The sequence below is a fragment of the Gymnodraco acuticeps genome, unplaced genomic scaffold (assembly GCF_902827175.1).
Source record: "Gymnodraco acuticeps unplaced genomic scaffold, fGymAcu1.1, whole genome shotgun sequence".
NCBI classification, from domain to species: Eukaryota; Metazoa; Chordata; class Actinopteri; order Perciformes; family Bathydraconidae; genus Gymnodraco; species Gymnodraco acuticeps.
In genome coordinates, this window is record NW_022990025.1 from 144,892 (window position 1) to 216,980 (window position 72,089).

A 72,089-nucleotide genomic window follows, 5' to 3' on the forward strand; every position below is an offset into this window, starting at 1 on the left:
GCTGAGGTCTCCCCCAAGGTCTCTAATCATCCATCCTGTGATTATGAGAGGGGAACAAATAGTGTAATAGATGCTTTGGACAATAAGAAATATAAAGTTAACTGTTGAGTTGCTCAGTTTTTTAGATTGTCAGGGTTTAATAATACGAACAAAAGGAGAGGCACCGAAAAAAAAAATGTGGGCTTTCAATCAATTGTGTTGATTTTGTCTTTTGAATTGTTTGTCTAAAGTCAAGTGGCTAGAACTGTTACTTATAGTTTGAATGATACAGTCTGGTTATCATGTTTGGAGGAGGCATCACAGGTAAGAGCACCATTTGTTGTGTTCCATCCACAACAAATGCACACAGATCGATGTGTGTATTTATTTATCTACTATTTCTTGAATCATTACTGTCAGTCCAAAACAAGAGATTTTGTTTTAGTAAAACTATTTTTTAAACATTATCTCTTTTCCACTACACTATCTTGAATATTTTAGTTTTTACATCACTACATTTATCTAACAGCTTTAACATTGTAACATTGTAAAGGTGACTGGGTAATTATGACAGCATGTCCTACTATTTTGAGAGTTTGAACAAACCAGACCTGCATCTATTAATGTAGAAAATAATCAGCATATTAAACCATTATGAAAGTAATCACTAGTTAGCTCATTGTTCAAAATGAGCTCCAACTACAACAGTTAAGTCAACTCTTGCATCGGTAATAACAATAAAACAAATGATATAATATAATAGTATAACTTGTGTCTACTTTAAATACTTTAACAACACTTTCCTAATTATACTAGCATACTTTTACTAAAGTAACATTAACATGTTTAAATGCAGGGCTTTTGTAAGAGAGTATTTCGTATAGTGTAGCATACTTGACTTATCTAACCGAAGTGATCGTTACGTTACTTTGCAAACCGTCAACCCCCCCCCCCCCCCCCCCCCCCCCCCCCCCCCCCCCCCCCCACACACACACACAAGGACACGGTAACGTTGTGATTCACTTCAATTAATGATAACTACGGAGCTTGCTAACAGCAAGGCACAAGGCTACTTCACTCATTTAGCTAATATGTAAGATACAAATGCTGTCGAGCCCTCACTGCTTGTAAAATAAAGAGCACAAACTGACTACTTACCCGAGCGGAGTTCTCCGTCATTTTTCTCCCGGGTTGTTGTGATCACATGACTGACAAAGCCGTGCTCTGATAGGCCAGAAGTCGGTTTGATTGCATTAGGGCTCGATTGCTTATCCTGTCTGAGTAGCCCGGATGATGCTGCATCGCAATTTTGAACATCGAATTTTATACACCGAATTTTTTGACGTCACATTTGTTTCACTTGAATTTTTGGGATCTGAATTTGAACATTCGAAAGTTTAATTTTTACATTTTTATTTCACATAGGTAAATACATGCATGATTTTCAAAGTAATTATTTTCAAGGCTATACATTCGGTGTCTAATAAAATTCAAATACTTCTGTCTCTTGTTTGCTTCCATAGGTTTGTTTTCCTGCCAATCTACTGTGTGCAGTCCAGTCCAGGAGGGGGAGCTAATGCACCCACTCGGTAGTTGCCAACAGCTACCTCCGAATAAACAGCAGCAGAAGAAGAAGAAGTGTCCGGACATGATTTGCGTAGAGTTTGCCTGATAGCCCAGCCCGGTCAGGTAACAACAACACTGTTCCGCCAAAAGAAAATAACCCCATACATAACAGAGACACACATCCTCGTGTACTTCTGATACAGGCTGAGCCGCTGGATAACACTGTCTGGTCATGGAAAGTGGCGGCAAGTGAGGTAAGACAAGTTAAAGAGCTAACTGCTAACTAACCTAACGTTGACTTGTTACCGAATAAGATGTGGGCCGAACAACTGGTGATATTCTATAACGGTATAGGCAGATGTATCAGGGGCGTGCCCTGTCGAATAACCAGGAAATACACATTTCGATCGCTTCTTCTGTCGTTTACATAAATCTGTTGGTATATTTGGCTCCATAGGAACACTTTGATGCACTTTCAGTACCAGTGTGTGAGGTTGTGGTTGCGATGCCGATATGGGGACGCGTACAGGACTACAAAAAGACACACGAGGTGACGGATGTGTGTTCAAAACATTGCAAGCTTGAATACATAATTTAACCATTTATTTTTGCCAGACTTATTACTGAATATCATTCTTAATGTGATACCAAGTCCATCTGAGACCTAGCTGTGTATACCTTCAGACAGCCAAGTGAAGCACACGTTGTTTACTCACAGTTTGAAAGCAGCGTGGAGAAGTAGCTGTGGAGAGCTCCGCCCAGGATAAACTGTGATACGACTTCTGTGGCTTGTTCTTGTTGTCAGTCTTATATTTGTATCGTTATTAATATGATGTCGAGTTGATTTGAGACCCGTTTATACTTTCATACCATCTGTTAGTGAAACATACAGTCTGTCTGAGTTGTTTACACGCAGCGTGGAGAGCTGTGGTAAACTGATCCGCTCAGATTAAACTGTGACACGACTTCTGTGGCTATCAACCAGCGATCATGTTTAATATTAAAGACTACACACATTGTTCCCTTATCAAAACGGTATTCTGCACTTTGCCGCACTTATCCAGATAAGATGTGACTGTTTACTTGGTTACATTTCGATACAGCGACACCCAATGACGAGGGTACTCACACATAGGCTACGTTGAGAACTAGAAACACATATATTCATACTTTTTCACACATTTGTTAACATGTTTTCATTTCTAACTTAACGTTTATGCATTTGTGTGTGTGTGTGTGTGTGTGTGTGTGTGTGTGTGTGTGTGTGTGTGTGTGTGTGTGTGTGTGTGTGTGTGTGTGTGTGTGTGTGTGTGTGTGTGTGTGTGTGTGTGTGTGTGTGTGTGTGTGTGTGTGTGTGTGTGTTCTCTCTCAGCCCCAGTGCACTTGTCCCTGAAGCTGGATTAAACAAGTCCCAGTGCCATGCCAGTCCTGGCTATGGCACAGCCTGTGGTTGATCACCAGAAGCGCTTTCAGGCTGCTGTGGATGTCATCCATAACCTCCCCAAGAATGGTACACAGCCATCCCATTATCTCATGTGTGTCAGAAGGTTTGCTGCTGAGCACACAGTTGATTTATTATTGCAGAATCCTCAGGCCGCTTGACCTGTTAGTGCAGCTGTGGTTCCTGCTGTGCTGCACACAGTCAGTGTCCAACAGAACATCACTCAGAAACTGTTGGTCTAGAGAAGCCAAGTGTAGCAGCCAGCATGTAGTAAGACCTTAATAACTATGTATGGTTTTCTGGATATTTTGAGTTTTATCAAGCAGATCTTTGAATGAAAAGTAGTATCATCAGCATCATTCAATCTCATAATTGAAAACATCAAGTGGAATTCCAGTGTAACTCTTTGTTAAACATTGACCCAACATTTTTAATAGAGTTTGGGTTAATGCTGTTTTTACAAAGAAGAGTGATCAGCACATTTGATTGATACATTAACTCGTGACATGTCTGCCATACATCCTCTCCAAACTCCACTGGTGACAAAGTCATATTAACTGAATTGATTCATATGGCCAGTTAAATCGCTTTAATGTTACTTAAAACATGAACTCTTAGATTTCTGAACACAGCTTAAAGCTCTTTGACCTGAAAGTAAATTGAAAATGAGCTTCCTATGATCCTAATAGTCCCTATGTGGGTTCCCTGTAGTCGAGGTAGAAGTCAGCAGACAGTTGAACATTCCTGATAAGGGTCTTTGTTTTCTGCAGGCTCCTACCAGCCGTCCTATGAGGTGATGCTGCGTTTCTACAGTCTGTACAAGCAGGCAGTGTGTGGACCCTGTACTGTCCCCCGGCCCGGCTTCTGGGACCCAGTTGGTCGCTACAAATGGTGTGTATGTGTGTGAGTGCTTGAATATCATTGTGATGAATCAGGTCAGTTTCAGTACCACATACAGGAGCTACTCAGCAGCTTTTACAAGTGCTTGTATTTCCTCTAGCAAAATAACGGCTAGCTGTTTATACTCTACTTCAGATTTCCATTAGAAAGGTTTCCAGTAAACACTAAAACACACATTTAATAAGTGTCTCTTCATGGAGTTTGTTGTGATCAGTGTAATTCAGTTAACCATGTATGTTGCATCCAAAGACCTTTTAGCCTAGCTCTTTCTAAAGAGCAGCAGCAAGACGTAGGTACGCTGAAGTCAGCAAGGGCTCTGTTGCCTGGTTACTGATGAGAGAGATCAGGGTCCTGCTTAAAGGTGCAATGTTTTATTCTGATCCACATATTTACTGTATACGTTTTATTCCTGTGTAATAATGCCCAACAATTCTCACTGAACAAGAGAGTATATATAGCAAATATGATTAAACCTGCAGTATGATAATAGTGCTTCTTCTTTGAATCAATTCATATATAACATATAATAACATTGGACAAGAAGAAATGTCATCAACTATCTGGACCAGCTCTTCAAATAGATAGATTTTTCTCTTACTTACACTATATTAGCAACAGACCAACTTAACAAGGAAATACTCTTTAATTGCACCCTTTTGTTTGGAAAGAATATGTTTGGTTTTTCTTTTAATGAAGATATTCTACCCTAAACACCATTTTCAAATGAGTACCATCCCAAAATATGTAGGTGTCTCTCCACCACAACCTACGTCCCTAAAGTAATGATTATTATCTGAAACGTGAGGTATAGGAACGCTATGATTGCCGGTATTTACATGTTTGTGTTGGTTATTGTGTCTTACTGCAGCACTCTGGTCCAGGAGAAGCTTCACAGTAGCAATCTAACCTTTGATGTCATAAAAGCATAGATGACACAGTTTCAATGTTTTCCATATGTTTGCATATAAATACGATTTTTGAAGTAAGATTGTCCAACATTCAAATGACGGTCAACATTAAGCTTCGTGTCAAAGGGTTTGTTTTATCAGATGTGATGTAAAGGTTTTGTGTGCGTGTGTGTGTTCTCTCTCAGCCCCAGTGCACTTGTCCCTGAAGCTGGATTAATGCAATACTTAATGTTGAGTGTTGCATGCTACATACTGTCTCGTTAGATCAAAGTGTGTGTGTGTGTAACGTCAGTTGATGATTCCACTGTGTGTGTGTGTGTGTGTGTAGGGATGTGTGGTGCCGGCTGGGGGGGATGAACACTGAGAGCGCCATGGCTGCATACGTGGACGAGATGAAGAAAGTAGCACAGGAGGTACCTTTTATAACAAACATTTCATTCACATATTTTAACTGAACATTTCTGGCGTGATAGCATTTGCAGATTAAGAAAAGGATATCCCCATTAAATATATACATATTTTTTAATTGAAGAGTAACAGCTGAAATCCCAGTTGCATGTTGACTGAGTCAACTGACTCAGTTAACTCAGCTAACTAGCTGCTAATAATATTTATTTTTATTTAGGTCTGGTGATAAATAGTTTTTTAACTCTTGACTTGAATCAATTCACAATAAACTTGTGAATATGAAGTGAGACATCATAATAAAATACAAATAAAAGCTGGAATTATCAGTTCAGAGATGATTAAAAGTGTCCTCTGGCTCTTCAGGTCATCGACAGCGTTTCCATGAACGAGAAGACGGCCTCGCTCTTCCACCACTTCGAGCCGCTCTACCTGGTGATGGACGACATGCCACGGCCCCCAGAGGAGCTGCTCACTCTCAGAGAAGGTCGGGCATATCTGCTGTCATGTTATCATCAGAATATTTGATTGAAATAACATCTGTGCACTCCTCATCTGATAAGTTGACCAATAATATTTATGGTGAACTGATTCTAATAAGTTGTGTTATGAAGGTTTTTATGCATGTCTGCAGTCTGCAGAGTCAAAAACCCACAAAGTACACCCTGTAGCAAGTAAAACTCTAACACAGAAAAGACCTGTCTATGCTGCTCCAAAACGCCTCGTTGGAGATTTCTCATTTTCCATTGTTTTCTTCCTGGGTTCTCTGACGTGTCAATACCCAGAGGCCACACCCTCTGCCAGCAGAACATATATACTGTTGGAAGCTCAGGTTCAGTTCAAAACTGTATCCAGTCACGCCAACGAGGGTCTATTTCCTGTATTGTGAGGGGAAATCTTCAATGCATGCCTTACCGAGGGCAGAACCACGACAAAGTCATTGGTTGAAATTTATTTTTAACACTGTTCCTTCAGATGTTCGAGCTGGTAATTTACTGTGTGCGCAGCATTTCACGGACCAAAGCTTCACAAACCTTTCAGCGATTCAGGCCGGATATGCACAGCGTAGGGCACTGAATAACGATGCTGTTCCTACTTTGTTTGGACCAGCGGGAGATTCGGGTACATAACCTATAAGTATTCATTGTTGTTTGTGTATTTATGATGTTTAAAACAAACAAGGTATCTACCACGACTGTTTAAATGGGTAAACGTTTTTCGGGCTGCTAAGCCATTGACACAGTGCTAACTGGGCTAACTAAGTTGCTAGCGTTTCCATATATCAACTCCAATGTCAGCAGATGGCCTTACATGTATCTCATAGCAGGAGAATGTCTGCATTCACACACGAAATACTCATAGGCAGTATACTCCGGGTGATTTACCATACGGTCAGTCGCGAAACTTAATTACATTATAGTTGGCGTTCCTAGCGTGTATGCTACCGAGCTAAAAAGAAGGCTACCAAGAGCTAGACATGAGTTTGCTAGGGAAAACATTGTTTTTATGCCAGCTACAATGAATGACCGAACATAGCAGACTACCCGTATAAGATTGGCTGTTGTTCATTTATTGCATTTTAACGGCTGTAATTCGTTACTTTAATAACACTGGAAATACTTTACGGCAGTTATCATTTACGGTAGTTCCGGATGTTGTCATACCAACTCACGTTCAGCAATAATAATATCTCGATGTCTATAATACTGGAAATACTTTTCAAAGCCTACTGACTTTAGTGTTAAAGTCAGTAGGCTTTGATGTGCAACACTCCGTGTACATTTTAACTTTGCATTCACAACTCTAACGGTACGTCCACACAGCAGCTTTTCAAAAATCTTGAAAATCTTGGAGCTGGGCGTGTCTGAAAGCTTGGGGATTTCGCGACCAACAACCAATCACATGAATCTCCCGCCCCCGACATACAAAGCAAAAAACCCCGGTTCTTCTCCACTATTTCTTTTAACATTTTGAACATTTATGAGATTAATGTTTATGGTGCTATTTTATGCTACATTCCATGCTGGCTAATGATACTGTCTATGCTTGCTAGCAACGAAGTAAACTAGCAACGAAGTAAACTGGATATAAAATCCCCAAACAAGCGAAAACCTACCAGTTTCACCCACCGTCTCTGCCACCTCCCTCCATGCCTGGTTCCTCCGGTTTGTATCCCGGTAAGTAAATAGGGACTGGTCATAAAGAACCGGGTGATTTGCTACCGCAATAACTAATTTCTCCTCCATTTTTGTGGAATATAGAATGAACTGCGGTCTGGCTCTCCCAGCTTGCACGCGGTTTGATTGGCTAGCGCTTGAACTGTCAGATTTGCATAAACGGATCTGATTGGCTGTCGCTTCCAGCTCAGCCTCAAAAGTTGAACATTGTTCAACTTTGGAATCCTGAACATCCTGGAAATCCTGGAAATCTTCGCCTCGCCCCCCCACAATGCAGTTCGGCGACAAGCGAGGGAAAGTGACGTCATCCCCATTCAAATTCAATGGGCGGAGACGCGCTGGAAGCGGTGGACAAATCGCCAAAAGCTGCTGTGTGTACGGGCCGTAAGAAAAGGAATATTAGCCACATGCTAAATGCTAACCGGAGATGAAGGATTTTCAGAATAAAAGCTTGGCATGTTGATTGTGCGAGAACTTCTGGTTTTTCTTCCGTTCTACGCCTCAAAGGTCCATAATCAAATCTGTAAATGTTATGGAGGTTCTGCAGGGTGTATGGGTTGAGACAGTTTGGCTCTAGTCCTTGGTGGTGTACCATGCACATAATAGGTGCTGGGACTTGGTTAATTCGTGTTACAACCTATAGGAAGGTAAGATATTTGTAACATAACACGTTTAGCAATCAAACTAACTATGGCGAGGTTTAAAAAAATAAACATTCAATTACTAAGGAAGAAATAAAAGGGCATATAATAGTCTATTGACTTGACAAATATGTATGGTGTATATCAGGGGTACTCAAATACAAATCTTAAAGGTCCAAAATAAATGTTTCAATAAGACAAAGGTCCGTTTATTACGGTCATTCAAACTTTTAAATAATTGCAACAAGATTCTTAACACGAGGTTGCAAAAACAAAAAGTCTCTGTATGCAGCAGTTTTCATTGTTATTGTGTCTGTGCTTGACCCCTCAGAGTTGCAGTGTCAGAGCTGCACAGTTATGAATAAAGGCCTCTGCACCCTCTTTCATTCAGCATTCCCATTATTGCTTTATAAATGTCTTGCCCCCTTGTGTGTCCACTGAGGTTCGTCAGGCCCAACACATCTTCAACAAACTCCCCCTTTGCCTCATCATAACAACTCACAAACACCAGCAACTGAGCATTGTCAGTGGTGTCAGTGGACTCACCCACAGCTAAGGAAATGCACTGTGCATTTTTTATTCCATCACAAAGCTGATGAATCAAATCACCAGCCAGTATTTATGTTCTTCTGGTTGCTGTGGAATCTGAGAGGGGGATTTGCTTGATTTGACCTGTTATTTCCTCTTTTTGTTTGCCTTCAACATGGTCTCCATCACTTCAGTCATGCATTCTTTTATACTTCAGTTATTATCCAGTGGAAAGTCCTTACCTACTGGCCTAGTTCAATCAAAGTGGTTACTTTTGTTTGGCTGGGCAGTGTAGTTTTACACACCGTCTTATTTGACTTTCTCAGGACTTAAAACAGTTTTTTGGGGGCAGACCCCCTCAAAGAAAACAATATATTTACACACGTAAGGTCTTCATCTTAATAGTTGTGTATGCTCATCCGTGAGCAGAGCATCAAGTTGACATGTCTATTACAGCTGAATGCGGCGATTACCATTTTGTTCAGCTAAACGCCTCACAAACGTATTAAGATCAACAGCTTTAGTGCGTTTTGATTCAATGCTGAGTACAGCCAAACTGACAGTCTCTTCTCTGTCACTGTAGACCGTACCTCATTCCTTCAGTGCTTGGGTCCGAATGCTTCTCGTTTTGCGCCGTCCTGTTCAAATGAAATCGCCGCCAATCATGTCCACGCTCGTGCCAGAACCGGGGGAGGGGTTACATGACGTGCATCTTGTGCTGCATTCACTTGCACTCGGACATTAGACACTTTCTCTCATAAATGTCCGATGAGCCACAACCTTTCTTTCAAAACAAAGCTGCCAACTGGGGTGGCAGCTGGGGTGGCAAGGCCTATTTTTAGGGTGTCAGTTGCCACCCCAGTAGGTGAAACTAGGCTACTAGCTACAGTACAGATGGAACTAGATGAGCTGTTAACTCTCGCTCTGAATTTTTTTTTTTTAAACTCTCGCTCTGACTCAGACAGGTTGAAAGAGACACACACATTTTTCCCACCCGCATTCCGCGAAGACCCGCCCTACTGTGCCTCTGATTCGCAGATTGTTTGGGGGGAAAAAACGCTGACGGGATGCTGAATGTGATTGGACCAATGCGTTGACAAACACACACAGACAGTGGTACAGGACATGCAGAGCGCTGTTTGCAGTCTATGTGGATCATTTTGACTCGTTGCGTTGTGGCGATGTCTCGCAGATAACACAGATAATACAGATAATACATATGAAAAGTATAATTTGCTCAGAGTCCAGAGACAGTTGTGGTTCGGTCCGGATCCGGACCGGAGTCCGGACTTTGAGGATGCCTGGTGTATATCATGGGTCGGCAACAGGCGGCCCGCAGGCCATTGTTGGCCCGCCAGCAATACTAATTGGCCCGTAATTTTGAGAATCAAAAATAAAATATTATTTTTATTTTATTTTTTACAACATAGGACCGACAGTCGCACATCAGGGTTTCCGTTAGCCGGTAATTACCGGTTTTCATCTGGTAAAATTCATTAAAAACCGGTAAATTCAAAACCTGCTGGTCAAAATGTCTGGTAATAATTAGGGATGCTCCGATCGATCGGCCGCCGGTCATTATCGGCTGATATTCACTCTTAATAGTTTGATCGGTGCTCTCTATAAAGGCCGATCAGGAGAGCTGGATCTGATCGATATGGTCATAAACGCGAGTGAAGTATAACCGGACCTGAGAGAGAGATCAGATCAGCTGCTGCATAATCACCTGAAGCCCCGCCCACTGTTTAGCGCGCTGCATGAGAAACTGACGGGCTGTCAGGAGAGAGGGAGGGAGAGGGGAAAAGAGAGGATCCGTTTCTCCCGTGTTATTACCCAAAGTTAATGTAAACTTTTGTTTAATGTACTTCATCTACTATAAGTAGTTTGTTTGAATGTAATAATTATGTTGTTTGTTGTTTGTGGAATAATTTATTGAAAAATGAATCTGAACTTTTCGATCTGTAACGATTATAAACTGAAGCGATATAAAAATTACTTCCAACTAAGTTTTAAACATCAGCATATCCTGTCATAGTCCGTGATTACCTGCTAACGGAAACTTTGCTACACCATTCTTATTATTATTATTGAAACATGACCGGTAAATTTCAAATTTGTCCGGTAAAATAAATTCTGTCCCGACATATCCGCTTACATTCATAATGTCAGCGGAGGGAGGGGAAGCGGCGCTGTGGAAGAGCAGAGTGGAGGGAGAGCTGTCATCTTCCCTTTACAAGCTTCAAACATGTATTTATCGGGTGATTTTGGAAATAAAAGTTTCATATTCTGAAAGCCAAGACTTTGTTTATTTAAAATCAAACAAAACACCCGAACCCCGAAAAACAATTTTGACGCAAATCCACGTTTATTTTGAAATGAGCCGTTGCGACTTCCGATTGATTTCGATAGAGCGGGTCACATATGGCAAATGTGTGGTTGTGGGGAACCAGGTCAATTAAAGTACTTATTTAACTATTAAATACATTGAGTTTGAGTAAAATACTTGGTTACTGATTAATTTAGGTTATAATATATTAAATTGCAAAGCAAAACATGCTGTAATTTATTTATTTTGTCCTTTGATATTTTTTAAAGGTTTTCAACCTGAAAGCATCCTAATGTGTCCTTGAAAAGTTGAAATAAAGAAAAGGAAAAAGGATTCCAGTTGTCCATGCGTCCTCTGTTGCCCCTCAAGCCTCTCAAATGTGGGCAAACACTCAAATAAATGCCAAAAACCCAGAGAACTTGACAATACTTATCAGAATAAAAGTATGTTAAATAACACTGTTAATGTTAATAACTCTACTTTACTCAGTGGAGGCTCGTCCATTGAGGAAAGGGAGGACCATCCTCCCTAACATTTCAGAGAAAAATTAACTTTGAAGAGAACAATAAATACACCTCAATTTAAAAGATAAGTCTGTTAAAATACAGATAATAGCCCTGGCTTTGGGACTGAAATGGGGCTAGAGAGGACGAGCCTCTCTTTGGGCGGGTCTAGCCAGAGCAGAGGTGGGACCAAGTCATTGTTTTGCAAGTCCGAGTCAAGTCTCAAGTCTTTGTGTCCAAGTCAAGTCTCAAGTCTTTGCTCTCAAGTCCAAGTCAAGTCTCAAGTCAGGATGGGCAAGTCAAGTCCAAGTCCTAAACTTTGACAAAACGAGTCTTAAACAAGTCATTATGTGCTTTTCACCAAATGTAATGACATCGATCAACAGAATAATACTTAATAATCAAACCGCTCTTTATTAGTCAATTTAATAATCCATTTTCTCTCTGCTGGTAAAGTAACGTGTTTTTTTCTAATTTAAGAGGGATCAGTAAGGTAAGGCTACCGTAACGGTTTGATTCAGAAGGAGTTTAATGTATAAGATCCCTGATGTTGAGGTAACCAGAATGTTTATTTCCACTGTGTACAACATGTTATAAGGGACCCACAATCCATCTTAATGCAAGGGATAATGTGCAGCGAGGCGTCTCTATGGGGAAGAGAACACCTGAATCTACATCCCTCTGCAGGTGGTACTTTAAGTATATTTTGATGCTAATACTTTTGTTACTTACTTAATACTTGTAACATTTTGAATGCAGGACTTTTTATTGTAACCGAGTATTCCTACACTCTGGTACTTTTACTCAAGTACAAGATCTGAACTTCTCCCACCTGACAATAAATCCTGAGTGGTTACCAAAAAAAAGGTAACCAAAAAAGGTTATTTTCATTTTACAAATCCTGCACTCAGCTTTGCTTTCTCCAATATCATTGAAAAGCAGCCGGATGCTGCTTCTTTTTTCGGTTTTCGCTCATTTCCTGACTTTTTCCGACGTGCTTGCATTTAAATCCGTCTCCCCGTCGCTCTGTGTAGCTGGCCTATACCACTACACCTGCTGTGCCCCCCACCCTTCTTTCACATAATGGTATGATCCTAGTGTGTCCTCGCATATGATTGGCCGCATGGTGGCCCAGCTAAATAAAGTCCCGCCCCTGCCTGCAAGGATTCTCAGCAAGAGTAGGAGCGGCTGAAGATTCTGCTCTCCCCGACGTGAGTCTGCTCTTCTAGCGGCATCTCGCGATCGGCGTGTTGGAGACCTCTGAATTAAATTATCAAGTCACCTCAAGTCAGAAGGCTCAAGTCCAAGTTAAGTCCCGAGTCATTGGTGTCCAAGTCGAGTCGCAAGTGTTTTGTGATTTTGTCAAGTCGAGTCTCAAGTCATCAAATTGGTCACTCGAGTCTGACTCGAGTCCAAGTCATGTGACTCGAGTCCACACCTCTGAGCCAGAGGCTCTGGATTGGGCGCCTATATCATCAGTGAACCAATCAGCGGATCTGACTGCGCATCAGAGTGTTGATGGGGAGGGTTATCAGCGATAGTTTTTTCTGAACAGGGGAACAGGGGCGCTGCGCCCTCTTACCAAAATCAATTCCTTGAATTAGGCTTTGATTATGTTCTCGCCCGCCATCTTGTGGCTCAGCAAAAAAATTGGCCCATGGCCAAACTTACTTGCCTACCCCTGGTGTATATCTTGGCATATAATGTTGTGTGCTACTGTTGGTGTTTTCAGCTAGCTGGCTACATAATGTTGTAACTTACATCTGAAATGTAAGAGCGATACTAAATAAAAAATGTCCACTGTGAAACCGTCTGCTCTAGTCTAGTTTGGGACGGTGGATCAGGTCTATCACCTTGGTCTGTCTCATTTTCAGGATCGGACTCCGGTTCAAACATATACGGCTATACCGACGCCATTGTAAAACTGATGTTCCGCTCAGAGCCGAAAAAAGCACTATGTTAGACATGGGTGGAGCCTCTCTGGTGGTTGACTAATCAGAACAGAGTGGCCGAGCTGACCAATCGGAGCTCACAGGGAGGCGGGGGCAGGAGCTCCAACAAGCCGTTTAGGACAGAGAGTGAATGCCGGTGAATACACATACTTTACAGAGATGCTGTATGAGAAACCAATGAGAGTTTGGAAAATTGCACAATATAAATCTATTTTAGTATACCTCAACAATGGAATTATGTTCAGTAGAAATGGCCATGACATGGGACCTTTTAATTTATAGAATTAGTGGGACATCACATTTAAAGGTTTTTTGAATGACTCTAACCAGGACATTTTTATTGCCAAACTGTTAACGGCTTGTCTTGATTATACACAATGATTTGCTCTTAAACACCTAACATGTCAATGTTTATTTTGAAAATCCTCATATTTTGAGTTGAAGACAAAACAGAGCTTAACAGGGTGGATATTGGATCTCCCTTCATCAGGGGGGGGGGAACACATTTATACAGTGATAATACTTCAGTTGTAGTTACGTGCATACAGCTATGACAGTACTACAGTAAAATGTCGTTTTCAGATTGTGTTTCTCAAACAGTTTGTGCAGCTGAATTGGCGCTGCAGGGCTCGACCATGGATGTATAATAAGAACTGGATACAGCGTGGGAGGCGGGGCCTCATTCATTCCTATGAGAGCTGCTCATTGGCGCATGAAGATAAAATGGCCCAACTTTTGGGTTGTACATGAAACCACTTGGTAATATATAAAGAACAAGAAAAAAATATTTATTAACGCTGTCAAAATTATCACGTTAACAGCGGTAATTAATTTTTTTAATTAATTGCGTTAAAATATTTAACGCATTTAACGCATGTGCAGAATGGCCCGCCCCATACATCCCACCAGTGGCAGCGCCAGGTAGGGCTGTGCAATTTAATCGATCCTGCGATATATATCGATATTTAGTTTTCCGAGAAAGTATCGATATTTCAGCAGCGGGTATCGATACATTAAGTCTGATAACTGTGTTCGTTATTCTCGCGTCCAGGAGAGAAGCTTTAAAAAGGAGACTAATTGAGTCTCTGAGAAGGTTAAAATGTATACTTTAATTAATAAAAAGCATGGTAATGTTACAAGCAGAAGATGGTTCAGTCAGAAAAACAGCTGTGTTCTGGCTCTTGAGCAAAGGGAAGAGAGCGAGCTCCACCTTTCCAGCTGTTAAATATCCTCTGCTGGCTCATCCCTGTGGGCCGGTTGGCGCTGCTGGGGGCCGGCCCTCCACGTCTCCAATGTTTGTTGTTGCGCATTACAGAGGATTCAGACATTGTACATTAAATATATAACTAAACACGCCTTTTCTCCTCCTTATCTCTTTCATGACTTTTCATTTAATACATTTTAAACGCTGTAATCAATACTCCAAAAATACCTCACGGCTGGTATCATTTCCGGTAGTTCCGGATGTTGTCTCATGCTACCCACGTCTGTAAACAAACGTATTCAAATAAACTGTACCTTCATTCAACAATAATAATATCTCGACGTCTATAGTTGTAGTGTTGAAATCAGTAGGTTTCGGTGTGCAACACTCGTGTCATATCGCTACTAAATTCACCTCTATAGTAAATGGTATATTAGCCACATGCTAAATGCTAACCGGAGATGAAGGATTTTCAGAATAAAAGCTTAACAACTGGTTGTGCACAAGAACTTCTAGTTTTTCAGTATAAAACAGCATTTAAACTGACGGTATGTTTAAGGTACTTTATGCCATCAAAACATTGATTTTGAAGTCCCATTCAAATCCCCCGTGTTCCGCCACCTGCTGCACCTTTTAATTCTCCATTGTCCATTGTGATACTGCACTTTATGTACTTACGTTTCAAAGGCTTGTAGACTACAGTTTGCACTGTTTCAATAAATGAAACAAATTTTCTCACCACATCTTTTGATTCATTTTGTCCAGCATTTGCAAGCTGTAGACACTCTGTCAGAGCCATATATTGTATAATTGATGCTTTCAGTTTTCAGTTGAATTAATTCAATCCAAGTCAATGGAACACTCACAAGATGTCACCAAAATCACACTGTCCCTTTAAAATCTTTCAGAAAATGATATAAGTGTATCGAATTATATCGAATCGTATCGAATCGTATCGTTGGCTGAATATCGTGATATATATCGTATTGTGAGCTGAATAACGTGTATCGTATCGTATCGTGAGATAAGTGTATTGCTACAGCCCTAGCGCCAGTGTATGGCTGGGGTAGGCTACACCCATACCAAGAAATGGCTTAGCCCCACCATGAAAATGAGGTTAAAGTAAGCAAAATAAAGTCTGCCAACTTGCGCGGAGTAAATTGCACAGACAGTAGTTAGTAAGATTGATTTCAGTAGCCACTTGTCTGGAAATACCGAAGACTAGAAACGGTTTTGTAAACTTGTGTCACGTAGTGATCATCTTCTCAATAGAACATCTTTGATAATGTCTTCTGGCCAATCAGAATGAAGATAACGGCGTGGTGTTGTTGCAGGAAGTCCCGACGGAGAATACTTTTGCTGTAGTACAGGGGTGCACATAACTGGTACGCAGGTTATGTGCGTAATCTGAAATGCGTACCGTCACTTGTGTCACAAAGCGCATTTGCGTACCGATGTACTTGTGAAGCTTTTCCAGAACACGGTTAGATCACCGGACGACAGAGTCGGTCTCCGAGTGCACAGACAGGGCTACTGTTAACGTCGGTTTGTACAACGGAATTGTGCCAAAACTACGCCAACCGGCTGCGGAGGGAGACTCCACCCCTTCACTGGAGAACTGCGCTAAAACAGCTGATCACATCACAACGTTCACACTCTGTGGTCACGAAGTATTCCACTAGCCCTCCCTGTCGACTTTCCCGAAGTACTCCCCCGTTGATAGAAATCAACACGTAATGAATTAAGACCCCACGGTTTGATGATTGATAGGTGTATGGGCTGTCTTTCATTTTGACACGCAGAAAAATGTTATAATAAACATAGTTGTATTTTAAATGGATATATCCGCCTTCTTTCATTTATCTTTCCATTCCCACAACAATATACATAAAGAAATGGCATATTTTGGACATAGTTCGAATGGTGATTAATCATGATTAATTAATTTTTAAACTGTGATTAATATGATTAAAACATTTTAATCGTTTGACAGCCCTAATATTTATATGTTGTTATGTATATATATTAATGCTGTCAAAATTATCGTGTTAACGGCGGTAATTTATTTTTTAAATTAATTGCGTTAAAATATTTAACGCATTTAACGCATGTGCAGAATGGCCCGCCCCATACATCCCACCAGTGGCAGCGCCAGGGTATGGCTGGGGTAGACTACAGCCATACTAAGAAATGGCTTAGCCCCACCTTGAAAAATGATGTTAAAGTAAGCAAAATAAAGTCTGCCAACTCGCACGGAGTAAATTGCCCAGACAGCAGTTAGTACGATTGATTTCAGTAGCCACTTGTCTGGAAATACCGAAGACCAGAAACGGTTTTTGAAAACTTTTGTCACGTAGTGATCATCTTCTCAATAGAACATATTTGATAATGTCTTCTAGCCAATCAGAATCAAGATAACGGCGTGGTGTTGTTGCAGGAAGTCCCGACGGAGAATACTTTTGCTGTAGTACAGGGGTGCACATAACTGGTACGCAGGTTATGTGCGTAATCTGAAATGCGTACCGTCACTTGTGTCACAAAGCGCATTTGCGTACCGACGTACTTGTGAAGCTTTTCCAGAAGGCGGTTAGATCACCGGACGACAGAGTCGGTCTCCGTGTGCACAGACAGGGCTGCTGTTAACGTCGGTCTGTACAACGGAATTGTGCCAAAACTACGCCAACCGGCTGCGGAGGGAGACTCCCCCCCTTCACTGGAGAACTGCGCTAAAACAGCTGATCACAACGTTCACACTCTGTGGTCACGAAGTACTCCACTAGCCCCCCCCGTCGACTTTCCTGAAGTACTCCCCCGTTGATAGAAATCAACACGTAATGAATTAAGACCCCACGGTTTGATGATTGATAGGTGCTCTCTTTCATTTTGACACACAGAAAAATGTTATAATAAACATACGTATATTTAACGTATGTTAAATGGATATATCCGCCTTCTTTCATTTATCTTTCCATTCCCACAACAATATACATAAAGAAATGGCATATTTTGGACATAGTTCGAATGGTGATTAATCATGATTAATTAATTTTTAAGCTGTGATTACTCTGATTACAATTTGTAATCGTTTGACAGCCCTAATATATATGTGTATTAGGGGTGTAACGGTTCACAGAAGTCACGGTTCGGTTCGTACCTCGGTTTGGGGGGGTCACGGTTCGGTACAGTTTCAGTACAACAAGGAAAAGTTAAAAAAAAGTCCCAAATGCATAATTGTTTTTGCTGTTATTTATTTTTAACAGTAGTGTAAGTTTTGGTATGAAAATATGGAACTCTAACATTTGGAATCATTAACTGTATTACACAGTTAAAAACAAACCACAAACAGTAACACGCACACTCAGATGGCCATATTATTTATAATGGCTGATGTCAAACAAAAAGGTTAAATAAGCTGTACAACTAAAAATAACGTCTTGAAAATATTAAAATAAATAATAAGAAAGTGTTTCAATCACAATCAATACAAGGCAATACAGAACTGTATAACATCTCCTGATGTCAAAATATAAAATAAATACAATGATAAATATAAAACAAAATACAATCTGTACCTTTAGGAGCAATGTGTAATTAACTTGTGAGTGTGTGAGGCCATTATACCTAAATAAAGGTACTCAAGCTTTACTCTATTTTCAAGTTGTTCTTCAAAAAGATGAGTTTGTCTACGTTGTCAGTAGTGAGGGCAGATCTGTTGGCGGTAACTATGTCACCTGCCGTCGAGAAAACCCTCTCGCTGGGGACTGAGACTGACTCGGATGTGATTGAGCATGTTTGACGTGTTACCACTAGCATACCGCACCGCTGTCGAACAACGCCGACACACCGTCCTCGTCCGATCCACAACTCGCACCCCATCATTGTTGTAGTCCACAGGGAACCCGAAATGTTCCCACACACCTGATTTAAAAGAAGCAGGTGGGTCTTCTAGCTCCTGTGTGTTGTGTGAACTCGCCGTAGCTACTAACTGTTCTTCTTCATGTATTGTGTTCGATTTGTTGCGTTTTGTTTTTGTTCTTGTTCTTCATTTGTTATGTGCTGGCTTTTAGGCACAATACCGCCCCCTGGATTATATATAGTGTAATACTGCCCTGAGTGACAGACTTTTTTCCCACTCGTAAAAAAAGGCGTATTCGCCGTGTGACTGCATGTGCCGAACCGTGACGGTACGGGACGAATACGGATACCGTTACACCCCTAATGTGTATATAATATATACATATATATATATGTGTATATATATATATGTGTATGTGTATATATATGTATATATATGTGTATATATATGTATATGTGTATATATATATATATATGTGTATATATATGTGTATATATATGTATATATGTGTATATATATATATATATATGTGTATATGTATATATGTGTGTATATGTATATATGTGTATATATATATATATATATATATGTGTATATGTATATATGTGTGTATATGTATATGTGTATATATACATATATATGTATATGTGTATATATACATATATATGTGTGTATATGTATATATGTGTATATATATATGTGTATATATATGTATATGTGTATATATACATATATATATGTATATATGTGTGTGTATATATATGTATATATATGTGTATATATGTGTGTATATATATATATATGTATATATGTGTGTATATATATATGTGTGTATACAGTATATATGTGTGTATATATATATATATGTGTATATGTGTGTATATATATATATATAGGTGTATATATATATGTGTGTGTATATATATATGTGTGTGTATATATGTGTGTATCAGGGTTTCCGTTAGCCGGTAATTACCGGTTTTTAGCTGGTAAAATTTATTAAAAACCGGTAAATTCAAAACCTGCCGGTCAAAATGTCTGGTAATAATTAGGAAGGCTCCGATAGATCGGCCGCCGGTCATTATCGGCCGATATTCACTCTTAATAGTTTGATCGGTGCTCTCTATAAAGCCCGATCAGGAGAGCTGGATCTGATCGATATGGACATAAACGCGAGTGAAGTATAACCGGACACGCGAGAGGGATCAGATCAGCTGCTGAGTCAGACCGAGACACGCAGCTCTGCATAATCACCTGAAGCCCCGCCTCTGTTTAGCGAGCTGCAGGAGCTGCATGAGAAACTGACGGGCTGTCAGGAGAGAGGGAGGGATAGGGGAAAAGAGAGGATCCGTTTCTCCCGTGTTATTATTCAAAGTTAATGTAAACTTTTGAATAATGTACGTTATCTACTACAAGTAGTTTGTTTGAATGTAATAATTATGTTGTTTGTTGTTTGTGGAATAATTTATTGAAAAATGAATCTGAATTTTTTGATCTGTTACGATTATAAACTGAAGCAATATAAAATTGAGCCCCGTGAACTGAGTTTTAAACTGAAGCATATCTGCTCATAGTCCGGTAATTACCTGCTAACGGAAACTCTGCTACACAACTCTTACTATTATTATTGAAATATGACCGGTAATTTTCAAATGTGTCCGGTAAAATAAATTCTGCCCGGACATTTGACCGGCAAGAAAAAATCCTAGCGGAAACCCTGGTGTGTATATATGTGTGTATATATATATGTGTGTATATATATGTGTGTATATATATATGTGTGTGTATATATGTATATATATATGTATATATATATATATATATGTATATATGTATATATATATTAGGGCTAATATTTAATCACGATTAATCGCATGATTGTCCATAGTTAATCGCAAATTAATCGCACATTTTTGATCTGTTCTAAATGTACCTTAGAGGAATATTTTTAAAGTTTTTAATACTCTTATCAACATATGAGTGGACAAATATGCTTTATGCTAATGTTTATTATCATTTGAACAATGACAAATATTCTGATGAATATTAAACACAACAACCTCTGAACATTACAAATATTCGCCTCAATTCAACCTGGAACCTCTCTCACACAATAATACAATACAAATTGTGTGTGTGTGTGTGTGTGTGTGTGTGTGTGTGTGTGTGTGTGTGTGTGTGTGTGTGTGTGTGTGTGTGTGTGTGATCATCATCCTGTTGGACCTGTCTGCTGCATTCGACACGGTGAATCATCAGATCCTCCTTCGCACTCTCCAAAAACTTGGAGTTTCAGGCTCTGCACTTTCCCTCCTCACCTCATACCTGAAAGACCGTACCTACAGGGTGACTTGGAGAGGGTCTGAGTCCGACCCTTGTCAATTAACTACAGGGGTCCCTCAGGGCTCTGTTCTTGGTCCCCTCCTCTTCTCCCTGTACACAAACTCGCTCGGATCAGTCGTTAGCCCGCATGGTTTTTCATACCACTGCTACGCTGACGACACCCAATTAATTCTGTCCTTTCCCCGCTCAGAGACCCAGGTCGTTGCACGCATCTCTGCTTGTCTAGCTGACATCTCTCAGTGGATGTCTGCTCATCACCTCAAGCTCAACTTTGACAAGACTGAGCTGCTCTTCCTTCCGGGAAAAGATTGTCCCACTCTTGACCTAACAATCAACATCGGCACCTCAGTTGTTTCCCCGACTCAGACTGCAAGGAATCTGGGTGTGACCCTAGATAACAACCTGTCCTTCACTGCGAACATCGCTGCTACAACCCGTTGCTGCAGATACAGGCTTTACAACATCAGGAAGATACGTCCCCAGCTGACCCAGAAAGCGACGCAGGTTCTGGTCCTGGCTCTCGTCATCTCACGCCTAGACTACTGCAACTCCCTCCTGGCTGGTCTACCTGCATGTGCCATCCGACCTCTGCAGCTCACCCAGAATGCAGCGGCTCGTCTGGTCTTCAACCTTCCTAAATGTTCCCACACCACTCCGCTCCTCCGCTCCCTTCACTGGCTTCCGGTAACTGCTAGAATCCACTTCAAGACACTGGTACTTGCTTACCATGCTGCGAATGGATCTGGCCCTTCATACATCCAGGACATGGTTAAACCGTACACCCCAGCGCGTGCACTACGCTCTGCATCAGGGAGTTGCCTGGACGCTGCAATCATGTTGCGCACTATCCGTGCTGAGTGTGCTGACTTTTCGTACAATGTCCCACTGTCTGGCTTCCTGCATAAAGTGCTCGGCGCAGTTGTGGCGAAATGTCGCTCCTCTGTTTTCATTTAAACAGCTCCTTCTATCCATTAGCGCAGCTAGCTAGCACCAGATGCTAACAACAACAATGCACGTAAGGTCTCTCTCTCGCTCGCTCGGGCCACACATACACACACCCTCCCGGTCCTCCCAACAGCCAGTCGGTGCCTGCCGGTGAGCGTGGAAGTGTGGTCTGCCTCAAGCGGGCAGCAGGAGCGGGGCTGTCAGCATCAGCTTGTAGATGGTATGTTAAACTCGATGCGCTCTGAAACTACGGGGCGGCCGAGGAACAAAAATACACATGCGTTAATCGCGTTAAAATAATTAGTGACGTTAATTTTTTTTTCCGTTAACGCGTTAACTTGACAGCCCTAATATATATATATATAGGCAAGGCACCGGACAATCGCTGCAACTCCAGAGTGAATATTTCTCAGAACAACAGCAGCGGTGGACTATGTTGGAGCTGTGCTCATGTTGCTATTCCACCCTTATACTTTTCTCCAGAGTAACGTGGCTATAAGGATGCCTCTGTAAATCAGAGCAGTTTCATTGACATTGTTTGGCGACATACTGCTGTAGATAAAGGATTGTATATTATGAGGTTTCTCTTGTCTTACATGGAAAACGTTAGCCTAGCCCTAAAGCCAGTCTGACTAATCAATAACAAGATTTAGAGCCAACAAAATAAATAATAGATGAATTGTTTATGGCGTGTTTAATGGAAGAACGCATTACATGTTATATAAAACTCCACCTTGCAGAACATTAATCAGGCATACTTATGGCATATTCCTTATTCACCAAAAGCTTTGAATGAGATACTTGTTGCTCCCACAATGATAGAAAACAGGTTGTAATCACAAGTATGTTCAATAATAAATTATAGTTGACACGTTGATATATTATTTGCAGTTCAGCCTCCGACGTTGTGCCGATGCCGCTACAGTAAAACATGAGAAGCCTCAGTGGAGAAGGGAGATATAGAAGAGTAACTGATCCACCTTTAATCACTGTGCTGCTCGTGCCCCTCTTGTTTCAGATGTGTTCTCCTCATTGAATCCATGTTTTCCTGCAGACTCTGGAGTGTGTGAGGGCGTGGTGTGTGAGGGCGTGGTGTTGACCAGCGACTCAGAGAGCGAGATCTTCTGTGACTCAGTTGACTCTGTGGAGCAGCTCAGCAACATCAAGGTATGAAGCAGCTGAGGCAGTGAACAGAGCAAACTCATAGTGTTGCAGAGTGATTCAAAGTTTCACTATCTGTAAATATAAAAATAAGAACATATACAATATTTCACATTTTGTGTTTACAGTTGACTGTTGTGAAGACCAATGGTTTTCCCAATGGCCACGTGTCCTCTGAGTCGTGTCCTGTTCAGAGCCTTCAGCTGGAAGGCCGTCTGGAGGTGAGGCAGGTGGGGGCGGGGCAGGGTGGAGAGGGGGCGGAGGACGGGAAGGGCCCCCAGCGGAGGAGCAGAGACACAGGAAGGGAAGCTCCACACCACAACTGGAGAGAACGTAAGCAAACAACAGGGTTTACAGCATATTTAAAGGGGACCTATCATGCAAAATGCACTCTTATACGTCTTTTATACATGAATATGTGTCCCCGGTGTGTCATTTTACTCAATGAACTACTGGCTACATTTCTCTGTGTTGGCATTCAACAGACACTGGAATGGAATGGCTGCCATACATGTAGATTGAGATTTAAGAAACATGTGGAGTGGTCGTCTCTTAATGTTTTCTGAGCTGTTTGTATAAAATGGTTGTAACTGTGCATGTCTAGCAAATAGGCACTAGACTTATCACTGGCGTGGATATCAGATAATTGTGGAAGTTGTTAGAGCAGAGAATCGTCTTTGATTATGAGTGTGAAAATAGTATTTCTGAAGTAATTATTTAAAGTCTTTTAATGTAGTCAATATCTCTGCATCACTAGAAACTTCTTTTTCTCCCCCCCCCACCTTAGTTATTTTACTGATGGATGAGCTTCATATATTCTGTTCTGCTGTGTAGGTGGTGTTCCCCAAGGCAGTCCCAGGAGGGGGGTGGAAGGGAGGGGAGGAGGTGCCGGCCGCGGCGGCGCCAGCCGAGGCGGCGGGGACGGCTCTGAGGGGGGGGTGGAGAGGCTGCACGAGGCCCAGCTGCAGCAGCAGATCGTGCTGGCGCTGCGCCGGCTGAGGGAGGACATGAGGAGCGTGATGGAGCGGCTGGAGGCGGTGGAGCGGCTCGCTGCCACACATGTAAGATCAGCACGCTCTGTGAGGAGCACGGTGTCATGGTGCAGAGCCCATCTCTGCCCTGCGCTACTTGTGCAGGTCTGACCCCCGCCAGTTCACACCATCATTTGTGTGAACTGGCGGGGGTCCTATAGAGATAACCACGCTGCTGCTTTGATCATGTTGCAAGTTCCAGATACTCTGGGAAACACACAGCTCTGTGTCTGGGTTCATAACCCAAATCATTCTCTGAGACACACAGAGCTCAGAGAATTTCACCAAGCTCTCTGTCTCTTGTCTGTCTGGTTTACTACAGTGCAGGGTTTCCGTTAGCCGGTAATTACCGGTTTTTAGCTGGTAAAATTTATTAAAAACCGGTAAATTCAAAACCTGCCGGTCAAAATGTCTGGTAATAATTAGGGAGGCTCCGATAGATCGGCCACCGGTCATTATCGGCCGATATTCACTCTTAATAGTTTGATCGGTGCTCTATATAAAGAACGATCAGGAGAGCTGGATCTGATCGATATGGACATAAACGCGAGTGAAGTATAACCGGACACGCGAGAGAGAGATCAGATCAGCTGCTGAGTCAGACCGAGACACGCAGCTCTGCATAATCACCTGAAGCCCCGCCCTCTGTTTAGCGTGCTGCATGAGAAACTGACGGGCTGTCAGGAGAGAGAGAGAGGGAGAGGGGAAAAGAGATGATCCGTTTCTCCCGTGTTATTATTCAAAGTTAATGTAAACTTTTGAATAATGTACGTTATCTAGGCTACTACAAGTAGTTTGTTTGAATGTAATAATTATGTTGTTTGTTGTTTGTGGAATCATTTATTGAAAAATGAATCTGAATTTTTCGATCTGTTACGATTATAGACTGAAGCAATATAAAAATGAGCCCATTAACTGAGTTTTAAACTGAAGCATATCTGCTCATAGTCCGGTAATTACCTGCTAACGGAAACTCTGCTACACAACTCTTACTATTATTATTGAAATATGACCGGTAATTTTCAAATTTGTCCGGTAAAATAAATTCTGTCCGGACATTTGACCGGCGAGAAAAAATCCTAGCGGAAACCCTGCTACAGTGGTATGACCAAAAATGCATAATTAGTCACTCATATTTTTGCAATAAACGCTTAAAAAGAATGACGAAATAACTAAATAATGATACCTATTAGTAGGAACCCTGAATTAATGATTTGTTTTCGAATGGAGAATGATCATCTTGTAATTTTAAAAGCTTTGCTGATCTGAGCTGATAAATAGATTTCTAAGTTAAGCTTTGACTAATAATAAACCTAGCACAATATCTCATATCAGTATTTAGACTGGAGCAGCTGGAGGTCCTTCTGCCCGTGGTCATGCTGTCCTCTGGAGAAGGACATGGTTGGAAATTCTGGCAGAAATGCAAGCACAGATTATTTCCAATGTTGTGTTTGAATGAATGTTAGTGTGTTCTCTGAGGCTCACGGCTGTTTGTGTTGCAGGCTCAGGGGTCAGAGTGGAGAACGTGCGCACAGTGTGCCGCCGCAGCTGCAAAACGGCAGGTAAGAGAGAAGCAGCATATTCAAAACAAGATAAATTATATACTGTATATGCCATTTTATTTTTGTCAATACCCCTTTACGAAACAGTTTAAAATACAGTTGTCAAATTAATAACAGAATAGAAAATAAGCCTTTATCGTCAGTACAATGAAAGACAAGAGCTTCTTCTTAAGGTGCCATCAACAATATAGACTTGGGGCAGCGTGGCTCCATCGGCCTACAGACACCATCAATTAGTTTCACTGAATCTATTTAGAAATATATGCAACTCCTTTAAGAGCACCTCAAGTATTTTCAGTTTCTTAGACATTTCAGGTGAACGTATTACTTCAAAGTCTCAGAGAATACATTTGTTGTTTTTTCATAAATGAACCTCAGAGTTCAGAGGTGTTTTGCTTATGAATCTAATCTCCTTTTCCTCAGACTATTGTTTTTAGGGTTAGGGTGGGAGAGGAACTGGGAACACAGAGATTTTAGCCTTGCTAAATTGACTTGCACAACACCTCTAGAATACACTACAGGAGAGAGAGAAGCAGAAAAAGCAGAACACATAAGGTTTAATACCCTTTGGTACCCACTGTCCCCCCAGGAGGAGCGGTGGGGGCTGTTTGACGTGTCGGGTCAGACCGTGCTCCTCTTCCTGCTGTGGCCCTTCGTGGCTAAGGGGCTGGTCTACCTGCTGAGGAGGGCCCAGAGGAGGGGCCGCATATCTTCATGAAGGATGCTGAAGAACACTCTGAACCACTCACCTGTAGTTACCATCAGTGGGGAGGCTTCCTTTGTACAGCAAGATGGAATCCATGAGGAGGCCCCTCCCTCGCTGAGGGGGGCAGGAGGGTGTGGCCTCTCTCCGATGGAGAGAGATTAACGTTGTTGTGTCGTTCACCTCAGGATCAAAGTCCTCTCACTCACTGCAGCACATAAATCTTTATTTAAATTATTCAGGAGGAATCAGCTGGCTGTTGTTGGGCGGAAACACAGGATACTGATCATGAGACAGAATAAAGACTTGATTTATTTTGTTAAATTAAAGTTAGTCAGACATGATGTACCTTTTGCTACCTTAGATCAATGTTTTTAGGAATTAACAGAATATAAAAAAACAGCCAAAGTATCTGATGATTATCAGGACATCTGTAGATCGACTGCTTCCATTTAAAGGCAGTCACACCGGATTCATCACGTCAATATCTCTGATTGGTGGGGAGCACTTTGATTTATTCTGTCAGATCTGACTTTCAGACACTCAGATTGTTTGTCTCACAATGAAATATCCTCTTCCATTCTCCTCTCCCATGTACTTACTGCACCTTCATTCCATGTAGAATACAAGTTTTATCGCCGCCACACTTATTGTGTATCTAATTCAGTAATTCCAACATCATTGTTAACATAATCAGATTAATTTGTAACCTCTGAAATGATAAAACACAGAAATGACTAATGTAGCTGAAACCATTGTCACCAAATGATGGAAGAACTGTTTTTAAAACCTCCCTGTAATGAATGTCCATGTCAAAATGTATAATACTTATGCATGAGTTGACATTAAAATATATATTGATTAAAATGTTATGTTGTGTGGAGTCATTATCTAAGGAGTCATTACACATTTTACATTTAATCACAAAGTGAAATGGCAGTAAGCTGCTGGTTAGATGGAGTAGATACAACCAACATGGTTCTATCGTTTTATTCATTTAAAGGTTGGGTGGGTAATTTTGGATAAACCAGCTCGAGTGCGCTAGAATTTGAAAATACACAACTGGAAAAAATCGGCCACTTCCTTACATACCTCATTCACACCAACGCAACTCCAGTTCAAGCTCCGTGCTAGAGCTTTTCAGGTTCAGAACCGGTTCTTCGGTTTAGCTCCGGCTCTTTTCAGACCGCCCAGAGTCCAACTGATGCTGCCTCATTGCGTCATCGTTTGCATCATGACGTAACCGTTTGCGTGCCTGCTTCATAAAGCCAAACCGCGCGGAAACCCCTCACAGCTCATACCGACAACAACAACAATGGCCGATTGTGCTCCAGCTTCCTCTGTACCTCTTCGGAAGACCAGATTCCCAGTAGGTAGCTGGTCTCTTCAGTGGACCACTGCTGCTTGTTAAGTCTCTCCATCGTTGTGTACAAACTGGATAAAAAGTGGGCTTTTTGTTGTTGTTCAGGAGTTGATATATACATACATATCAGTGGCGAGCCGTGACTTTTATACCTAGGCCCTCTGACCCCCCCCCCCTTTCCTCGAAAAAAAAGAAGAGTTATTACGTCACAGCGTATACTTCAGCGGAATATCAAAATAGCGTCCCGGGGTGCAAAACGCATCAATGACAGCGACCCTCTACCACACAAAACAACATGATTTATATAAACACCTATCATGACAGGGCACCCACAGCCAAGTAACAATTACAAATGAATGAAGTCAATGTGGGCCGCCGTGTCGACTTTTGACAAGGCCTACCTTTGATGATCAAATCACTTGAACACAAAGTCCATCCTCCTGTCCTTTTGGATGAAGCACTTGATGGCGGGTCATTCAGCTGATCCTTTGCCACTCATTTATTCAATTTATCATTGTAACTCAATCTTGAAAATGACTCAGTTAATAATTTAGCAACGATGTCATCACTAAAGTGAGCCATCATGAACACATTTATGCTAATCATAAATCTATCGATCATAAATCTATCCATTAGATTTATGATTTGAAAATAATAAAAGTAGGGTAGACATGTGGATATTATCTGGCTGAACAAAACGTGCATTTATCTAACACAGGGGTGGCCAACCAGTCAGAGGTTAAGAGCCACATTTTTTCTATGTTACTGCAAAGAGCCACATCAAACACACAGTCACTGATACCGCTTGTTTCAGTTTTTTGTTTTCTGGAGACAAGATTTCAACCACGTCACTGATGCATTTTTGTGGCATTGGGATATATATTTTTTAAATCCTCTGGAGCAGAGAGAGGAGCTGTGGATTATTGGTATTGATTAATGCATCAGTGTTTCTTAGGGTCAAAAACAATAAACTCACAACTTAAAATGAAAGCGTTTAGTTTATTTAATAAAAGAGCACATGTTCAATGTGAAAAGTGACAGTAGTTATAGATTATTTGCAATTTGGTGCTATGTATATATTAAAAAATAATAATTATATATATTTTTGAAACACCTTGAATTCCAGGGGGGGCGCGGGGCTCCGTTGGCGGGGTGCAGCGCCCCTCCAAGACAATGGTAGGGGAAACACTGGATAGTGTTTAATCAACTATAGGTTTCCCCTCCTCAAAGGTGATTGGTTCACAGCATCACAGGTATTATTGTGATTGGCTCTTGGGTCACATCAAAATTAGACACGCTGTCATCCTCTCATACTGACACCACACATACACACGTAGGGAGAGCCGGGACGAAAGTAACACGGGACGAAGCGAAAGTAACGGAGCGATTTTATCCGAGCCCAAACAACTTTGACCGGCCAAATTACGTCAGAATTATCAGCATTCAATACTTAACAGACCTACTAAATATCAGGTTTAACTGTCAGGAGTAGTTAGCTAGTGTTGTCACGATACCAACATTTTGTTTTCGATACCAAGTCAAGAATTGCGATTCCGATTCTTTTTCGATACTTTTCTTAAAAAAAGGGAAACAGTCTTAAATGTAATTATCGTGCTTTATTTCACCCCAGAACCATAACACAAACTTTTAAACAATGAGAACAATAAATAAAATAAATGACAATAATTCGTATTAAATAAAATTAATACATTTCTCACAGACAGGCCTCGTGGTGTCCGTAGGCTTGTCCTCACTGTCAGAGATATAGCTAAAATACTTCCAAATGTCGCTTCTGGCGTCTTTTTTGTCAACAAGCCGAGGCGCAGCGGCAGTTGCACTCCCACTTGCAGCCATGCTTCTCGTTTTCTCACATGCTCTGGCAGCTAGCGCGTGCATGAGAGAGGGGAGGGACTTAGAGCGTGCTTGAGAGGGGCGGGACTGCAGGCACGGCTGCAGTGCAGGGAATGGAAGCAGAGCGCTGATCATACACGGCTCTTATTAAACGGTGCTTTCTCACCGGAGTACTTTCCCCCGTCATTCTTAAAGTATCGATACTAATGAAACGGAGGATTAGTAACGTTTTTAACGGCAGGGAATCGCGGTACCTTTCAAGTATCGGTACACCGTACAACACTAGTCAGGAGTCAGTGGCTCTCCCCCAAACTCACACATATACAATTCGATATGAACTGAAGAGCCGCATGAAACTAGGCAAAGAGCCGCATGCGGCTCGAGAGCCGCGGGTTGGCCACCCCTGATCTAACAGGTACGTTTCCCACAGACCTTATTTCCAGCCATTTTCCAAAACCCTATGGAGAAATCTCATTGCTTTTTTGTCGAGGGAATCCGAGCGCGGCTTACTTCCGGGTTTTAGGATGCGTCACTGCACCACTTGCATTTCGCACAGTGGGCGAACTTGTCATAAAGTCCGCGAAAATAAAGCCCGCCCATTTAGAGGGAAGATATGATTATTTATTTTAAATAAGTATTTGTTATAGGAATTATTTTATAAGATACAAATATTCTCATTTAGCAAACATACTATAATTGTTAGTCTTATATTCATATTTCTAACATCAGATGTCATTTAATTTCAAACCTTTATTTAACCAGGTGAATCCCATTGAGATCGTCGATCTATTTTTCAAGGGAGACCTGCAGCAAGTCGGTTACACATGAAAACAGAAAACAAAAAGGACATCATACAACATATTTACAGGGCACATTTACATACCTATCGACAATGACAGGTACCAACAGTATCAAATTGCATATCATCTATCAGAGCTTTAAAATCATGCAGTGGAACCAAATTGCTCAGTTTCAAGTCCTTGCACTTGGCACATGTAACAAAAACACATCATGAGATCTCAGGCAATAGCTACTTGCATCTCTCCGTGTGATCAGAGAGCAGATATAAGACCCAACATGGCTTTATAGATGAACATGTACCAATGACTGAGCCTCCGTACAGTTAGAGAAGGCAAACCTGCCCTGGCATACAGGGTACAGTGATGAGTAAGTACTTTACAGTTAGTAACAAATCTCAGCGCACTGCGATAGGCGGCATCTAACTTGTTCAGGTAATGGGCAGGTATAGATCTATATATAGATCTATATATATATATATATATATCTATATATATATATATATATATATATATATACATATAGATCAGATCACCATAGTCCAGCACAGGTCAAAAGGTCACAGAGCCTTTTCCTGGCCTCAAGCGAGAAACAGGACTTATTTCTGAAAAAGAAACCTAGCCTAACCCTCAGCTTTCTAAGCAGATTATTGACCTGAGGTTTAAAAGAGAGACAATCATCAAGCCATGATACCAAGGTATTTACAACAGGCAACCACTTCAAGTACTTTTCCTTTATGTTATTGTTATTTGGTTTTTATTAGTGCTTTTGTCGTTTTGAAGGAAATTAAAAATACTGTATTGAGTTGGTTTCTTCTGTTTTGGAAGCCTTGTATATCTTTTTGGTCTTGTTAGAAATACCCCATGGTAAAACTGTGTTCTAGCAGCAGCTAAAGAAGCTTAGTTTGCTGTCTTAAACTGCTAGATGTATTAAGATGGTTTGTTCACAATTTACACATAAAACCTAAATGTTCATCTGTTTATTGTTCTTCCTTTATATTCAAGCATGTTGATTGTCTATTGGCTATATCTTGACATTATGTTAATTTGATCATACTTGCCATACATTTATTTTAATTGATGCGATTCCTTCAATTCAATTCAAAGGGGCTTTATTGGCATGAAAGTTAAATTAAACAATGTTGCCAAAGCATCACAATACAAAATAATTAACAACATTAACATACATTTCAAATGTTTACATATTATTGATGATATATATATACAGTGATACAATTACATTTCAACACGTGTGTGTGTGTGTGTGTGTGTGTGTGTGTGTGTGTGTGTGTGTGTGTGTGTGTGTGTGTGTGTGTGTGTGTGTGTGTGTGTGTGTGTGTGTGTGTGTGTGTGTGTGTGTGTGTTTCACTGTCCCTCAGGTTGTGGCATGTGTATACATATTGGGCAGCAAGATGTGCCTTGTCTCCTTCTCCTAGGAGTACTCTCAGTCTTGAGAGGTCATCAACCTCCTTGAAACCTGGGATTACAGAGTTCAACTTGTTCCAGTAAACACTCCTTACTTCGTTGAATGTTTGGCACTTCAGGAGGAAGTGCATCTCTGTCTCAGTCTCACCTGTCGTACAGTGACCACATATTCTGTTCTCTTTTGGTTGCCAGGATCTTTTGAGTCTTCCTGTTTCGATTGCCAGTTTGTGGTCACTGAGCCTGTACTTGGTTAGGATCTGTCTCTGCTTTCTATCTCTGACAGTAGAGAGATATTCTGCCAGCTCATACTCTCTGTTTAGAGCCAGGTAACATTCTAATCTACTTTGGCTTTTAGTTTCTTCTTTCCAATGTTGTAAATAGTTGTCTTTACATTGTGTTATAATGCGTTTGACTGTGATTGCTGTTTGGAGAGCAGTGTTGCTGAGAGACTGGTCAGAGTGGCTCTGAGAGGGGGCAGCTAGCCTCAGCACCAGCTGACATAGGGGACTCTTCTCTGGGTTAGCTCTTGGCTTTGGAGGGCTTTGGAGTGGGGGGTGTCTCGGGGGCTGGATCTAAGGTGGTTAAAGAATGTTAGTGCTCTCTTTTGAGTGTTAATGATCAGTAGTATCTGCCTAATTCTGCTCTACATGCATTTGTTGGTGTTTTTCTCTGAACACGTAAAATGTATCTGCAGAATTCTGCATGTAAAGACTCTGTTGGATGTTTGTCCCAGCGGGTATAGCTCTGGTGACTGAGTGGACCCCATACTTCACTACCGTACAGCGCAATGGGCTGGATCACACTATCAAATATTTTGAGCCAGATTTTAATTGGAATTTGGACATTATAAAATGTTCTCTTAATTGCATTTAGAGCTCTTCTGGCTTTTTCTTTGAGTGCATTCACTGCCATGTTGAAACTTCCCGATGCTGTTATGGTTAAACCGAGGTAGGTATAACTCATACTATGTTCGATGATATGATTGTTTATGGTAAAATTGTATTTGTTCTCCTGACATCTGGGGCGTTTTTGGAAAACCATGACATTAGTTTTTTTCATATTGACTGCCAGGGCCCAGTTCTTACAGTACTGGTCTACTATGTCCAGCTGTTGTTGTAGTCCTTGTTCAGTAGGAGACAGCAGAACAAGGTCATCAGCATAAAGCAGACACTTCACCTCTCTATCTAGGAGGGAGAGGCCAGGAGCAGCACAGTGATCCAACTGAACAGCAAGTTCATTTATATATATATTAAATAAAGTGGGACTTAAATTGCAACCCTGACGAACGCCTCTTCTCTGGGTGAAGAATTCAGTTTGTTTGTCTCCAATTTTAACAGCACACTTATTCCCTAAATACATTGATTTAACCAGATCGTACATTTTGCCCCCTATACCACAATGTAGAAGTCTATAATAGAGCCCTTCGTGCCAAATAGAGTCCAAAGCTTTTTTGAAATCAATGAAACAAGTGAATATCTTACCATGTTGTGTTTGGTGTACATGTTTGTTAACTAAAGTGTGAAGGGTATATACATGGTCGGTGGTGCGGTGTTTTGGAAGGAAGCCAATTTGATTTTTACTCAATATGGATTGTTGGTTAAGGAAAACTTGTATTCTGTTATTTAGAATGCTACAGAATAATTTCCCCAGACAACTGCTGACACAGATGCTACGGTAGTTCTTAGGGTCTGATTTGTCTCCACTCTTATGAATGGGGGAAATGAGCCCTTTGCACCAGATGAAAACATCCTGACTGCAATACGATATTGAACAGCTTTAACACTGTCCCCTGCATCTCTTGGGTGCTGCATCTGAGCATTTCGTTTTTAATGTTGTCTGGGCCACAAGCTTTCCTTGGCCGGAGAGATTGTGTCTGTGTGGTCAACTCTTCCCAAGTCATTGGGAAATCAAGGGGCTTTTGGTTGTCTTTAATAGTTTCTTCTAATGTTTGGAGTTTCTCTTTTGTAATACATTGATCTGAATTCATTAGATTTATTGGTATGTCTTTGTACAAACTTTCTAAATGTTCTCTCCAGATGTCATCGTTTTGGATGGGTAATGCTTGTGGTTGTTTTGTGTTGAAGTTGTTCCACAGATCCCAGAATTGATTTTGATCAATGGCTTTCTCAATATCCTCAAGTTTCATGTGGGTATAATTTTGTTTTTTGTTCCTTATTGTACATTTATATTTGTTTAAAACGTCATTGAATCTAATGCGTAAGGCTGGGTTGTTTGGTTGCCGATGTTTTTCCTTTGCTATTTTTCTCAGGTCTTTTCTGATGGTCTTGCATTCTTGGTCAAACCATTTGTCAGCGTTTTGCCTTTTAACAGGCTTCTGCTTTTGTTTGATAAGGTCAGCTTTAATAGCTGCCTTGTGAAATATCATTGATATAATCAATGGCCATGTTTACACCATCTTTGGTAGGAACATATTCATTTTGGACAAATAGTGACATGTCATTCATCAGATCAGGTGAGTTCAAGGCCATAGTGAATTTGTCTCCACTGTCTGGGGCCCATCTGTAAGTAGGATGTAATGTATACAGCTTACTGGGTTCCCTTGTTGTGTCACTCATTGGACCTGAGAGTTTAAAGAACACATTGATTTGGTTGTGGTCTGAAAAGGGGGATTGCTGTCTGACAGTGAATGCACTGATAGTGGAGGGGTCCATGTCAGTGATTGCATAGTCTACTACACTAGACCCTAGAGCTGAGGAGTATGTGAATCTCCCTAAAGAGTCCCCTCTGAACCTCCCGTTCACTATGTACAGGCCTAAGGCCCGACAGAGATGCACTATCTCTTTGCCATTCTGATTGATTTCAGAGTCAAGGCTGTTCCGATGGCTGACGGTTGGTGTGGTAAACAGGGGGGGTTCACCAAATACATGGTGGCTGCCCTGTGGGTCTATGACATCAGGTTAAATTCCTGTTCGTCCGTTCAGATCTCCAGTTAGAAGCACATTTCCCTGGGCCTGAAAATAGGCGATTTCTGAATGGAGAGTTTCAAAAATGTCTTCTTCAAAATAAGGAGAATCTACTGGCGGTATATAAATAGCACACACGTATAGATTCCTGTCAGTTATGCCCAGGGTTTGATCCAACCTTAGCCAAATGTGTGATTTACCTTGTTTTACTACTGAGATCTGACGGCAAAGATCTCCTTTATACCACACCAAAGGTTTTGTAATAGACCCCTAGTACTCTTAATTTATAAAGTAATAATAATACATGTGAATGATTGAGCTCATTAGTTGCCTGACTGGCCCTCCTAATTTGGTCCTTAATGACCCCATGATGTGATCATGTATATCTTAAAACCTTTAACAACTATATTTAGATGTTCACAAATATCTATATTTATGTATAAATACATGTGTAGCAGTTAGACAAACATAATTAATAGATTATCTCATTAATACCTATTTTATATATAAAAAAAAGTTTACTAAATCACCGTTTTGTTGACAAAATGATTTGGGTTGAAAGTTGTTGTGTCTCAAACGCAGTGGTGGGCCGTCAGGGCCAGCAAGGCCTTCTCTGCTGGCCTAAACATCATCAGAATATAAATTTAATTTTGATATATTTTTTCCACAAATATGTATTAAATTATTCCCCATAGTCTATTCTTTTCATTTCATAGCTTTCCTCTTGGTTGCGCTGCTTCCAGCCTCAGAACAAGATTTGGAGGGCTGGCCTTTATGTTAGAGCTTTTATCCAATCATATTTCAGCCATAATGTGTTGCCAGGGTCCAAGAAATCTGCCCTTAGGCCTTCAGAATCAACAGTGCGGGCGCCTGTAGCTTAAAGTGAACGGAAACAAAACTGTGGCGTTAACCAATCAGATTTTGAGTTGGCGACCACGGGCCAGCTAGCAGGCGTACGATGACGTCAGCACGTGCACGTCTTTTGATTGGATACGCACTATTGAGAGGCAGAGCTATGTAGAGCTAGCAAACTGAACTTGAATTTGAACGAGCTAATTTGTGTAGATTTTCTACAAGCTGTTTTTTTTCAACCCACAATGGCTGAAGGAGGAGAAGAGATCGATTTGGTCGCAGATATAATTACAACGCCATTTTCAAGACGAACTTTTCAAGAAAAGCTAGACATTGTGAGAAGAGAACGGCCAACCCTGACGCTAGCGAGCCTATCACAGCGGGGAAAAGGGTTTGTCCGCCACTTTCAAATCACTAACTACGAGCGGTACCCCTGGCTCACAGCCTCCGAGAGGCACTGCAAATTGTACTGCTGGGAATGCCTGCTATTTGCAAATGATCGATTTGGTGTTTGGAGCCACACTGGATTTGCAAACTTGAGTTGTCTAACCAAGGCAGCAACGAGACACCAAAGCACGGCTGGGCACTTACAAGCAATGATGCTTTTGAAAACCTTTGGGGACACCCGAGTGGATCTACAGCTCAACGAACAAGTGCGCCGGGAAACGGAGCTCCACAACGAAAGGGTGAACAAAAATAGGGAAATATTGAAAAGACTGATTGATTGTGTCCTGTTTTTGGGTAAACAGGAACTTTCATTTAGGGGACATGATGAAAGCGCCGAGTCCAGAAACAGAGGAAACTACGTGGAGCTTCTTTCTTTGCTTGCTGAGAACAACACAGACTTGCATTACCACCTGTCCACAAACAAAGTGTTTACTGGGACGTCAGGCAAAATACAAAACGACCTGATTTATGCTATTGCTGAAGTGATGGGAGAAGAGATCAAAATGGAGATTAAAAAAGCACCCTTTGTCGCTGTTATGGTGGACGAGACGACAGACGTGGGTAATGTAGCACAGCTGGCACTTGTCCTGCGTTATGTGACGGACACAGGTGTCAAGGAGCGGTTTGTCAGATTTGAAGATGTTACAAGCGGCAAGCGAGCTGATGACATTGCCGCTCTTATTTTCCGTTTCATGGAGGAATATGAATGTAGTCTGGATAAAGTTGTGGCACAGTGTTATGATGGCGCAGCGGTCATGGCATCTGGACTAAATGGGGTGCAGGCTAAAGTTAAGGAGAGGGCACCTATGGCCTTATTCATTCACTGCTATGCACACCGACTAAATTTAGTACTGACTCAAGGGGCCTCAAAGCTTAAAGAATGCAAGGTCTTTTTTGCCAGCCTCAATGGCCTTGCAGCATTTTTCTCCAGATCCCCTAAGCGCACGCAACTGCTGGATGACATTTGCAAGCGTCGTCTTCCTAATGTTGCACCAACGCGGTGGCAATATACATCGAGATTGGTCAATGCAGTCTTTGAGAAGAGAGTTTCCCTAAAGGAGGTGTTTGACCACATACTGGAACATCATGAGGAGTATGATGGGGATACTATGCTTAGCGCTGATGGATTTAATGCACGTCTGGATGATTTTGAGTTTTGTTTTTTGCTTGAAACATTCAATGGGATTTTTAAGCATTCAGATGTGCTCTTTGGAATACTACAGAAACAAACATTGGATGTACAATTCTGTCTGACAAGGGTGAACGAGTTTTGTGACACAATTGAGCGAGAGAGGTGCCAGTTTCGTCAGATCTACGAGGACACAGCGCGCATCTCAAATGGTCCGAGCGCACGCAGAGGCCCACGTACAGCACAAGGAGACCTTCGCGCATACTACCAACAACTCCACAGCAATATTCTGGACAACATTCTTTGCCAGATACGGAGTAGGTTTCAAGACCACGAAAAATTAATGTTTCTCTCCCTCCTGGACCCCCAGCACTTTCAGACCTACTGAAAAAAATTCCCGCAAACAGCCTTAGCCAAATTAACACAGAGTCACGGAACACTGTTCGATCTGTCCCGGCTAAAAACAGAACTGACTGTAATGTATGCCATGACTGATTTTGAAGGGAAAAGTCCCACTGATCTCCTTGATTTCCATAAGCAGAAAAATCTGAGTGAGAGCATGGGGCAGCTTTACACATTGGCATGTGTGGCAGTGACTATCCCTGTGTCCACTGCTTCTGTCGAGCGGTCATTCTCGGCCTTAAAGCGAATTAAAACTTATGCCAGAAATTCTACTGGACAGACTCGGCTTTCATCATTAGCCTTCATGTCTATAGAAAATGACTTATTGGTGGAACTGAAATGCACAGATAAACTGTACAACAGAGTCATTGAAGTCTTCTTGAGGAAAGAAAGGAGGATGGATTTTGTGTTCAAATAATCAGTTGTTTTGGTGAGTACAAAGCATTTTTTTTATTTTTTTATTTTAATATATTTTTGTCATTTTATGTCGTTAATATTAAATCAATATTAATGAATTAATATATATGTAATTAAAATGACAAATATATAAAAAATAAATGTTTGATGCTTCTGCAAGAGATATAGAGATGTGTGTGGCGCACTGGCTCAGCTGTGCAGTAAAAGTACTCAAGGAGACTTGTTGAATTGTTTTGGTTTAACCTTTATCAAAGTGGACATTCAGGGCTAGGAATACACTTTCACCACTGTCGCAAATATATCCTCATGAACAAATGCAAATTAATTGTTTGTTTTTTTATTTTCAGTGAATAGTTTGTGTCTTTATCGTCACGTTTCTTAAATTAAACTGCTTTGGGTGCGACAATGCGCTGTTTAGTGAACAAACTTGTTAAAGCTCACATACTTTTGGTGGACTTAATAAAACTTTGTAGACTAATGCCTTAAAAGCCCCTTTTATTTTTAAGTTTTGACAGTATCCAAGCGATCTTAAAGCTGGTAGTTTAACACTCTTAATTGTAAATGCAGATATATTGATTATAAATGCTTCGGAAATATTAATATAACTCTGTTGTACTTGACTATGTTAAGGTGATGCAACGCCCGGTTATACTGCGTTTCTGTCTAAATGTATAGTTTCTAGAGCCATGGCGTCATAATGATGGTATTAAGAGGTGGAATAATTCAGGTAGGACTGTGTCGGACATCACTGAAGGCCTAGGTGTGAAATGCACGGCCCGCCACTGCTCAAACGGATAGACGAGGTTATTAATTGATTTGCCTAATAGTCGCTTAAAATTCTACAATAACATTTGCAATTCGTTTTTAATCTGCCATGTACCACGGTCTCTCAGCCACCGTAGTGTCGTGTCAGGTGGGCGTGTCGTGTAGGGGGCGTGTCGTGTCGTGTACTTGCCGCGGCCGCAGCTAGACCATATAGAGTGGCGAAGTCTCGCCCATCTACTTCCGCTCCATGGGACCTTATTTCTGAAAAATTATGCATTGAAGTCAACGGAGAGAGAAAACTTATCTTTCGATCTCGTTTGAATTGTGCCATGAATATGATGTTTGTCAATCTTAAAAAATCATTTCCATGTCAAAAAATTCACAGTTTGTCTTAAACATATTGAAATATAAGACTATGAAAAATACGCAACTAGAAAGACTACAAATCCCAGAGTCGCGTACATTAACGTTACACATTACACTCGTGTTACTCACCGAAACCTTGTATAGCCGGTCCGCATGCTGGCTCTTACGGAACCGACTAACTCCCCTGTTGTGTATGTACAGTTCTCAACATGGCCAGACTTGTAGTGATTTTCACCTCTTTTAATACGTTTCACTTCATTCTGAAAGAAAGAGGTGAAATGTGCTAACGTGACGGCCATCTCGGTGTTTGTGACGTATGCAGGACCAGAGATGTAGTTCATTGAGCGCTTCACACGAAAAAAAGTGTTACTTCACAGTTTTACGACACATTTTATTTTTTTTGACTTGCAAAATTATCTTTTAAATTGACAATCATCATATGTGTAATTCGTGGCACGATTCAAAAGATATAATCTTTCTCTCTCCATTGACATCAATACATGATTTTTCCAAAATAAGGTCCCATGGAGGTCCACCGGAAGGGGAGGGACTTCGCCACTCTATTGAAAAGTTGGGCCATTTTATCATCATGCGCCAATGAGCAACTCTCATAGAATGGCGAAGTTACGCCCATCTACTTCTGCCCCATGGGACCTTATTTCTGAAAAATTATGTATTGAAGTCAATGGAGAGAGAAAACGTATCTTTCAATCCCGTTTGAATTATGCCATGAATTACACATATGAGGTTTGTCAATCTTAAAAAATCATTTCCATGTCAAAAAAGTCACAGTTTGTCTTAAAACTGTTGAAATATAAGACTATGAAAAATACACAACTAGAAAGACTACAAATCCCAGAGTCGCGTACATTAACGTTACACATTACACTCGTGTTACTCACCGAAACCTTGTTTAGCCGGTCCGCATGCTGGCTCTTACGGAACCGACTAACTCCCCTGTTGTGTATGTACAGTTCTCAACATGGCCAGACTTGTAGTGATTTTCACCTCTTTTAATACTTTTCACTTCATTCTGAAAGAAAGAGTGAAATGTGCTAACGTGACGGCCATCTTGGTGTTTGTGACGTATGCCAGACCAGAGTTGTAGTTCATTGAGCGCTTCACACAATTTTTTTTGTTAATTCACAGTTTCACGACACATTTAAAAAAAAATGTACTTGCAAAATTATCTTTTAAATTGACAAACATCATATGTGTAATTCGTTGCACAATTCAAACGGGATCAAAAGATAATCTTTCTCTCTCCATTGACTTCAATACATGATTTTTCCAAAATAAGGTCCCATGGAGGTTCACCGGAAAGGGAGGGACTTCGCCACTCTATAGGAATGAATGAGGCCCAGCCTCCCACGCTGTGTCCAGGGTTGCGGTCGGATAATCCAAAAATCAGCTCCTAACGTCTATTCCTTGACCTCTGAGTGAAACGTCACAGGGTTAAGGGATAGTGGATAGGAGAATTCAAAAGGATTTAGGAGAAGAGACTGTGGTACTTTAGAGAATCCGACTGCACTTTCACTATCCGACGTGTTTATGATGCGCCAGCGGACGTCATGAATGTGCGTCTGCTGCTGTGGGGAAACTATGGAAACTACAGTTTTCTATACAGCGGACAATGTTGAAGCAAACACAGTTTTGGTGGCTTAAAGCCCACCTCTGCTCCGCGCCGTCCGTTAGATGAGCCTGGTCAGATTAATAAAAGAAGTTCAAACACCGGCATAAAAGTTATAACAATAATCTGATTTTAATGGTAAAACACACAATACGAAATACAGAGTGCCCTGTAACAGAGCACTCCGGGCTCCCCCGGAATCCTATAATATATATATATATAGGATTACTTTAAAACAGTCCCAAATAATACATGTTCACTTCAATACAGTTCAAGATAATACCGGTTTACTTTAATACAGTTTAGAACAATATCTGTTTACTTTAACTACAACATGGATGTTTAATAAGAACGAGGGACTACTGTAAACTCATCTAGAGACTCTGCACCGTGCTCTGATGCTGTTGCTTTATGCTTTATGAACGTGGACAACAGAGAAACATATTCTTCATGACCAAAGTTGGAATTTAAATAAAAAAGGAAACTGAAACTTATGCTCGTCACCCTCTACATTAATACAAATGATCCCAATACGTATGATTGTATGAACTATGAAAATATCTTAAAATCAATACAAATGTATTTATTATAAACGTTAGTCCTTAACATCTATCACTGTGTACATCACCATTCAAACATCTTTTAAAAGTTGAACAAACCCCACACAGCTCAGTAAAGACTATGAAATGTTGACTTTATTTGATCATTTCAGTAAAAACTAACGTTCATATTTCTCTTTTTGATTATAATACTGATGAACGTTCAAAACAAAGCACTTCGGCAAGTTGCCACCTACGTTTTAAAATGCTTAATAAGCACCGTAACTTTCATGATATAATTTCTCGGTCATAATCGGTTGTTTCCGTGAACGGCCGACTGTTGTGTGACGGCAAATGCTGCGGATGCAAGGCATTGTGGGGCAGCATTTTCTCCTCTCCTTTCGGTGAGGGAGGTCCAGTGGTTCCTAAGCTAAAGGAGGTTATAAAGAAAGTTTGAAACCTCCTTTCCTATCATCTAGAGCAGTGCTTCTCAAAGTGTGCTCCGCGGACCACTGGTGGTCCGTGAGCGCCCCCTAGTGGTCCGTGAGTATATTGGTAACATTTCACATTTTAAATAAATAAATGTAAGCTATCCGCACTCTCGCGGGAATATCTCTGCAATGGAGCGAGCTTAACTTTCACTTCCGATTGCATGATATAGCCCAGCGCAACACCTTCATCAAACATGTTGCCACTTGTTTGTACCATTTTCAGGCGATTTGTAATCTGTTCTAGAAAAACGATGTGATTTTGGATATTTGTGGAGTTAGGTGGTCCGCGAGTGTTTTTTTTTATTGGTTAAGTGGTCCTTGGTATGAAAAAGTTTGAGAAACACTGATCTAGAGTCTAGATGATAGGCCATTCACGGAAACAACCGATTATGACCGAGAAATTATATCATGAAAGTTACGGTGCTTATTAAGCTTTTTAAAACGTAGGTGGCAACTTGCGGACCGGCTATACAAGGTTTTGGTGTGTAACACGAGTGTAATGTTTAACGTTAATGTACGCGACTCTGGGATTTGTAGTCTTTCTAGTTGTGTATTTTTCATAGTCTTATATTTCAACAGTTTTAAGACAAACTGTGACTTTTTTGACATGGAAATTATTGTTTAAGATTGACAAACCTCATATGTGTAATTCATGGCATAATTCAAACGGCATTGAAAGATACGTTTTCTCTCTCCATTGACTTCAATACATAATTTTTCAGAAATAAGGTCCCATAGGGCGGAAGTAGATGGGCGTGACTTCGCCACTCTATGAGAGTTGCTCATTGGCGCATGATGATAAAATGGCCCAACTTTTCAATAGAGTGGCGAAGTCCCTCCCCTTCCAGTGGACCTCCATGGGACCTTATTTTGGAAAAATCATGTATTGAAGTCAATGGAGAGAGAAAGATTATCTTTCGATCCCGTTTGAATTGTGCCACGAATTACACATGATGTTTGTCAATTTAAAAGATCATTTTGAAGGTCAAAAAAATATAAATGTGTCGTAAAACTGTGAATTAACAATTTTTTTTGTGTGAAGCGCTCAATGAACTACATCTCTGGTCTTGCATACGTCACCAACACCAAGATGGCCGTCACGTTAGCACATTTCACCTCTTTCTTTCAGAATGAAGTGAAACGTATTAAAAGAGGTGAAAATCACTACAAGTCTGGCCATGTTGAGAACTGTACATACACAACAGGGGAGTTAGTCGGTTCCGTAAGAGCCAGCATGCGGACCGGCTATACAAGGTTTCGGCGAGTAACACGAGTGTAATGTGTAATGTTAATGTACGCGACTCTGGGATTTGTAGTCTTTAGTTGCGTATTTTTCATAGTCTTATATTTCAACAGGTTTAAGACAAACTGTGACTTTTTTGACATGGAAATGATTTTTTAAGATTGACAAACATCATATTCATGGCACAATTCAAACGGGATCGAAAGATAAGTTTTCTCTCTCCATTGACTTCAATACATACTTTTTCAGAAATAAGGTCCCATGGGGCGGAAGTAGCTGGGCGTGACTTCGCCACTCTATATGGTCTAGCTGCGGCCGCGGCAAGTACACGACACGCCCACCTGACACGACGGTGGCTGAGAGACCGTGTTACATGGCAGATTAAAAACGAATTGCAAATGTTATTGTAGCATTTTAAGCAACTATTAGGCAAATCAATTAATAACCTAGTCCAGGGGTGGCCAACCCGCGGGTCTCGAGCCGCATGCGGCTCTTTGCCCAGTTTCATGCGGCTCTTCAGTTCATTTCAAATTCTATATGTGTGAGTGTGGGGGAGAGACACGGACTCCTGACAGTTAAACCTGATATTTAGTAGGTCTGTTAAGTATTGAGTGCTGATAATTCTGACGTAATTTGGCCGGTCAAAGTTGTTTGGGCACGGATAAAATCGCTCCGTTACTTTCGTCCCGTGTTACTTTCGTCACGTGTGTATGTGTGGTGTCAGGTGTCAGTATGAGAGGATGACAGCGCGTCTAATTTTGATGTGGCCCAAGAGCCAATCACAATAATACCTGCGATGCAGTGAACCAATCACCTTTGAGGGGGGGACAACCTATCGTTGATTAAACACTATCTGACCATGAACTGAGTTTGATCCTAAAATGGCAGGGAAGAAATGCACAGCTAAGTGAAAATATGAAGACGAACATAGGACATTTTTAGTAGAGTGGGAGTGTTCATGTTTTTTTATCGAACGCAGTTGCAAGCCATTTTGCCGTGTATGCCAGACAGCATTAACCCATTTCAAGGCTTCAAATCTTCAGCGCCATTTCACCTCATTTCATGCTAACATCAACCAGGACTTCCCAAAAGGTACGGAATTTCGCAAGCAGAAGATAAACACCTTGAAAAGTCAGGCAGAAAAGCAGACAGTTTTTCAAAAAAATAACGAAGCACTTTTAAAGTAAGATAAAAAACCTTTTCAATTTTGTTTACTGAGAGTTTGTGTGAGTGCACACAATGTTCATTGTTATGTTGTTATGTTGTTATGTTAACTGGCCTCTGAATACTGGTAGGAGAGGTTTGATTCAATTTCTGTCAATATTATGGTGTGTGACATTTACAATAAATCTGTCGGAGCAGAGATATGTGTGTCAGGGTTCTTACGGTCATTAAAAACCTGGAAAAGTCATGGGAATTCAAAATGCTAATTCCAGGCCCTGGAAAAATTATGAAAAACAATATTTTTCCAAAAGTTTAGGAAAAGTCATGGAAATGCAACTAAAGTTGCATCAAACATAATTTATATTTTATCTAAACGCCGAAATAGTAATACTATAATGATAATACATACTGTATCGTATAGTAATGAAACGTAAAATGGCATTTAACTGTCGCGGTATTTTGCTTATTTTCCTGTTCCTTGTTAAAGTAACCCATTTTCAGTGGTACCGCTGAGAAAGATGTAACACTTCTATGTACTAGGTTGCTTTCAATGAGTAGTAGAAGATAATCTAAATAGAAAAAAACAATATCAAATTAATATAGCCGGCATTTTATTAAACATTCATACAACACTTTCACAAACCCCTCAGCCACCCCAGTGAAACCCAATCTGCTATCCTGGACAAAAATAACAATAATCGAACCCGGGTAGTCTGTAGTTTCTCTCTCTCTGGTAATCCAATGACCATCAGTCCTGTTTTCTGGTTAGTATAATCCTTTAGAATCCTTTTTCTGGTGAGGAAAAGACAAAAACTGCAGCTCCAAAAACTTCCGTCAGTTCTGCTAGTTCCTGGTTCCCCGCAGCATCAAAAAAGCACATCATCAAACAATTTGAACACACACAGGGCCCACACACAGCTGCCACTCATTGAGCCTCATTAACAACCACACACCTGGCCTGCTCTTCCTCTCCTCCCTCATATGCAGACTCTGCTGCCCCAGCACGGCCCCGAGTGGGAGTTGCTGGTTATTACAGGGTGAACAACTCACTGCATTATTTGAGTGGGTTACATTCTCCCCCCCCTAAATCTGCATGCATCCTTGCATGTTGCACCCTACACTATCTCAGAAGTTAAAGGGGTTAACTGGTATATATATATAGGGTACAGTGTCAAAGTTGAGAGTTTGGGAGAAAGCCTGATCCAACCCACTTAAGATAGAGTGCATAAGTGTCACCAGGGGGTTCCCTAAGGTTTGATATGTTAGCCTATCAGGAGCTCTTCTTTCTCTGGAGGATCTTCTCAGTACCGTTTCCTCTTCATGAGAAGGGACACTACTTTCTGGCTGTGCGTTCTCTTCCCCATTTTCCGTTTGTATTCCACTTTCGGTTGTATTTGGGCTACATAACTCATTCAGGTTCACTGGAATGTGAGGGAGACTTTCCTCAGTTCCTACAATCTGATGCTGAGGTGAGTGCTGAATTTGGATTTCTTCCCAGTTTTCCTCAACTTTAACTCCATTGGGTACGAATGCTGGAACTTCAGGATTGAGAGAAGACACATTAAAACTCAAATCCACTTCCTGACTCTCAGAGACACATTGGTCTTCCATGTGAAAGTCTCTTTCAGCTGTTCCTTCAGTGTGAGGCTCTCCTCCGAATCCATTATTCTCTTGTGTGATCGGGCTACTTTGTTCCTTGTCCATCAATGCGACTGCTGTCTCTTCCATCAGTGTGTCGTAGTGGGAGTAGTACTCAACTTCATCTTCCATGTGAGGCATTTCATCTTCAACCTCAGTGAGAGCTTCAGGAACATCAGGAAGTGAAACTGTATTTGGTTCTTGTCTGGTTTTAGATTTTTGCGGGCATACCTGTTCAACATCAGACGGTAGAAATCCACAAGGCAAAAGCAAGTCTCTGTGTAACACTTTTTCAGGTCCTCCTGTGTTCTCTGGCACCACAACATAGACAGGTGAGTCTTGGATTTGTTTAATCACAGTGTATATGGTTTTACTCCAGCGATCAGCAATTTTATGTTTTCCCCTGAAACTGACGTTTCTTACGAGGACTCGATCTCCTGCTGACAGGGTAGATTCTCTTACTTTGTTGTCATACCTCTGTTTGTTCTGAAAAGCATTTTTCCGACTATGTTCAGTAGGTAAACGGTAGCTTTCAGTTAGACTTTCGGTCAACTTCTTGACATACTCTGAATGAGATAGTTTGGATCTCTCTGGACTCAGACCAAAGGCAATGTCAATTGGAAGCCTTGGCTGCCGGCCAAACATGAGTTGATGGGGAGAAAAGCCTGTGGTGTATTTTTTTGTGCAATTATATGCATGAACGAGGGGTTGCATAAAATCCCTCCATTTGACTTTGTCTCCTTCAAGTGTTCCCAACATTGCAAGAAGGGTTCTGTTGAATCGCTCCACAGGATTTCCACGTGGATGATAACACACTCTCACTCCCTAAGCGTCCAGGAGCGACGTTTGGTCAGGGTCCCGTGGCGTGCAGTTGTGACGCTCCTAGGCTCCATAAAGGGACGCAAATAGCTTTCAACTGATTGCAATGTATTCCCATCTGCGGCGGGATTTGACGCTCATGGAAGCACGGCATTCGTTTGTGTCGGCTACCCTTAAAGGCAATGTGAGCGTCCATTCCCATTGGATAACGGAGAATTGTACACCCGGAAGTAAGTATTCCTCTTACTGTCGATTGATTTTACAGTGATATCTGCACTACTCATCGACTAAAAAACACCAGATTATCCTTGTTAATTACACAACATTGATTGGTTTAAATTGTGTGCAATGCTTTTGTATTTTTCCCCTTCGATTCGGAGAAACAAATGTTTTTTCTGAGTAAAGGATGGCAGAAGACACTACACTACCCAGAATCTCCAGCTATCGTTTGGACTACACCATGTGCTCTGTTTTACAAACCCCATGATAGTCCTCAAGCTCTGTGATTTGAGAGTGTGCTCCGAGGGTTACGCCGATTCTCGAACAGCACTTGAAATGGGATGGAACCATGCACGGCAGACTGTCCAAAACTGGATTTGAACGGGTCCACCGCGTCCCCCCCTCCCCCACCCCATCCCCAGAACTACACATGCTGGCTATTCTGTTTCGCAACATGTTCTCTATCTATGGCACGTCTCTACTGGGAGTTGTAGTTTTAAAAGACGTTTTCGTATTTCCCATAATAAGAAGTTGCCAGTATTAAACTGTGTACATCCCTGGAGGTTTAGGGGATAGGAAACACTCAAATTTAAAACATATAATTAATAAATGGGTGAAAATTGCTTGTGCCCATAATGGGCAGCATTAATATATATACACACATGCCAGCTAAGGTCAGAAGAGCTTTCTTTAACAGCTGGTCTTATGTTTGTGACCCCTGTTGTTAATTGATAACATTACATTACATTAATTGATAAGCCTGAAACATGCACTTGTCAAGGTTCAGAGGCAAATTTTGCAAATATGGCAGTAGCCATCGATCAGCTTAAAATAAGATAGACTTTATTGATCCCAAGTTGGAACATTTGGCCGGAGATGAAATATCTACATACATCTTATAAGAGTATAATACATTATGTATAATATCAGTTAAAATAAGTGCTTCAACATAGTTAACATTGCTGGAGGTATGCACAAATATTGATAGATGTCTTGTAGATGTCCTGTAATGCACATTGAGGAACCTGCGACCCAAGTTTTTCATTCAATGCATAACTACACCATAGTTGTGTAGGCCTATATGATATGTCAATAAACCTTAGAAAATCTTGAAAGGGATGTGCAAAATAGTCATTATATACAGTCTTTAATTAACTATTAGTAGAGAATAACGAGTAATGAATATACTTTATAGGGATTCTATTAATATCTAATAATAAAAATAATGAAATTCAATAACATGCTTTAACCACTAGGTGTCCCTTTATATCAGGTGTGCACCTTTATGGTGTAAATACAGCCTATCTACCAATTGGATCAAATATAAAAGTCAGCCGAATTAGTGTTGATACTGCAAGGAGACGTATTGTGTGAAAATAAATGTAAGATGTTGCTTAATGGCTGATATATTTATGATCCACGTCACGTTTTCAGTTCCTCATGTTTGTCTATAAGTCTTCTCATCAGGGCTCTATAAATACAGAACTACGGCAGATATGTAATATTTAATGCAGCCGAACCGTGTATTACAATGCCGTTATGTGATGACTTTCAAAGAGAAAAGCAAGCACACTCGGAATAAAGTATTTTATTTTTAAAAAAGTTTTCGGTCTGTTTCCGGTATTTGTTAATGACGATGTGCTGTGAGATGTGAGACTGGAATTGCACAGGGGAAAATAACGTAGGCTATCTTTAGATGCGGATTTTGTTAAACTAATATGTTTGCGCTGTGGACCAACACTATACATTGACGGGGAAGGGGGTAGCAATAAAGATAACACCATTAAACAGTTACACAACATAACAGAAATAATATCGATAGCAGCGTCCCTAGCAACCACCTTGGTAACAATGAAAACATCGCGATTTCCTGAAGTAATCTTCGTAATAACTAGCAAACTAAAGATCATGGACATCCACTGCACACATAATCTGAAATAACAACTCATATTTCTCGCATCAAATGACATCAAAACGCATTTTAATGGCCAAACTAACTTTAAAATAGGCATTTTCCACCGAGAATAAGTTCGGCCATGTTTTCTTTTTCTGCAGGGAGAAATTTGAAGATCACGTGACATAGACGCCAGCCATTGGAATGAATAGTGAAAAAAAACGGGGTTTGTCAAACAGAGTAGTCCAAACGATAGCTGGGGATTCTGTGTAGTGTAGTGTCTTCTGCCATCCTTTACTCCGAAAAAATATTTGTTTCTCCAAATCGAAGGGGAAAAATACAAAAGCATTGCACACAATTTAAACCAATCAATGTTGTGTAATTATCAAGGATAATCTGGTGTTTTTTTTAGTCGATGAGTAGTGCAGATATCACTGTAAAATCAATCGACAGTAAGGGGAATACTTACTTCCGGGTGTACAATTCTCCGTTATCCAATGGGAATGGACGCTCACATTGCCTTTAAGGGCAGCCGACACAAACGAATGCCGTGCTTCCATGAGCGTCAAATCCCGCCGCAGATGGGAATACATTGCAATCAGTTGAAAGCTATTTGCGTCCCTTTATGACGCTGAAGGAGCCTAGGAGCGTCACAACTGGACGCCACGGACACTGACCAAACGTCGCTCCTGGACGCTTAGGGAGTGAGAGTGTGTTGATGATAAGGTGTAGTCCTTGTCTTTTTGATGCTTAGAAGTGAGCAAAGCTCTTTGATCAGGGTTGACTCAAAATCACGACCCTGGTCGCTATGCAATCGTTCAGGAAATCCATAGTGGATGAAAAAGTTGTTCCATAGAGCTTTTGCTACCGTCTTTGCTTTTTGATCTGCTGTAGGAACTGCAACAGCATATTTTGTGAAATGATCCGTTATGACCAAGATGTCCTTGGTTCCTCTTCCATCTGGCTCAAGGGAAAGGTAGTCCATGCAGACTAGCTCCAAAGGGCGGCAAGTTCTTATATTCACCAGTGGAGCATTCCTTTCAGCTCGTGCCTTTCTCCTGACACACCTCTCACAAGTCCTGATTTTTTCATTGACATCTACGGCCATCAGTGGCCAATAGAATCGGGCACGAACTAAGTCAAGGGTTCTCTCCACACCCATGTGCCCAACAGCATCGTGGAGGCTTTCAAGTGATGTTTTTCTCTGACTCTTTGGAAGGACAAGCTGATAGGAAGGTTCTCCTTGGCTGATGCGTTTTCTGTATAAGACTCCATCGATCATGACCAATTGGTCCAATACTCTCATCAGCTGGACTTCTACGCTAACTTGTTCTGTATGTCAGACGGTTTCCTGAATTCAAGATGGCAATTACTCTGCTGATGATTTGATCTTGTCCCTGTTCACGTACCCAGTCTTCAAGTGACATTTGTGGCAATGTACAGGACCCAAGCACATCAGTTTGACGGAAACCTGCTGGTATGGCAGTGACATCAATTGCCAGGCACTCAATAGGTACAGGCTGGATTGCTCCTGGATCTGCACCTGAAGACAACTGATGCCTCTGACACACAGCCTTCACAGCTTCACTTGGGAAATCAGTTCCTTTGTCATTTTTCAGGAACTGAGCAATGAACCTCTCAATGCGGTTATCCTCATCCTCAGTACTGAAATCCACTGTGTCTTGGTCATGAGGATGTGGACGTCTGGAAAGAGCATCTGCATCTTGGTTATTTTTCCCAGCTCTGTACTGGATATTAAAGTCAAAGCTGGAAAGAGCAGCCAACCAACGATGCCCTGCTGCATCAAGTTTTGCAGACGTCAATATATATGTGAGCGGGTTGTTATCTGTCATGACTGTGAATTTTGCTCCATTACATTACATTACATTTAGCTGACGCTTTTATCCAAAGCGACTTACAATAAGTGCGTTCGTCCAACAAAATACAACTTGAAGAAAACAGAATCATAAAAGTACATCAGGTTTCATAGAGCAAAAACATTTCAAGTGCTACTCAACTGGCTTTAGAAAAGCCAGTCCTTTATTAGTATAAAAGTGCTTCGTTAATAGTTCTATCGCTCAAAGTGGAGTCGAAAGAGATGAGTTTTCAGTTTGCGCCGGAAGATGTGCAAGCTATCTGCCGTCCTGATGTCAATGGGGAGCTCATTCCACCATCCTGGAGCCAGGACAGCAAACCCACGTGTTTTCGCCGTTGGGAACTTGGGTCCCCCTCGCAGCGAGGGCGCAGCGAGTCGTTTGGCTGATGCAGAGCGTAGTGCACGCGCTGGGGTGTACGGTTTAACCATGTCCTGGATGTACGAAGGGCCAGATCCATTCGCAGCATGGTAAGCAAGTACCAGTGTCTTGAAGTGGATAATCGAAGAACTTCTCTGTAACAGCCCACTTAAGAGAGCGGAATTCAAGTTTATGTGCAGGATATCTTCGCTCACATTGGGAGAGTCCCCGGCTTGCATAGGCAACCACTCTCAATTTGCCTTCCTGCTCCTGATACAAGGCGGCACCAAGGCCATTGATGCTTGCGTCGGTGTGCACAATGTATGGTTTCTTGGCGTCTGCAAAACCAAGAATAGGAGCTGTAGTGAGCATGTGAATGAGAGTGTTGAATGCATCCTCGGCTGCTGATGTCCATTTGTCATTGAAGGGCTTTTTGAAATCCACACACTTTGAGTTTCGGCATGAGTAGGTGGACTTTCGCTTTGGTGGCAGCCCAGCTGTTAAGTCATTGAGGGGTTTTGCAATTTTGGAGTAGTCCTTTATAAACCTCCTGTAATATCCAGCAAAACCAAGAAAAGACTTGAGTTCCTTGATGTTATTGGGCCTGGGCCAGGTAGTAAGGGCCGCTATCTTGGCTGGGTCCGTTTCCACTCCTTTTTCTGAAACAACTTGGCCTAGATATTTGACAGATGTCCTGAAGAATTGACATTTCTTTGGTGAAAGCTTTAAGCCATATTCCTTCAGCCTGTTTAGTACTCTCAGAAGTCGGTCCTCATGTTCCTCGAGTGTGGCAGAGAAAACAATGACGTCGTCAAGAAAGACTAAGGCTTCACTCAAGTTCATGCTACCCACACACTTTACCATTACTCTTTGAAAAGTACTGGGAGCATTTGTTACTCCCTGCGGCATTCTGTTAAACTCCCAGAATCCCATAGGTGTCACAAAAGCTGTCTTGAACTTGTCTTCCTCCTCCATCTCCACCTGATAATAGCCAGATTTAAGATCCATAATAGAGAACCACTTGGACCCTATTAAGGCTGAGAAAGCTTCCTCAATGTTGGGCAAAGCATATGCATCTTTGATGGTTTGTCGGTTCAGTTTACGGTAGTCGATGCACAACCTGATTTCACCATTATTTTTCTTCACCACAACAATTGGAGAAGCAAAGGGGCTCTCTGATTCGCGGATTATGTTAGCTTCTTGAAGTTCTTTTAAATGAAGCCTGACCGCCTCATAATCAGAAGGATGGATAGGTCTGGGTCTTTGTTTAAAGGGAGATGGGTCTGAAAGGCGGATTCGATGTTTGATCTCAGTAGTATGACCATAGTCGAGGTCACTATGTGCAAAGGCTTCTGACGCTGCATTTAACTTCTTGGTGATTCTCTCCTTCCACTCTTCAGACAAAGGAGAGTCAGCAAAGTCAAAGGTAAGTTTACTAGAATCAGATACATTCATAGCGTTGCAGGTTGCAGAAGCTGATGCAGGATGAGATGGTTCACTTGATGTAGCTTTAGCATCATGTGATGGTAATGATGACACAGCTTTGGTAAGAGAGAGCTCAGCAATGATGTGACCTGCAGGTACTGTGATGTCCCTTGCAGTCTCATTTTTTACCAGAACAGGCACCTTGAAGGATGGACATGATGGATTTGTCATGATGTAACTGCAAAAGAAGAGACCACCAGGTAAGTTCGACTGAGGGGGCTCAACCAAGAGTGTCACATCAGCTGCTACAGGGACATGTCTGGCATATCCTGTTAAAGCCACCCTCTCTTCTGCGGGAATGGTGATGCACTTTTTGCTCTGCAGCTTCACAGTCCCAACTCTGCCATTTTGTTGATGTATTTTGTATCTCTGGTATAGATGTTTCACCAGTTGGAAACAATGGCTGGCTCTGGAACTATACTTTCCAAACTTGTTCTGTGCACACTTTGCATACAGAGGGTCCAGTGTATTAGTGCCTATCAACAAAGGAACATCCATGTTTGTTCTATGATCAGGCACAACAAGTGCAAGAGTAACTCTTTCAGCCTTCCCCATGACATCCTCTGGAAAATGGATGTTAGCTTGGACATACCCCAGATAAGGCACTTCTTGACCACCAGCGCCCTCTATGTCCAACAGATCTTGAATAGGGAAGATTGGTTGATGTGAGAGATGGATTTCATGAAATGACTTTGAAATTGTAGTCACTTGGGAACCGGAATCAAGAAGGCTTACACACTGAACTCCTTCAATAGTGACAGTTGCTGTACACTTGGGGCCTATCAATCGTCTTGGAAGAAGAACATCAGATGACTGAGTTGAAGAATTATTTTGACTGGTAACTGTTTCTCTTTCTTGTTTTTGTATGGGACATTTCAGTTCATCACTGGGTGCAGTTATTCCCTCCACTGCGACCCGGTCCAGTTTAAATGGCCGAATTTGCTCTGCCATTCCTTTTGCCTTGCCTTCAACTCATTGTATTTCTGATCTACCAAGGGTTTATTTGGGGGATTTTCGCAATGTCTTGCAGTCGCTGCAGAAACTCAGAGGCTTTCTCTCCTGTGTTTTGTTGTGTGCCAAGAAACTTTGCAAAGATCTCTTCCCCATCCTCAACTAACCCATATGCTGAGTCGAGAAGTTTGACATAATCACGGGGAGTTGCATGTGGACCTAGCTGTCTTACTAAGCTAGAAGCGGGTGGAAGCAGGCTCTCCAAGATCTTACGTCGCTGGACATCAACAGTGGGGTTATCATGCATCATAAGCTCCACATGCAGAGACCATGTCTCAAAGCAGCCACGTTTAGAATCCACGTCCAGTCGTTATGTAGGATCTACAGTTTGATAGATATACGAAGATAATTTGAGGTCTCGCCAGGAGAACGTGTACTGTATATGGGGCAGCTTCCATGTAAAGTTAGCATGGGTGAAAACAGTATTTCCGGTCTCGAAGTTTTCATAATAAAACCGGAAGTATTCCCCACACTGTCAAATGATCTCCATTACTCATCCACTAAAAAACATCAGTTTATCCTTGTTAATTACACAATATTGATTGGTTTAAATTGTGTACAATGCTTTTGTGTTTTTAACCTTCGATTCGGAGAAACAAATAGTTTTTTCGGAGTTTAGACACTACAGAGTTTCCGAAGACACTACACTACCCAGAATCCCCAGCTATCGTTTGGGACTACAACATCCGCCTTGCTTTACAAACCCCGTGATTAGCCCTCAAGCTCTGTGATTGGATGTTGGAGTGGCAGTGCGACAAGGTTACGCCGAATGTCAAACAGCTCTTTGAAATTGAATGGAACCACGCCAGACTATCCAAAACTGGACTTGGACGGGTCCAGCCCAGCCCTCCCCCCCAGAATTACACATGCTGGCTATTGTGTGTTTCGCAATATGTTCTATGGCACGTCTCTACTGGGAATTGTAGTTTTATAAGACGTTTTCGTATTTCCCACAATTAGAAGTTGCCAGTATTAAACTGTATACATCCCTGGAGGTTTAGGGGATACGAAACACATTGGTGTTATCAAATTTAAAACATATAATTAATACATGGGTGAAAATTGCTTGTGCCCATAATGGGCAGCATTAATATGTGCATAATGTGTGCATCTGGACCCGGTGACAACATTACCTATTGACGCAGCAACCACTGTAAGTTATATTCTTGTTTAATTAGACTTCTCGGTTTCATTTATTCGACTCTGTATAATTGTTACTGTAGCTTAAACGGCTAAATCGCTTTTGAGAGATTTTAAATCTCAGATCTGCTCAGGCGAAACCTGCTTTACAGCTCTCAGCACTCAAGCCTGCATTATTAACATAGGCAGGGCCAGTCTATTGTCGCCCATCAGCTGTAGATAGTTAACTAATTAACTTCAGCTGTGAGAACTGAGCAATCAGGCGTCCATTTCGGGTAGCTCTTTCCTGGAGCGTCAGCTTCAGCGGCAGACAGGCTAAGACTGACAAAGACATTAGAGTCCTACAGGAGTAAGACTGACAAAGACATTAGAGTCCTACAGGAGTCACGAGGGAGGCAAAGAGGAGGCAAATCCTACTTTGATTGAGCTAAGTATCGTTGGTGTTTTTAATTTTGTTGTTTAGCCCCTCATGCTATAATCATGTGTATTTTCTCCATTCCTGTTTATGTGTCTTCTCGCAATTATCACTGGCCCCGTGTATCTCGTAATCGATATAACCGGCCTACTCTCGTCTATCCCACGTGCTCCACTGAGATCCAACATCTAGTTTCAGGTGGCCTGTGGAACTGCCAGTCAGCTGTTCCTAAGGCTGACTTCATCTTTGGCTACACCTCCCTGCAGTCTCTGGATTTCCTTGCTCTCACTGAGACCTGGATTACTCCATCCAACACATCCACCCCAGCAGCTCTCTCCACTGCATATTCCTTCTCCCATACACCCAGACCCACTGGCAGAGGAGGTGGCACTGGTCTCCTGCTCTCTCCCAAATGGAGCTTTTCCCTCTTCAAGCTACCTAACTTTACTCCTTCCACCTTTGAGTTCCATGCCGTCACAGTAACCCATCCTATACAGTTAACCATTGTTGTTCTCTACCGTCCACCAGGCGCCTTGGGGGACTTCTTGGAGGAATTAGATCATCTCCTCTCACACATCCCTGAAACTGGCCCTCCCGCTGTACTTCTCGGAGACTTCAACCTCCAGATGGGGAAGATAGACGAACTAACATCTCTGTTAACCGCCTTTGCTTTCTCACTCTCTCCGTCCCCACCGACTCATAAAGCTGGCAATGTCCTTGATCTCATATTCTCAAGGAACTGCGCTACTTCTAACCTCTCTGTAAACCCGCTCCACACATCCGATCACTTCTTCATTTCATTCTCTCTATCCCTTTCCAAACATAACAAACTAATCTCTTCCCATCCTACACTTGTCCGCCGTAACCTTCGCTCCCTCTCTCCCTCTACCTTTGCCTCGTCGGTGCTCTCAGCCCTCCCTTCCTCTGATTCGTTCCAACTACTGCCTCCAAACTCTGCTGCAGAAACTCTCCTCTCTACTCTCTCATCCACTCTGGACTCGCTCTGTCCTCTGACATCTCGGCAGGCTCGTCAGTCCCCTCCGGCTCCCTGGCTAAATGATGCACTGCGTGCTAATAGAACCGTCCTTAGGGCAGCAGAGCGGAAATGGTGGAAATCCAAACACCGTGACGACCTCCTAACCTATCAAGCTCTCCTCTCCTCTTTCTCTGCTTCGATCTCTCAGGCAAAAAGCACTTTCTTTCAAGATAAGATCCAATCTTCCTATTCCAATCCTAAAAAACTATTTTGTTATGGTGTAAATACAGACTATCTACTTATTGGATAAAATATAAAAGTCAGCCGAATTAGTGTTGATACTGCAATGAGACGTATTGTGTGAAAAGAAATGGAAGATGTTGTTTAATTGTTGATATTTTATGGTCCACGTCACGTATTCAGTTTTGGCGGCATCTCTTCCAGTTTGTCAAAAGGTCTTCTCATCAGGGCTCTATAAATACATATCTACGGCAGATATGTAATATTTAATGCAGCCGAACCGTGTATTACAATGCCGTTATGTGATGACTTTCAAAGAAAAAAAGCAAGAACACTCGGAATAAAGTATTATTATTTTTTTAAATGTTTTCCGATTTCATATCACATAAACACCATATCCCGACGTGCATTGCGGCGTGATTTTAGCTTATCAAAACCTCTGAAAAAAGAAATGTGAATCGAAAGAGAAAACCCTATGGGAAAAACACAAAAGCATTGTACACAATTTAAACCAAATAATGTCATATAATTAACTAGGATAAACTGATGTTTTTTAGTGGATGAGTACTGCAGATATCACTGTTAAATAATTTGATCATTGGTTTTATTATGAAAACGTCGAGACCGGAAATACTGTTTTCAACCCGTAACTTTACATGGACGCTTGCCGCATATACACGTTCTCCTGACGAAACCTCAAATCATCTTCGTAATATCTATCAAACTATAGATCCTACATAACGACTGGACGTGGATTCTAAAAGTACAATATATACTTCTCGCTAGAAATCTAATCATAAAGCATTTTAATTGCCAAACTATCCTACAATTTAGGATTTTACAGAGAGGGTTATTTGTGAATAAACGACCATCTGTAACGTTTGCATTCAACGGGAGCACTAGAGGCCGACAACTTTAAAACGTAATTATAGGTCGTATTAAGTGCTTGAACAAACGACATATTTGGTCGTAATAAGGGCTTAAACAATCGACCCATTTGGTCGTATGAGTTGGAGGACTTGTTGCTCAAAGTCCACTTCATTTGGGGGCTTAGGATCTCTTCCTGAGAAAGGACGAAGCCATTTGGATCCTGGATTTGATGCATTGGAGCCATCATTCTTAATAACATGCTCTACGATGATCCTTTGAATCTCAGGGGGATTGACAATGCTGTTGTCTGATGCTGCTTTGTTGAATGAGCTTGCTGCAATGATTTTGTCCTACCTCTAGCTTTGGAGGCAAGTTCTGGAGAAGCACCTTGAGTAAGCTTGGTGTGTCTGCGTATCAAAGGAGTCCTACTGTCATCAGAATCTGCATCACTCTCAGAGACTGAGCTGTCATTCTGATGCCAGAGTTCTGCACGCACTGTGGGTGTGGTTTTCTTAGGGGTCTGTGACGTTTTGTAAGCTCTATCTACACGCCACATAATCTCAGGGTCTGCTATACTTGGGAAACAAGGCTAGGTGCTAGATCTAGAAAAGATTCCTCAGACTCAAATTCCTCTAAATCTTTAACACCACTGCCTTGCCCTGTCTGCCTCACCCTTAGCACTTTGTTAACAGGCCCAAAGGGTAAACAGAATTCAGCAATCTGGTCATCAGTATCTGTCGCTGTAATACCTTCAATATACACAGACTTCTTAACATTAACACCATATTCTTGCTCAGAAGTCATCGTTAAATGAATTGATAAACAGTTTCTAAACAGACGAGACATTTGAATAACAGATTAAGAAAAGAAAAATGATTGTATGAATTAACATATCTACCAGCAAAAAATGTAAAATGTTTTTCCAATTATTCAATTCAAACTACTCCTCCTGGCTAGCTCGCCAAATAATGTAACACTTCTATGTACTAGGTTGCTTTCAATGAGGAGTAGAAGATAATCTAAATAGAAAAAACAATATCAAATTAATATAGAGGGCATTTTATTAAACATTCATACAACACTTTCACAAACCCCTCAGCCACCCCAGTGAAACCCAATCTGCTATCCTGGACAAAACAACAATAATCGAACCCGGGTAGTCTGTAGTTTCTCTCTCTCTGGTAATCCAATGACCATCAGTCCTTTTTTCTGGTGAGTATAATCCTTTAGAATCCTTTTTCTGGTGAGGAAAAGACAAAAACTGCAGCTCCAAAAACTTCCGTCAGTTCTGCTAGTTCCTGGTTACCCGCAGCATCAAAAAAGCACATCATCAAACAATTTGAACACACACAGGGCCCACACACAGCTGCCACTCATTGAGCCTCATTAACAACCACACACCTGGCCTGCTCTTCCTCTCCTCCCTCATATGCAGACTCTGCTGCCCCAGCACGGCCCCGAGTGGGAGTTGCTGGTTATTACAGGGTGAACAACTCACTGCATTATTTGAGTGGGTTACAAAGAGTAATTGTTTTGGTCATGGAAAATTAGGTAAAGGTCATGGAGAAGTCATTGCAAATCATTGGTGAAAAAGTGTATGAACCCTGGTGTGTCTCTGTGGGGAGGGTAGCTCGCTTTAAGCGTGCCGAGCCCGTTTTTGGTTGCGTTTCCACTTGGCCTAGTACCGGCTAGCGGGTCTTAATTCACAGTTTTTCTGGCCATAAAATCGTGGTTCTAGGCAGACCCGGCACCAGAACAAATCTAAAGGGAGGGCATATGATTTTCATGGGAGGGCACACAACACCGTCACGTGCTGCGGGCCTGCGGCACAATATATATATCAAACAGCAATACCAACAGCATTGCGCAAAGACGCACACTTATCGCAAATATATACACAAATAAACTACTTTTGAAACATTGTGTGCGTGGCAGCACAAACACTGGTAAATCACGAGCAAGGCACACTGGTTAAGGATGGGAGCTTTCTCATCGTTGCACTCGGAGAGAAATAGTAGAGACGGAGACGATGAACTTAGCTCTATTGTTAGCTCTATTGTGGCATTGTGCATGTCGTGAGAGGTGTGTGTTGCTGTGTGGGGAATGCTTTCCATTATTTAGGCCAACTCTGCATCTTTGTTGTACTGCATACTCAAACAGCGATAGGAAGAGCCCACTGCCTGACTCGGACATGCTGTGGAGTGAATCGTGGTCACCTCTGAGAGGGTTAGGACAGCGTTGGTGGCGGCCGCCTTGATGAGTCAAGGCTTGGGCTCGCTAACTCAGCCCCGGGGTGTGCCGAGGTCAAGCTTGTGACATAAGGCGTGCTGCTGCAACGGCAGGTGCAGGGTCGCCAGCAGCTGCATCGGCTGCAGTTCTTTCATCGCTATTTCGTTTGAATCCTTAGACCTTTTGAGCCAATTTCTGATGTCCATTGTGTAATTCAAACTTAAATGGGAGTCTACAGAATGCACAATAAACAATAAACAAATCCAGAATAGGCGGCAGAGTGTGACGCTGTGATTGGTCTAAATGTGGACGAATCACAAATCACAACAGACACATGAATTTATTTGACGTAGCCTGCGATTTTTTTTGTTTTAGTTACTATCTGACATCACATACATCGTAGCATAAAAGTTCAGTTTATAACAAAAAAAAATTAAATATATATTTTTACATTTTTATAACTAATAAAAATCGTGTTTATTGGGGGAGGGCAAGAATGTCAAATGGGAGGGCCTGGCCCTCCCTGGCCCTCCCACGGCGCCGGGCATGGTTCTAGGGCCAGGAACAACCAGGCTGAGTCGGGCTGAGTATGCTAAACTAGAGAGAGAATCGCTGGCAAGGGGGCTACAACTACAACAAGATGAACATATTTGACCGTGAATTAATTGTAATACACGTTTCAAAATGATGCCGAAGTAACAACATACTGATACCGGTTAGTAAAAACCATGAATTAATGCTTTGACAAGTCTGCAGACAGACGGCAGGCGAAAAACCCTTTTAAAATGCGTGTTTTCTAAATGGAGCTTGGCTAAGCTAACGTTATATATGCTCCGACCGTCCACACTTACGACAACGGCCTATACAGACATAAATAAACCAGCGACGGTATTCGCCATGACACAGGCAGTCTGTGGTTTGTACTTGTCAAGTGTCCTGGGTTTTTTGGGTGTATTCCCCACTTGAAAAGGGATGAGGCGTCTACCGGACTTTGGGAACAGGATTTCACTCCAGTGACAAAGCTTCTTTTCAATATTTTTTATTTTGATGTAGAAGTTCACTTTATGCAGGTGAAAAACCTTTGAAACAAAAAAGAACATTTTAGAATGTGTAACCATGTAAATAAAGCGGATTCTTTTAACTTGACTTTTCTGGAAATGTTGACAAATCAAGTTAATTATTATTTTTAAACTAGAAACTATTATTTCCCCTTCTTTCACAGAGGTATTCAATGAATAAAATAAGACTTTACTATTTACGCTTCTAAATCAAATGGATTCTTTTTAAGACATTTACTATTTCTAAACAAGAAAGCTTCCTTCTAAGCTAAATAAACAATGCGTCTAAACTCTCTCTGTGCCGCACCATTAACGCAGCACATTTAAACCACAAAACAATGCTGCGCAGCGCCGCTCGCGCTCTAACAAGACACCTGCATACACGCAAACAATTCAACAGAACATTCGCCAGCTGCTCTGCGGAGCTCTCACAGCATGATGGATGTTCTTACCGGCTGCCTGTCCTGACTCAGTAGAGGTGCCTCCCGTCTACTCGCTTCCGTCTACTAGGATCGCACACAGCTACTATTTAAACCCTCCTTGAGGATGCAGCACTGGGCTCTGTAATTAGGGTGTTTACACCCAGCTTGCCAGAGGAGGCAGGACTGCCTGCGATCATTACACCTGTTGTCTATCCTATTAATTGGTGGTTTGTCTTTAAATGAAACATATTTGTAGCGTTGATGATTTCAATTTTGAATAAAGTTAAGATATTTTGTTATTCTATGTTTCCATATTTATTAATTTTCGACTACTTCTAATCTGTTTTTTTATTTTATATTTATTAAAGCCCTAAGCTCTGTTTGACTTTACAGTACTTGTTTAACTGTTGTCTAGTTTCTGAACAGATATGAAGAGCTGTGAGCTCTGAGTGCTAAGAGCTAACGGCTGTGTTGTTTTTCTGGGGCTCTCATTGAAGATGACGTCACGGCTCCGCCTACACTGCGTTACTATAGTAACTACCCCAGTTCCTAAACTATGAGGGGCCGTACAGGCCATAATTCATACTGGTCCTCTCACGCACATACATTCTCCTTTTACATACATACATTTTCACTCTTACATACATACATTCTCCTTTTACATACATATATTTTCACTCTTACATACATACATTCTCCTTTTACATACATATATTTTCACTCTTACATACATACATTCTCCTTTTACATACATATATTTTCACTCTTACATACATACATTCTCCTTTTACATACATATATTTTCACTCTTACATACATACTTCTCCTTTACATACATATATTTTCACTCTTACATACATACATTCTCCTTTTACATACATATATTTTATAATATATGCATGTCTGAAGAGAATATATGTATGTGAGAGAAGAATGTATGTATGTGTGAAGACAATATATGTATGTGAGAGAAGAATGTATGTATGTGAGAGAGAAAGTATAGTGGAAACGGAAGGAGTATGGTTGAAACGGAAGGCAGGTCATTCTTGCGCTGTGATTGGCTCAGAAGGTCGAGCGGGGCGGGCTCATGTTCAGAACTTCTGATTCAAATCAACATGATGGAGGGAGAGGGTTAGGGTTAGATGACTCCGTGTATCTACGGACCACTTGTTTTTCTTTATTAAACAAGTAAACGGAAGAGTGTCTGTGAGGCGTTTTTGTTTTTACCTTACTAAATGGTCTAATGGTCATTGTAGCGAGGGGGGGGGGGGGGCGCGATACTCACGGAAGTGATTTCAAAACAAAAGCACTCGTTTGCTTGGAACGTTGAACATAATTATAAACAAGGGGAAACAAGGTGAATTTAGCGATCACAACGAAAACGGCCAAGACACACATTGAGCCAAGAAAATGAATGTTATTAAGGCTGTAAATATAATAAGCATGTGTCTAAAATGGACAACATTGTTAGGAGATTTAAACTATACAGCGATTCTGCACTGCGGTCACTCAGCCGTCTCTCGCGTTTGTCTTTTCAAATCAGCTGCTCTTCATATTTTACAAATATTTTTTCCTGAAAGTTCTTAATAAAACTGACACTGTTGGACTCGAGGGGAGAAGAATAAATGGACAACATTGTTAGGAGATTTAAACTATACAGAGAGCCGTTTTTTCAAATCAGTAGCTCTTCATTTTCTTTTTACAAATATATTTTACCACAAGTTCTTCATAAAACTGACACTGTTGGACTCGGTACTAGTTTGACTGCTACTAACAATACATTGAAGTACTTTTACTGTGTACTTTGTGAGAAATACTCTGTCAAAGTCCCCTCCATATAGCACATAATATAATGCATCAGTCCGTCCCAGGCGGGAGTTTATAAACCAAAGAGTAACCGCCCTTACGGCACGCTCTAATAAGTAAAGCGAACGCACCCGCAAGGACACCTGGCCAGGGATGTGACAGTTTCAGGCATTGACCAAATGTTCCTTAAAACCCCTAAGGCTTGCTGCAATCTACGCGATTCATCTCCCTCCATCATGTTATGTTGATTTGAAATCAGAAGTTCTGAACATGAGCCCGCCCCGCTCGACCTTCTGAGCCAATCACAGCGCAAGAATGACCTGCCTTCCGTTTCAACCATACTCCTTCCGTTTCCACTATACTTTCTCTCTCACATACATACATTCTTCTCTCACATACATATATTGTCTTCACACATACATACATTCTTCTCTTGCATACATATATTGTCTTCACACATACATACATTCTTCCCCTGCATACATATATTCTCTTCAGACATGCATATATTATAAAATATATGTATGTAAAAGGAGAATGTATGTATGTAAGAGTGAAAATATATGTATGTAAAAGGAGAATGTATGTATGTAAGAGTGAAAATATATGTATGTAAAAGAAGAATGTATGTGCGTGAGAGGACCAGTATGAATTATGGCCTGTACGGCCCCTCATACTAAACTGTAATGGAAGCGCAGCATTAAAGTGAGCCGGGCCTAATAAGGCCTACCCAAACCGAGTGAGGCCTGCAGTGGAAACGCGCCATGAGTGTCTTTGAGTGTGTGTGTGTGTGTGTGTGTGTGTGTGTGTGCGCGCATGTAAAGTTTTAGATTTTCATTTTATCTGTGTGAGAGAGAGGAGAGGAAGAAAGTAAAGGAGCACAGAGAAAGGCTGAGAACAAAAGAGAGAAGGAGGGGGGGGGGGGGGTGCACGCGCATCTGTGACTGAGAAAGAGCTTGATGTGGCTCTTTGCAGTAACATAGTAACATTTGTGGCTCTTAACCTCTGACTGGTTGGCCATCCCTGATCTAGAGAATTCGAACGGCACTTATCATGGCTGCCACTGAGGGACTTCCGGGTCATTTCACTCCGTTAGGAAGGTTCCTAAGCTAAATGGACTATTCAACTTCAGCCCAGTTCTTATTGTAAGGGAAACTTCTGCAGCAATGGAGAGTCAAGACTCAGACACGAGGAGAGTTGGAGCTTTGATGTCAAACACTGATGTTTATTACAAGTATCGGCCAGAGAAATTCACATCACAAGTCACAGCAGCCAGAGATTCTGACTGCCCTGGTGGGTTGCCATGTCAAATCTGCCCAGCCTCTCTCGCGATAGACCTTTTAACTAGTTTACAGAGAGTTAATCCACATATTGGGTGATGGTGCGTAAACACCTGGGAACACTGGAGATATCGCCAACATCTGGAGATCTTAGGCTCTGTGACCGAGAGTTGATCGGTCATAAAACTGGGAACAACACCATATGACTGCATTAGCACATTCCTTACGGGAGACAACAGACTCAGGGTTGGTTATAATCGTCAACAGGCAGAAAGGTTAAATATCTAGAAGTAAAGACAGAATTATTCTCTAACACTTATTATACATCCATGGCCCCTCCTCCAACACACACAAACGCGCACATGACCAATGAGGGCACGAGATAAGTTTGTGCACAGATGGCAGGCTAAAATGATTGGTCGTGCTTTTTACAGTGCTACGGCTTCCACAGATGAAATGTTATGTATTTATTGTCAAAGCATTTAATATATTCATTGCTATCGGGATGTTAAGATCATTCCATGGAATATAACAAAAAGTGTTTCTGAAATAAATTACATACCCCACCTTTAACACAAAGTGAGTTAAATCACATTTATAACTGTTAAGAGATAAATACAAGATACTTCAAATATATAGTTAGAATATAGTTATACAAGTGTGTTAAGCTCATTGTAAAATGACTTAATCATGAGTTTTATTGTTGATTTAGGACAATCAAACATAGTCTGAAATCATTTCTAAATCCGTTTTTAGCCTCTATAAAGTTATACGGATATTCTATGGCAGTTATGATCATGTACCAAATAAAATATATGATGTGAAATGTTAAATTGATCAATGCAGGTGTCTGAAATTAGTTTTGTATAAGTAATGTTTATTATTCCCATAATGCAAATGGTCTTTCATTTGAACCTGCTTATATCTTAAACTTCACATGCACACAACATTATACAACTGTTTCCACAGAAACTCACATGTGAATCAGAAAATAAGCACACCACATTTTCCAAAACAAATAATTTAATATATTATGCATAATAATTATATACACAGGTTAACTTAACAAGGCTTTGTACAACTGTTACAAAATTGGTCCACGCACAGTCACCCACGTACATAAAGTCCATGCACAGGGGCACAGAGGACAGACTGTAGATATGATTAAGACACACAGTTAATGGGGAGCAAAGATAGTGAAAACGTGGAAAGGAAGAAGTATCACTCAGGTAAGACTGTGGTGTTTGGATTTAAGGAGCTTATTCAACTGCTGCCACGGCGACAGTAACACTGATATAATGTATAATCAGCCTCACTGTGGCACAGGTCACTTCTTGGCTCCATTTCTGCTGATATTGTACAAACAGAAAAAAGATAAATCATTTTGGCATGACGTTGCATAGCTGCCTTAAACGCTCCTGTTAGTTTCCTCTGGACCACACACACCCACACACACACACACACACACGCACGCACACGCACACACACACGGCAGCAGGACAGGCTTTCACTCACTGAAATATCATGCACATATGTTTTAGTCCATGGAAGTTTTGGCATAATGCCCAAGTCCCATCATCCAGGGGGGTGACTGGGGGTCCCTGCAGGACCTCAGGAGGCTTTGGAAGAGCTTTAAAGGGCCGAGCAGTAAACTGAAGCTTCCTCTGAGTCACTGAGCTGCACTCAGGGCGGCAGGTTGGTTGAATAGGTTATTTTGGCCCATGTGGGTATTGTCAAAGACATCATAGGAAGACAGCAGCATGTACAGCACTTTGCATAAGACCTGTGGCCGAGTGTCTTCTGGTGAGGCACCAGGAGATTAATTTCAATCATCTCATATGGCTTTTTCTCATTTCAAACCTCTTTTACATTTACAACTTAAGGGTTTCATTCCAAAAAAATGTTTAAGAAATATATAATAATGCCACTATGTGTAGGATTTAGGACTCCTTACTTTGGCACCAGCTAGTGGTTGTATTAGGAACAGCACTGTAAATGATTGAGATTGTTCCAATCAGAATCTCTTGAGAGATGCTTTAATCACTGTGTGACCAGTGTATGTTCAATGTATGTTTTTTGTTGTTGTAATTTTAGATGTTTTACTTCCCTGGAATATATCTAGCCATACATTTGAAAAGACAGATACATCTGCTCTGCATTATTCTGCATTATTCTTTTTGATATGTATATCTCTCATCACTCCGTTCACTTCATCTAAAGAGATATTTTGCCACATTTTCCCAAGAATCATTCAATTAAACCAGTTTAGGAAACAAGTGTATCTAGTTATATTGTTGTAAAGCCCCTGTCGGACCAGCATTTAAAACAGCAATATTTGGCCATGTCAATGGAATTGTTGTGGAGTCACTTGTTAAATCCTTGAATACTCACTGGTGACTCTTCAGGCGATGGTCATAAGGATGAGTCAGCTGAGGAGCAGAAGCTACTGCAGATTATCAGCTGGCGCATTTTCAACTTTAAGTCAACCTCTTCTCAACAACTGTGTGAACTTATTGTTCTGTTAGCGACCAAGCTAACTGAAAATTAGCAAGTTACCTAGCTAAGATATCTATTGTGACTGACAAAAGGTAGCATGGCTGTTTTTTGTTAGCATGTTAGCTTGTCAGATACAGTATTATATATAACCCTCACCAGTATAGGCGGACATTGGGCAAGATGCTTAACCTTCAATTGCTCTGTGGCATGTCTGGTGTGTTGTAGTGTCAGCTAAATGACATCTAATGTAATGTAACGCAACTATCTACGACAGTGGTGTGGATCCCACCACACAGACTTTTTCCCTGAGAACTGTGATCAGATTTTTTTGATGTGTAGTTTTCCTAGATCAGCTTACCTTTTTCAGCCCTAATGTTCTTTTGAAATGTATAACAATATACGATAATAAAATCTACAGTTATTTTGTAAGTAAAGGGTTAAAGATGCATAGCTTCGATTTGAGTTGAATAGTGAATCCTATGGGTTTCACATGTTTTAAATGACGGTGATATCATTTTGGAATGAAACTCTACAGCTGCTCATAATATCAGAGACCCCTAAAGCAACATGCTGTGTGTGGAGGCAGTGACAGGCGCTCCAGTGTTGTGAGTAAAGGGGGGGGTGCATCCATTAGTGGATGAGACGGTTAAACGACCACCGTGTGACGCCGCCACGCTCTCGTCTTGTCCCGGGGGGCCAAACCCGACCTCCTCAGGACCACAGGGTGAGCAGCAGGTGAGGGGGAGGAAGAGTGAGGGGGAGGATCTATTTCCTGAATTGACCCAGGACCTACAATTAATCCCTGAGGAACCCCAACACGTGCAACCTGACCCGGTGGTCCCTCAATGACCCGGATCACCTCCACCCTCTCTGCTCTCCACCCTCTCACCCTGTCCTCCCCCCTGCCCAGCTCCAGGTCCAAATTCATGGACACAGCTCTGGTCCTCTCCCCTCTCGTCTTTCTGTAGTGGACCGGAGCGGACTGGTTCCAGTCGGGCTGCTGGGTCCCATAAAAGCTTGAAGACTGGTAGAGGCTGGGAAGCCGGGTGGGGCGGATCCAGAAAGGGACAATGGGAAGTCCTCTGGCCCGGTTGTGAGGCCTCACATTGGAAGAAGAAGACTCTGCTGAGGGTCTTGGGTAGGTGGTCTGGTAGTGTTGGCAGTGGAAACTGTTTGGACGAAGCTGCGGCACATTTCGAGGCGGGGTGGTTCTACGCCTACTCTCCTTTTCAAATGTTTTGCCGCTTTTCCTGCTTTTCCACTCCCTACTTCCTGTTCAGACCCTTCTACAGCCACAGAATGGTTTCCCTCAGAGGTCTCTCTAGCTTTCACCGCCGTTTCCTCTTCAACCCTTTTTTCCTTTTTAGGGAAGGTATGTTCTCCCATGGCCGCCTCTTCCTTCCTTCTCTCCACTTCCTCCTCCCCCCCCCTCCTCCTGTCCTCCCCCGTAGTTGCTGGTTTTGACGGGCTCGTGCTCGGAGTCCTCGTCGGCGCTGTCGTCCTGGAGGTGGGTGCTCAGGCTTTTCTTACGTTTGCGGGTCACAGCAGAGATTATGGACTTGGGTAGGAAGTCCCTGGCATTCAGGTCCTTTTTGGAGAGTGATGAAAACTGAAAAGGTAAAATCACAGTCACACAGAGGTGGAAGAATAATCAGACTCTGTACTTAAGTAAAAGTAGCAATACTCAATTACTTTGTTACAAGTAAAAGTCATGCAATCAAACTCTTAAGTAAAAGTAAAAATGTATTGGCATCAAGTTATACTTAAAGTGCACCTATCATGCTATTTTTAGGCAATAGCATAGGTCTCAGATATATAAAAATGAGTGCTGTCAAAATTATCGCGTTATCGGCGGTAATTCATTTTTTGAATTAATTGCGTTAAATATTTAACGCATTTAACACATGTGCAGAATGGCCCGCCCCATACGTGCCACCAGTGGCAGCGCCAGGGTATGGCTGGGGTAGGCTACACCCATACCAAGAAATGGCTTAGCCCCACTATAAAAAATGATGTTAAAGTAGGCAAAATAAAGTCTGCCAACTCGCGGAGTAAATTGCACAGACAGCAGTTTTGAAAACTTTTGTCACGTAGTGATCGTCTTCTCAATAGAACATCTTTGATAACGGCGTGGTGTTGTTGCAGGAAGTCCCGACAGAGAATACTTTGCTGTAGTACAGGGGTGCACATCATGGATGTATAATAAGAACTGGATACAGCGTGGGAGGCGGGGCCTCATTCATTCCTCTGAGAGCTGCTCATTAGCGCATGATGATAAAATGGCCCAACTTTTGAGAGAGCGAAACGTAACAGATTACCCAGCATGCCTGAGAAGTACCCGTATGTGCACTCATAGAGCATGCGCAACTTTAACCAAAATGCTCGTTCACATCAAGCACGTCAATTTGCGTACACGTAACAGCACCGCACGTTCATGACAGCTTGTTAATGGTAATTGTTGTTATCATGGATTTGATATGAACGAGGTGGCAGTTAGCAGCTAGCGGCTAGCTAGTAATGATGCTAATGTACACATCCATCGTTATGTACTTATATTACGCTGTAACAGGATCTAGTGATATCCAACAGAGCTTAATTTAGCATGAAATAATTATTGCACTGTATATATATATATATATATATATTTATATACAGTGCAATAAGCTTCTTAGTGCAATACGAAGCTACAGGGACGTTAATAATGTCGGTAATATTAACTTTATTTACACTTCCTACAGCGTAACCTGACCAGGGCCGGCCCGTCGCACTGGCGTTATAGATGTGCCAGATCTGTGGAGGCGCTGCGCTGACAGCTCTGGGATTTAATACAACATTTACGGTACAAGATTTAATCATACAGCCCATGTAGTATGTATGATAATGAATTACAGCAAACATGTGCAATATATCCATTATTACAGCTCCGTGGGATGGCAGTAAGACGATATGGGTCCGTTCTTATTGTGCATCCATGGGTAAAGATAAATGCAACTCACATTGGTTTCTTATACAGCATCTCTGTAAAATACATATATTCACTGAATTTCACTCTCTGCCTTTAACGGCTCGTTGTAGCTCCAATAGCTCCAGCCAATGTCCCGGGCGGCGCGGTCCCGTGGGTTAGATGCGCCTTCATAATGCAGAGGGAAATAACTCTCAGAATAACGTTATTAGCACATTTTTACAACTTGAGGGACGAATGTTTTTAATAAGGGCTATACAAGTGTTCATACTGGGTAGTTTATTTAGTTTAAAAAAAAATTATCCAATGAGTTACAGACCACTCTTTCCCCATGTAAGTCAATGGGAAAAAGTGTTTCCGGGCCTGGCAACCAAACGGAAGTGTAGTACCGCCTTTTGGCCAGCACGAATATTTTCATCTGAGTCCGGCGCACTTCCTGGGGGCTTGGTGCACATAACTGGTATGCAGGTTATGTGCGTAATCTGAAATGCGTACCGTCACTTGTGTCACAAAGCGCATTTGCGTACCGACGTACTTGTGAAGCTTTTCCAGAAGGCGGTTAGATCACCGGACGACAGAGTCGGTCTCCGTGTGCACAGACAGGGCTGCTGTTAACGTCGGTCTGTACAACGGAATTGTGCCAAAACTACGCCAACCGGCTCACTGGAGAACTGCGCTAAAACAGCTGATCACAACATTCATACTCTGTGGTCACGAAGTACTCCACTAGCCGCCGCCGCCCCAAATTTGGATCAGCTCCGTTGTAGCCCCATTTTTAGAGATTTGGGTACGGAGGAAAAAAGAGAGGGTTTTATTTTCTGACGCTGCATGAGTTCCCTGACACACCGGGGACACATATGTATGTATAAAAGACATCAAAAAGTGCATTTTGCATGATAGGTCCCCTTTAAGTATTAGTGGTAAAAGTACTCCTTGTGGCCCATTTCAGAATAATATTTATTGAGTTAATCGGTTACTATTGAGAGGCGAAGTCCCTCCCCTCATGGGACCTTATTTCGGAAAAAGTATTGAAGTCAATGGCGAGAGAAAACTTATATTTTCATTCCCGTTTGAATTGTGCCATGAATTACACATATGATGATTGTCAATCTTAAAAAATAATTTCCATGTGAAAAAATCAGTTTGTCGTAAAACTGTTGAAATATAAGACTATGAAAAATACGCAACTAGAAAGACTACAAATCCCAGAGCGTAAGTGATGTCCTGATGTCATAATTGTTTTCCTCCACTAAATATAAGAGATATCTAAGGTAATATAACTTTAACAAGATGCCTGTGTGCTTTGTACCAGGTTGTTATCATACCAGCAATGGGTCTTGCTCGTTCTTTCGCTTCCCGTCTGATGAAAGGACCAGGAGTGGCTGGATCAAGTTTGCTACCTAGCTAGTAGCAAGCACGTTAGTTAGCATTACAGCCTTAGCCTTGTCATTTTTATTAGCCTTAACATGAAGTAACATTAAGTAACCCAACATGTTAAACAGTAGGAGTAGTAGTCATATTTCGTGAACCCCTTTAAGGGTACTGTCACACCGGTGTGATCATTCTATATACACCTTTTAAGCCCGGATGCCTCCGGGGGAGACATGCTAACGCTACATTAGCATTGGCGATCTTTTCTACTTCATGCTATCTGCAGAAATGGTTGACATTGAACATTAAAAAGATCAGGCAGTTCAGGCAGAATCGAAGGAAGGCAGGCAGCTTTGCATGACATTCTTCTGGACGTGTTTCTTTGTGGTGATAGTGAGGGTAGTCAATCCCTTTGTTGGCAAGACAGTAGTGACGGCCATCTTGGTGACGTGTGTTGTATTGCGAGACCAGAGATGTAGTTCATTGAGCGGTTTCACACTTTTTTTTTTTTACTTGCAAAATGGTCTTTTAAATTGACAAACATCATATGTATAATTCGTGGCACAATTCAAACGGGATCGAAAGATAACTTTTCTCTCCCCATTGACTTCAATACATAATTTTTCCGAAATAAGGTCCCATGGAGGTCCACCGGAAAGGGAGGGACTTCGCCTCTCTATTACAGCTGGTGATGTAGAGCTACATTTTAATAACATTATATTCAGCTGCTGGATAACTTACAAGTTGTTTTTAATATTTGAATAATGGACGCTCCATATTTCATATTCCAGAATCCATTATCCTTTTCCCAGAATAAAGAAGTAAGGGATGTCTTGCTCACCTTGGATTTAAGAAAATTGCTGGTGGTGGAATCTATGAGGAGGGAGAGATGGGATTAGAATCATGTTATCCCTGGACACAGGCTGGTAGTAGTGTTAGGGGGGGGGGGGGGGGGGGGGGGGGGTCTAATCACAGCAGAACTCCAGACATTACAGGAGGATTCATCTTCAGAATCAGGCAAACAAACAGTTCTCACTTCTTTGATTGAGGTTGCATAAATGACCAGAGTTTACCTTAAACATTAGCAAGTGGTGTGGTGGTACAGAAGTCACGGTTCAGTTAATGTCTGGGTTTAGGATCGTGGTCAGGGACAATGGGATTGTTGCATTAAAGTTAGTTTATTTTACTTTATTTTTAACCGACAGTAGTGCCAAGTGTCAGAAACACACATAAAAGCTCTTGATCGGGGCCCAGCATTTTGGACACTGGCAACTTTGTTAAACTTTTTTCTTCATAAAAAGGAACTTTTTAAAACAGTTCTCTGTTCTACTGTACGAACAAACAGTTTCCCAAAAGAGGACTTGGCTTAATGAGCTAACTTTAAAGCATCTCTTATGCTACGTGATGGCCCCAAAAGTGTTACCACTTTTTCTCTTACAACGATGTAACTCAGAGACCCCGTCCTCTCCTACACCCCCCTCCCCCCTCCCTGTCACAGCTGAGCAAGACACCAGCGCTGCCGCTTCATGGTGTTACCATGGTGAGTCGGACATGCTTGTGGTGCTTGTGAGCTTTGTGCATCATGTGCATC

The 72,089-nt window shown here is 41.5% G+C and overlaps 2 protein-coding genes across 6 annotated transcripts in view; one reads left to right on the forward strand and one right to left on the reverse strand.

The window, feature by feature from the left end:
- Positions 1-1,589: 1,589 nt before the first annotated feature.
- Positions 1,590-26,998, forward strand: acbd4 (acyl-CoA binding domain containing 4). Of its 5 annotated transcripts, none has more exons than XM_034214875.1 (11): positions 1,590-1,799; positions 2,003-2,095; positions 2,941-3,055; positions 3,757-3,889; positions 5,123-5,207; positions 5,566-5,686; positions 22,726-22,838; positions 22,961-23,165; positions 23,667-23,893; positions 25,366-25,425; positions 26,015-26,998. In XM_034214875.1, exons 3-11 carry the CDS (start codon positions 2,965-2,967, stop codon positions 26,141-26,143), a joined length of 1,164 nt encoding a protein of 387 aa, XP_034070766.1. In that variant the 5' UTR covers positions 1,590-1,799; positions 2,003-2,095; positions 2,941-2,964; the 3' UTR covers positions 26,144-26,998. The 5 variants fall into 5 exon arrangements, with proteins under 5 accessions (XP_034070766.1, XP_034070765.1, XP_034070769.1 ...); XM_034214877.1 differs by having other exon boundaries at positions 1,591-1,799; positions 3,757-3,877; XM_034214874.1 differs by lacking the exon at positions 2,003-2,095.
- A 37,676-nt stretch (positions 26,999-64,674) lies between these two features.
- Positions 64,675-72,089, reverse strand: part of LOC117545174 (rho GTPase-activating protein 23-like) — a 165,809-nt gene continuing 158,394 nt past the window's right edge. Inside the window, 4 exon segments of the mRNA XM_034214863.1 lie at positions 64,675-67,420; positions 67,423-67,593; positions 67,595-67,774; positions 71,340-71,371. Coding sequence (XP_034070754.1) covers positions 66,812-67,420; positions 67,423-67,593; positions 67,595-67,774; positions 71,340-71,371 — 992 coding nt within the window. The 3' untranslated portion in view covers positions 64,675-66,811.

Bases quoted from the DNA above. Each gene is read 5' to 3' on its own strand.
- acbd4 (XM_034214875.1), top strand. From the start codon at position 2,965: ATGCCAGTCCTGGCTATGGCACAGCCTGTGGTTGATCACCAGAAGCGC. The intron at 5,208-5,565 runs GTACCTTTTATA...CTGGCTCTTCAG, and splicing joins TGAAGAAAGTAGCACAGGAG to GTCATCGACAGCGTTTCCAT. The intron at 5,687-22,725 runs GTCGGGCATATC...GTTTTCCTGCAG, and splicing joins GCTGCTCACTCTCAGAGAAG to ACTCTGGAGTGTGTGAGGGC.